The sequence below is a fragment of the Panicum virgatum genome, chromosome 1K (genome assembly GCF_016808335.1).
Source record: "Panicum virgatum strain AP13 chromosome 1K, P.virgatum_v5, whole genome shotgun sequence".
Taxonomy (NCBI): domain Eukaryota; kingdom Viridiplantae; phylum Streptophyta; class Magnoliopsida; order Poales; family Poaceae; genus Panicum; species Panicum virgatum.
The window spans coordinates 11,706,205-11,774,272 of record NC_053136.1 but is presented as its reverse complement, the minus strand read 5'-3'; the positions used below and the strand labels follow the sequence as shown (position 1 = coordinate 11,774,272).

The 68,068-nt window shown below is 46.0% G+C and overlaps 9 protein-coding genes across 16 annotated transcripts; 3 read left to right on the top strand and 6 right to left on the bottom strand.

The window, feature by feature from the left end:
- The first annotated feature begins 4,613 nt into the window (after positions 1–4,613).
- LOC120652623 lies at positions 4,614–5,165 on the top strand. Its single transcript, XM_039930497.1, has one exon. The coding sequence runs from the start codon at positions 4,614–4,616 to the stop codon at positions 5,163–5,165; it is 552 nt and encodes a 183-aa protein (XP_039786431.1).
- A 3,747-nt stretch (positions 5,166–8,912) lies between these two features.
- On the bottom strand, positions 8,913–10,276 carry LOC120652614. The gene is made up of 5 exons (XM_039930485.1): positions 10,185–10,276; positions 9,741–10,100; positions 9,486–9,667; positions 9,276–9,422; positions 8,913–9,199 (listed from the first exon to the last, which is right to left on the bottom strand). The coding sequence occupies exons 1-5, from the start codon at positions 10,274–10,276 to the stop codon at positions 8,913–8,915; spliced, it is 1,068 nt and encodes a 355-aa protein (XP_039786419.1).
- Positions 10,277–16,779: 6,503 nt separating this feature from the next.
- LOC120695112 (citrate synthase, glyoxysomal-like) lies at positions 16,780–21,417 on the top strand. Its single transcript, XM_039978427.1, has 13 exons — positions 16,780–17,115; positions 17,839–18,019; positions 18,110–18,195; positions 18,297–18,401; positions 18,550–18,612; positions 18,737–18,846; positions 18,963–19,082; positions 19,159–19,234; positions 19,559–19,632; positions 19,755–19,875; positions 20,439–20,536; positions 20,634–20,757; positions 21,021–21,417. The coding sequence occupies exons 1-13, from the start codon at positions 16,897–16,899 to the stop codon at positions 21,150–21,152; spliced, it is 1,509 nt and encodes a 502-aa protein (XP_039834361.1). The 5' UTR covers positions 16,780–16,896; the 3' UTR covers positions 21,153–21,417.
- Positions 21,418–21,558: 141 nt separating this feature from the next.
- On the bottom strand, positions 21,559–25,785 carry LOC120695102 (glutamic acid-rich protein-like). Its single transcript, XM_039978418.1, has 3 exons — positions 25,277–25,785; positions 22,199–24,359; positions 21,559–21,941 (listed from the first exon to the last, which is right to left on the bottom strand). Exons 1-2 carry the CDS (start codon positions 25,663–25,665, stop codon positions 22,220–22,222), a joined length of 2,529 nt encoding a protein of 842 aa, XP_039834352.1. The 5' UTR covers positions 25,666–25,785; the 3' UTR covers positions 21,559–21,941; positions 22,199–22,219.
- A 4,572-nt stretch (positions 25,786–30,357) lies between these two features.
- On the bottom strand, positions 30,358–33,530 carry LOC120695092 (trifunctional UDP-glucose 4,6-dehydratase/UDP-4-keto-6-deoxy-D-glucose 3,5-epimerase/UDP-4-keto-L-rhamnose-reductase RHM1-like). Its single transcript, XM_039978410.1, has 3 exons — positions 33,375–33,530; positions 31,263–32,843; positions 30,358–31,111 (listed from the first exon to the last, which is right to left on the bottom strand). Exons 2-3 carry the CDS (start codon positions 32,814–32,816, stop codon positions 30,659–30,661), a joined length of 2,007 nt encoding a protein of 668 aa, XP_039834344.1. The 5' UTR covers positions 32,817–32,843; positions 33,375–33,530; the 3' UTR covers positions 30,358–30,658.
- Positions 33,531–46,212: 12,682 nt separating this feature from the next.
- LOC120695022 (putative nuclease HARBI1) lies at positions 46,213–48,894 on the bottom strand. Of its 3 annotated transcripts, none has more exons than XR_005683721.1 (5): positions 48,699–48,894; positions 47,645–48,237; positions 46,822–47,566; positions 46,613–46,738; positions 46,213–46,488 (listed from the first exon to the last, which is right to left on the bottom strand). XR_005683721.1 is itself a non-coding variant. In XM_039978350.1 (5 exons), exons 2-4 carry the CDS (start codon positions 48,221–48,223, stop codon positions 46,627–46,629), a joined length of 1,422 nt encoding a protein of 473 aa, XP_039834284.1. In that variant the 5' UTR covers positions 48,224–48,237; positions 48,699–48,894; the 3' UTR covers positions 46,213–46,488; positions 46,613–46,626. The 3 variants fall into 3 exon arrangements, 2 of the variants coding, with proteins under 2 accessions (XP_039834284.1, XP_039834291.1); XM_039978350.1 differs by having other exon boundaries at positions 46,613–46,724; XM_039978357.1 differs by having other exon boundaries at positions 46,213–46,738.
- Positions 48,895–49,066: 172 nt separating this feature from the next.
- On the top strand, positions 49,067–55,056 carry LOC120695042. 6 transcript variants are annotated; one of them, XM_039978390.1, is made up of 7 exons: positions 49,069–50,399; positions 51,999–52,264; positions 52,371–52,426; positions 52,543–52,711; positions 52,886–53,819; positions 54,138–54,556; positions 54,716–55,056. In XM_039978390.1, the coding sequence occupies exon 1, from the start codon at positions 49,176–49,178 to the stop codon at positions 50,268–50,270; it is 1,095 nt and encodes a 364-aa protein (XP_039834324.1). In that variant the 5' UTR covers positions 49,069–49,175; the 3' UTR covers positions 50,271–50,399; positions 51,999–52,264; positions 52,371–52,426; positions 52,543–52,711; positions 52,886–53,819; positions 54,138–54,556; positions 54,716–55,056. The 6 variants fall into 6 exon arrangements, with proteins under 6 accessions (XP_039834328.1, XP_039834324.1, XP_039834311.1 ...); XM_039978377.1 differs by having other exon boundaries at positions 52,371–52,711; positions 53,982–55,056; XM_039978374.1 differs by having other exon boundaries at positions 52,371–52,711; positions 52,886–54,556; positions 54,673–55,056.
- Positions 51,935–53,155, bottom strand: LOC120695082 (protodermal factor 1-like). Its single transcript, XM_039978403.1, has 3 exons — positions 52,969–53,155; positions 52,537–52,708; positions 51,935–52,448 (listed from the first exon to the last, which is right to left on the bottom strand). The coding sequence occupies exons 1-3, from the start codon at positions 53,081–53,083 to the stop codon at positions 52,127–52,129; spliced, it is 609 nt and encodes a 202-aa protein (XP_039834337.1). The 5' UTR covers positions 53,084–53,155; the 3' UTR covers positions 51,935–52,126.
- A 6,457-nt stretch (positions 55,057–61,513) lies between the features above and the next one.
- LOC120652605 (transcription factor bHLH162-like) lies at positions 61,514–62,358 on the bottom strand. Its single transcript, XM_039930478.1, has 3 exons — positions 62,290–62,358; positions 61,834–62,196; positions 61,514–61,579 (listed from the first exon to the last, which is right to left on the bottom strand). The coding sequence occupies exons 1-3, from the start codon at positions 62,356–62,358 to the stop codon at positions 61,514–61,516; spliced, it is 498 nt and encodes a 165-aa protein (XP_039786412.1).
- Positions 62,359–68,068: the final 5,710 nt, after the last annotated feature.

Genomic DNA, 68,068 nt, shown 5'->3' with positions numbered 1-68,068 from the left:
CCAACAGGCCCAGTCTCCCGAAGGCAAGCTAACTCCCCCATGGGAAGGACCCTTCATTGTGAGTAGCGTAGTGGTGCCAGGAACCTACAGGCTGCAGCGCGAAGATGGAATGGACGTGGGCAACACATGGAACATCGAGCACCTTCGTCGCTTCTACCCGTAGAAGAATAATGAATAAAGCTATGTACTCAACTCACCAGCTATTAATAAAGTTCAAAGTTTCCAGTTACTTTGTTTCTCCCTCTTTCTCCCCGACTTGTCCAGCACACTCGGGGGCTGCGTGTCGGTCAGCCTAACTCGCCTCCTACACTCGGGGGCTGGCCATTTCCCTAGTTTCTAAGGTTACAGGTGGAGGTCGGCTGCCACGAGTTCTGAGATCAGCCGGGCATCAGCGAGGTAGTCAGACCAGGCGAGGTCCGAGGTATCCGGCGCCATCCTGTCACCCACCGGCTCCAAGTCGGCCTCTGGGTAGTAGGACTTCACAAGTCCCAGGGTGTACTGGGACGCATCCTCGGCGATCCCCTCTAGCGAAGACCTCGAGCAGCTCGCACGACGCGTCCAGACGCACCTCCAGCTCCTTCCCCGCGGCCGTTCCCTCCGGCTCAAAGGCGGAGAGGACGGTGCTCAACTTGCCGGTGAGCCGCCCCAGGGCCGCAACCGCCGCAGCAAGCTGAGCCTCCGCACCTGCCAACAAGGTGCCACTTCAACTCCCCGTGAGTGCATTCCAAAGGAAACAGAGTGGTTCCAGAACCATACCTTCGTGTGCCTGGTGCTCCATGCGGAGTTTGCCTTCCGTGGAATCCTCCCTGGCCTCCGCGGCCTCCCAAGCCTTCTGCAGCTCGGTATTGGCTTTCTCACAGGCCGCCAGGTCGCGCTTCAGGGCGCAGACCTCCTTCTCCAGCCCTGCGAGGGTACCGATTAGCCTGAATACAAATGAGTCAGCATAAAGCGCACTATGCTCCTTACCCCACTTCTTGTCTGTGAGGGACTTCTCTGTTTCCGCCCGCTGTTTCTACAGCAGGCGGTTCTGCGCCTCCAGCTCGGCCAGCCGAGACTCGAGCTGCTCAAGTTGACCGTCCGTGGTCGGCGCCCCCCGTATCCTCTCGGCAGCCCGCTGGCTCAGGCCGGCCAGTGCCTAACAAGAACAAGGCAGTCAGCAACAAATCCAGTACAACATGAACAACTACACAGGCAAGGGGTGCCATCTTACCTCGGCCGACTCTGCTACGCGGCGCGCGGCGGCCCGGAGCTCCTCCACCAACCTAGCCGACTCGTCCCCCTCGGCCTCCTGCTGCTCCGCGCGGACGGCTCCGGGCATGACGGGTTCTTGGCGAGCGGGAAACAATTCCTGGCCCGGATTATCCTGCGGTGGACTTGGCGGCGACGCGGGCGGCGTCTGGGCCACCTCCATTGGCGCGGCCCTCTCAGTCGCGGACCACCCGGCGTCCTCCGCCTCCTCCTCACCCAGCGCCACCTCCCGGCGCACGCGGGAACGCGGCGGGCTCCCCACCGATGGAGGAGATCTAGCCGCGTCGACCTGGCGGGTCTCATTAGCGGACTCCTCCGCCTTCCTCTTTCTGTGAAGTCAAAATTCCACAGCGTCAAGATACAAATCAAGACCCAAAACGAAACAAAAGGGATCACAATGGCAATTCTACTTACCGTCCGCAACGACGAGCGGTAAATGACAGCTTCAATGGTGCGGCAGGCCCTTGCATCATGTGGGCGACCCGGTTCGCAGCTTCATCCCGGGGGAACTTTTTGGTTCTGCCCCCGGGTCGGGTCCTAGCGACCCCAGTACTCAAAGCCGGGGTCCACCTTGTCCCGAATTGGCTGCACCAGCCGCTTACTGAAGGACAGGGCCACCACGGCGCCCGTCAGTCCCTGGGCTGATAGGTTGGCGATCTCGTTGAGAAGGAAGTTCACCTGGACCATCTCCTTCTCGGTCGGCAGCTCCTCCCAGCACGCGCGAGACTCCGGTGCGCGGCCAATACGGGCGAGCAGACAAGGAGCTGGGTTCGACACCACGAACAACAACTTGTGCCACCCCTTGTTGCTGTCACGCAGCTCCAGGGCCGGGTACGATCAGCCCTGGCACAGCAAAAAGGCGGCACCGCACACCACATCGCGGCGAGCGGCGGACGGGTACCCTGTCAAATGGTATAAGGCCCACCACAGGTTGAAGTGTGGGGCGATTCCCAGGAATGCCTCGCACAAGTGAATAAAGATCACGATCTGCGCAATGGAGTTTGACTTGAGATGAATTACCTCAAGCCCATAGAAGAAAAGGAGCATGCGGAAGAAGGCCCCTGCGGACAAGGCGAAGCCCTTCTCGTAGAAGGAACGGAAGACTACCGTCTTCGTCCGGTCCTCCGTCGGGAAGTCCTCCCCGAAGCAACACTTCCACCCCGAGATCTCCTTCTCGGGGAGGAGCCCGCACTCCACCAAGTCCTGGATGTCCTCCTCCCGGAGGGTGCTCGGCACCCATGCCTCCGAGGGTAGCGGCACGTCGACGCCGCTCCCCGATGCGGAGGAGGAAGACTTCGGTGGCTCTCCGGTCATTCTGGGTGGCGGCGGGTGGATCGGATCTGCGGGAATGCGAAGGGGACGACTAGGGGTGAGGAGGCAAGAAGGCAAGGGAACGGGTAGCCCTCCGCAGGCAGGGCCCTTCCCCTTTTAAAGAGGATCAGCTGCGCATGCAACAGCAACCCTGAAGATCACGCAGAATTTGAATCGACTTTCAAGAAACTGCCCGAGTCGTACTCAGCAAGGAGCGGGCCCCCAACGATAACTTTCTGCCCATTGCAGTAAAGACCAAATGATAAAAATACAAACTACCCGGGTGCCACTACCATTCGGCGTGTCTCCGCGACTCCGCCAGCTACCCTGCTCGGGGGCTGGGCACTGCTACCACTCGGCGTGTCTCCGCGACTCTGCCAGCTACCCTGCTCGGGGGCTGGGTGCCGCTACCACTCGATGTGTCTCCGCGACTCCGCCAGCTACCTTGCTCAGGGGCTGGACGCCGCTACCGCTCGGCGCGTCTCCACAACTCCGCCAGCTACCCTGCTCGTGGACCCGGTGCCGCTACCGCTCGGCGCATCTCCGCGCTCCGCCAGATACCCTGCTCGGGGGCTGGGCGCCGCTACCGCTCGGCGCATCTCCGCGACTCTTCCAGCTACCCTACTCGGGTGTCGAGCGCCGCTACCGCTCGACGCGTCCCCGCGACTCCACCAGCTACCCTGCTCGGGGGCTGGGCACCGCTACCGAACGGCGCGTCTCCGCAACTCTGCCAGCTACCCTGCTAGGGGGCTGGGCGCCGCTACCGCTCGGTGCGTCTCCGCAACTCCGCCAGCTACCCTGCTTGGGGGCTGGGCGCCACTACCGCTTGGCATGTCTTCGCGACTCTGCTAGTTACCGTGCTCGGGGGCTGGGTGCCGCTGTCACTCGGCGTGTCTCTGTGACTCTGCCAGCTACCCTGCTCGGGGCTGGGCGCCGCTAACACTCGGCGTGTCTCCGTGACTCCGCTAGCGAACCTGCTCGGAGGCTGGACGCCGTGACTTCAGAGTCAGGTGGACCCGATCTGGCGAATGATTGGGAAAATGATGAGGCAGTGTGGCATACTGAGTGCTTGGGCAACTCAGGAATTCATGCAAACAAAGGCTTCTTTGTTGACCCTCGAAAAGCTTCTTCGAAACCTTCTGAGGCTCGGTGGCTGCACCCAACGGGTGCGCCCATGGGCACATCCCGTTGAAGACTGAAGGGAGTCAGACATCATTATGAGTCTCGAAGAACTTCGCACAAGTCAACCATCAAGATTCAGGCTCAAGCTCTTCAGCACTCTGGGGCTTGACGGAGGTACATCCGGGTACCTCCCGGCCGAGTGGTTATCTCTCGACTGGGTACCCACTCGGCCAGGACTACTCTGCTCGACTACCCGGCGGACAGGCACTCGGCTAGACAACAGAAGGTTCCTCCGAGGATCGGGATCAAGGCGCGGATATGTATCCCGAATATCTAGGGATCTCAACCGACCTGATTCCCTATAACAACCCAAGTAGATATCTTCCCTTACTTGTAACCCACGGCACCTGGTCTATAAAGGCGCTGTGAAGGGACCCATAGAATGCATCTCATCATCCACCTCATTCATCAAGCTCATACAATACATACAACACAGGACGTAGGGTATTATGCTCCCGGGCGGCTCGAACATGTCTACACCCTAGCATCATCTCGCAACCATCTAGTTCTTGGCTTCGGAATCCCACCTTCACCAACAAATCTACCGCCGGGCATACCCCTGGTGGACTTGCCAGATAAGCAATCGATAGCCGGGTAGCTCCAGAAGCTCCAGTGGCCGCGGCCGCAGAAACTGCTCGCCCAGGTGAGATGATGACAACGAGCAAGGCAACCGATCACCCGGCACCTTTCAGGAGGAAGAACGGGTGGTCAACATCATCTTCGGAGGTTCCAGTGCGCCGTCCAGCCGGCGCAGCATCAAGCTGCACAACTGCGATGTCAACTCGGTCTTCAGGCACCTGGTTGAGCCCCTCCGCTGGTCGAAGATCCCGATCACCTTCGACCAACGCGGCCACTGGGTACTCCTACCCAGGATGGGTGCCTACCCCCTCGTGGTGAACCCGGTGATCCGCCAGATCCGTCTGGCAAGGGTTCTCATCGATGGCGGTAGCGCCCTCAACATCAACTTCGCCAAGATCCTGGAAGACATGGGCTTCGACATGACCGAGCTGGTCCCCTTGGACCAGGCCTTCTACGGCGTCATCCCGGGTGCCGGCTCGACTCCGGTCGGCAAGGTCACCCTCCCGGTCACCTTCGGCACTCGGGACAACTACAGAACCGAGTCCATCATCTTCGAGGTGGCGCCATTCGAGACCTCCTACCACGCCATACTTGGGAGACCAGCTCTCGCCAAGTTCATGGCAATCCCAAATCACACGTATCTTCTCTTGAAGATGCTGGCTCCGAACGTAGTCCTCTCCATCCGCGGCGACATCCAGACGTCTCACTCCTATGAGACAGAGAACATCAACACCGACGAAGCCATGGAGAGGAGCAATAACCAGGCCCTAGTCACCCAGGCGGCAAAGGACCTCGCGAAGGATCAGCTTCAGATACCTTCCAACGATTCGGCGTCAGGGTCCTAGATGCACCCTAACAGCCAGACGAAGGCAATCGTCCTCAGAAACGACCACCCCGACAAGACCGCCTTTGATCGGGGCCGAGCTCGGTTCCACATAGGAACTCATGCTCACATCCTTCATCCGCGCCAACTGGGACATCTTCGCATGGAAGCCCTCTGACATGCCAGGCGTACCGAGGGAGGAGGCTGAGCACTCCTTGGATCTCAACAAGAAGGCATGGCCCGTCAAGCAACGGCTGCGTCGCTTTGCTCAATATCGGAAGGAGGCTATTAGGGTAGAGGTAACCCGGCTCCTAGCCGCTGGTTTTATTCGGGAAATCACACATCCAGAATGGCTGGCAAACCCAGTCCTTGTAAAAAAGAAAAATGGTGAATGGAGAATGTGTGTCGACTATACAGATCTCAACAAATATTGTCCTAAAGATCCCTCCCCCCTCCAGCGTATCGACCAGGTTGTTGACTCAACAGCAGGGTGCGCGCTCTCTTTTCTTGACTTCTACTCAGGATACCACCAAATCGCCCTGAAGAAGTTAGATCAAGAGAAGACCTCCTTCATCACGCCCTTCGGGGCGTACTGCTACAACACCATGACGTTCGGCCTCAAGAACGCCGGTGCTACGTACCAGAAGGCCATCTAGAAATGCCTCCAGGGGTAGATCGGGCGCAACGCCGAGGCTTACATAGATGACATCTTCATCAAACAAGGTCCAATGATTAGTTCATTGCCGACCTCCAAGAAACATTTGAAAGTCTCAGGAGATTCAAATGGAAGCTAAACCCCACCAACTGCATGTTTGGCGTCCCGTCCGGGAAGCTACTCGGCTTCATCGTAAGCAGCCGGTGCATCGAAGCCAACCCGACCAAGATCAACGCTATCAGGTTCATGAAGCCACCCAGGTGCAAGAAGGATTTCATGAAGCTTACAGGGTGCATGGCGGCCTTGAGCCGGTTCATCAGCTGGCTCGGCGATAAAGGCCTGCCCTTCTTCAAACTTATCAGGGCGTCGGACAAGTTTGAGTGGAACGAGGAAGCTGCGGTAGCCTTTCAGCAGCTCAAAGACTTCCTTACAACTCCACCCGTCCTCACAGCTCTAGAAGATAGGGAGACGCTACTCCTCTACATCGCGGCAACCACACACGTGGTCAGCACTGCCCTGGTCATTGAACGAGATGACCCAGGCCACGTCTACAAGGTACAACAACCCGTCTACTTCATCAGTGAGGTACTCGGCGAGTCCAAGTTGCGCCACCCCCAGGTGCAAAAACTCCTCTACGCGATACTCATCACGTCAAGGAAGCTGTGCCACTACTTCCAGGCGCACAACGTCAAGGTAGTCTCCTCCTTCCCACTGGCTATATACTTCACAACAGAGACACTAACGGCCGGGTCGTCAAGTGGTCGGTGGAACTAGGGGCCTTATCCATCGAGTTCCTTCCCTGCTCCACCATCAAGTCGCAAACTCTGGCAGACTTCATCGCTGAGTGGACGGAGATTCAGGACCCTCCACCTGACGAACGACCCGAGCACTGAGCCATGTACTTCGACGGTGCCCTCAACCTCGATGGCGCCGGTGCAGGCATCCTCTTCGTCTCTCCGAGAGGTGAGCAGCTAAAGTATGTCCTGCAGCTACTCTTTAAGGCTACCAACAATGCAATCGAGTACGAGGCCCTTATCCACAGTCTCAGGATTGCTGCCTCCCTCGGCATCAAGAGGCTCCTCACCTACGGCGACTCTAAAGTAATCATTCAGCAAGTCAACAAGGACTGGGAATGCTCTTAGGAAAAGATGGATGCCTACTGCAAGGAGATACGCAAGCTCGAGGCCCATTTCTATGGCCTGGAATTCCACCACATCCTCCGGGACTATAATGTGGCAACCGAAGTACTCTCCAAGCTAGGCTCCAAGCGGGCACTCGTCCCAGCCGGAGTCTTCATACAAGCTCTCAACTCCCCCACAGTCAAAATTGAAGAGGAACCTCAGACCAAGCCTGACCTAGCGCCAGCCCTAGGCTAGGAAGTACTCGTCGCCGATCCAGATTGGCGAGCTCCAATACTTGACTTCATCATCAACAACAAGTCTTACCCCAAGGACAAGGAGCACGAGCGACTCGCCTGCCGAGCCGCAAATTACATCATCATCGGAACCAAGTTGTTCAGGCACTCGACCTCCTCTGGAACCCTTTCCAAGTGCATCTCCCAGCAAGACGGAGTCTGACTCCTTGGTGAGATCCACTCGGGAATCTGTGGAAACCACGCAGGAGCGTCAACCATGGTTGGCATAGCCTTCAGATCAGGCTTCTACTAGCCGACGGCTCTGGCCGATGCCCAGGTCATCGTCAAACGATGCCCCGGGTGCCAGTTCTTCTCCAAGCAGTAGTACGTCCCGGCTCAGGCCCTGCAGACGATCTCTCCATCCTGGCCATTCGCCTGTTGGGGACTCGACTCGGTTGGACCACTCAAGGCGACTACACTCACATATTCGTCGCCATCGACAAGTTCACCAAGTGGATCGAGGTGAAGCCGGTCTCATCCACGTCTACAGCAAAGGCAGGCGAGTTCATCAAAGAAATAACACACAGGTTCAGAGTGCCCAATCGGATCATCACGCACTTGGGCTCCTCATTCACCAGATCCGAGTTCTGGGATTTCTGCCAGGACAACTGCATCGGCGTATACTACACCTCTGTGGCTCACCCAAGGTGCAACGACCAGGTGGAACACGCCAACGGCTTGATCCTCCAGGGGCTCAGAGCCAGAATATCCGACCCGATCAAAAAATACGGCTCCAAATGGATCCAAGAACTACCCAGAGTAGTATGGGGGCTGCGCACGGAGAGAAGTCGGGCTATCGGCTACTCCCTCTTCTTCATGGTCTATGGTTTCGAGGCTATCCTCCTGACAGATATCGCCTTTGGTGCTCCGTACACCCAGAACTATGACCAAAGCGAGGCCGAAACAACTCGGCAAACCGATCTTGACTTGGCTGAGGAGCACCGTCTCACGGAGCCCTCCAGCATGCCCGGTATGAGCAGCAGCTTCATCATTATCACGACAAAAATGTCCAGCATCGCGACTTCAATGTCAGCGACTTGATACTCCGATGGGTCCAGTCCCCCGGAGGCAAGCTAACTTTCCCATGGTAAGGCCCCTTCATTGTGAGCAGTGTAGTGGTCCCAGAAACCAACAGGCTCCAGCGTGAAGACATAACGGACGTGGGCAACCCATGGAACATCGAACACCTTCGTCGCTTCTATCCGTAGAAGAATAAACAAAGCTATGTACTCGACCCATCAATCATTAATAAAGTTCAAAGTTTTCATTCACTTGTACTTTTTTCCTCTCTCCGACTCGTTCAGCACACTCAGGGGCTGCGCGTCGGTCAGCCCAACTTACCTCTCACACTCGGGGGCTGGGCTCGGCCAATCCGATCCGCCCAAGTCTACCCAGCGTAGACACCCCCCAACGTAACCAGTTGTTACGAGCACAACCCTGCTAGTCCTGGAACCACCCTGCGTCACCTCTTACTATCGGCTCTCAACCCGACAAGTAAAGGCACATCGCAGGGTCGCCTTTCCTAACTACTCGGCCAACTCAACAACTTCTCGGATTATAGAATAAATCACACATGCAAATTTATTTACATACAAAATAAATATTGTTTTTTGGCCATCCGCTAACCATTTTCTTAGCTTCTATAGTTACAGGTTGAGGTCGGCCGTCACGCGCTCCGCGATCGGCCTAGCATTGGTAAGCTAGTCGGACCAGGCAAGGTCCGAGGTGTCCGGTGCAATCCCGTCACCCACCGGCTCCAAGTCGGCCTCCGAGAAGTGGGACTTCACGAGTCCCAGGGTGTACTGGGCCGTGCTCTCGGCAACCTTCCTGGCGAAGCCTTCCAGCCGCTCACGCGCCGCTTCCAGCCGCGCCTCCAGGTCCTCCGCCACAGCCATGCCCTCCGGCTCGAAGGTGGCGAGGATGGCATCCACCTTGCCGGTGAATCGCCCCAGGGCCTCGAGCGCCTCGGCCAGCCGAGCCTCTGCGCCTGTCGATCAAAGCAACACAATTTAAATCCACGCGAGTTCGCTCAAAAGGAAAACAGGGTGGTTCCCGAACCATACCTTCGCGCGCTTGACGCTCCAGGCGGAGCTTGTCCTCGGTGGCACCCTCCCTCGCTTCCGCGGCATCCCGACCTTTCTGCAGGTCGGCATTGGCCTTGTCGCAAGCCGCCAGGTCATGCTTCAGGGCACGAACCTCCTTCTCCAGCCCTAAGAGGGTACCGATTAGCATGAACGCAAAGGAGTCAGCGTAAAGCGTGGCACGCTCCTTACCGCGCTTCTCCTTCGCGAGCTCCTTCTCGGTCTTCGCCCACTGCCTCTCCAGCAGGCGGTTCTGAGCCTCTAGCTTGGCCAGCTGGGACTCGAGCTGCTCAAGCCGGCCTCCCGCGGACGGTACACCCTGTAGCCTCTCGGCGGCCCGCCGGCTCAGGCCAGCCAGGGATTGACACAGAAAACTGCAGTCCGCAATAAAGCCTAGACCACATGAAAAACAGCATGGTCAGAGGGCGGCATCTTACCTCGGCCAACTCTATCACGCGGCGCGCGGTGGCTAGGAGTTCCTCCGCCAGCCCGGCCGACTCGTCCCGCCCGGGCTCTTGCTGCTCCGCGCGGCCGGCCCCAGGCAGGACGGGATCCTGGCCAACGGGAAACAGCTCCCGGCCCGGGTCCTCCTGTGGCGGACTTGGCAGAGATGCGGGTGGCGTCCACATCACCTCCACCAGCGTGGCCTCCTCAGCCGCGGACCGTCCCACCCCTTCGGCCTCCTCCTCCCCACCCTGCGCTGCCTCCCGATGAGCGTGGGACCGTGGCGGGCTCCCGACTGACGGAGGAGATGTATCCGCCTTGACCCGGTGAGTCTCATCAGTGGCCTCCTCTGTCTTTCTCTTCCTGCGATGTCAGAAATTCCACAGCATAAAGAAGCAATTCAAGATTCAAGGCAAAACCAAAGGGCCGCAGCTCAACTCTGCTTACCCTCCGCTGCGGCGCGCGATGAAGGATAGCTTCAACGGCGCGGTAGGCAGCTGCAACCGGGGCACGAGCAGGGGAGACCCGATGGTCCCCATGCGCGTCAGCTCATCGCCACCTCCCCCTCAGTGCGGTTGGCGCCGGCACCAGCGCATTCACCAGACAGTTCAGGAGCGTCCTCCGCCCCCGGCTCTTTGCTGCCCGACCTCGAGGCGGCGGCAAGGGCGTCCTTGTGAAGGGCTCCCCTTATGCCGGCCTTCAAGGCCGAGACCTTCCGAATGGCCTGCCTCCTCCTTCGTCGTCCCGGCACGGACGGGTTAGGAGGGACACTGGCCCCTACGAATTCAACGTCCGACTCGCCCCCAATGGACGAGTCGGACGATACCTCCAGATTGGCTGCCTCCGGCTCCTTCAGATTGGCTAGGGTGGCGGCGTTCTTCCCAGCATCCCCCTCTGGCAGGGGAGCGGGGGACCAGTACTCCAGAACCTTTGCCTGCAAGATAGAAGACATTCCGAGTTGGTTACAACCCAACGGGTGCACCGCATACGTAAAGCATAGTGAAAACAACTCCAGAGAAAAAACAGAATAACTCAGAATAAAAGCAGGACAACTCGGAAAGATGGAGAACACTTACGACTGTGGTCGGCCGCTTCAAGCAATGTCCCTTTGGGCCCCCTTTGTCCTGGATCACCCCCTACATCATGCGGGCGACCCGGTTCGAAGCTTCGTCCCGGGGGACCTTTCGTTTCTGCCCCCGGGTTGGGTCTTGGCGACCCCATTACTTGAAGCTAGGGTGCACCCTGTCTTGAATCGGCTGCACCAGCCGCTTACTGTAGGACAGGGCCACCATGGTGCCTGTCAGCCCCTGGGCCGACAGGCTGGCGATCTCGTCGAGGAGAAGCATCACTTGGACCATCTCCTCCTCAGTCAGCAGCTCCTCCCAGCACGCGCGTGACTCTGGTGCGTGGCCTGTGCGAGCGGGCAGGCAGGGGGTCGGGTTCGACACCATGAACCACTCCTTGTTCCACCCCTTGTTGCTGTCGCGAAGCTCCAGGGCTGGATACGATCGGCCCTGGCGCAGAGAAAAGGTGGCGGCGCCCACCACGTTGCGGCGGGCGTTGCTCGGGTACCCATTCAGATGGTACAGAGCCCGCCACAGATTGAAGTGCGGGGCGATACGCAGGTACACCTCACACAGATGGATAAAAATTGTGATCTCCGCGATGGAGTTCGGCTTGAGATGCGTTACCTCAAGCCCGTAGAAGAAAAGAATCCCGCGGAAGAAGGCCCCCACGGGCAAGGTGAAGCCCTTCTCATAGATGGATCGGAAGACCACCGTCTCCGTCTGGTCCTCCGTCGGGAAGTCCTCCCCATAGCAGCACCTCCACCCCGAGATCGCCTTCTCGGGGAGGAGACCGCACTCCACTAGATCTTGGATGTCCTCCTCCCGCAGGGTGCTTGGCGCCCACGCCTCCGAAGGCGGCGGCATGTCGCCGGTGCTCCCCGATGCGGAGGAGGAATACTTCAGCGAGGCGCAGGCCATTTCGGGTGGTTGCGTGCGGATCGGATCTACTGAAGAATGGAGAACGCGACTGAAGGCAAGGAGGCGAGAGGACGATTACAGGAAGACAAGGGAACGGGTAGCCCTCCGCGGGCCGGGCCCTTCTCCATGACTCCGCCAGCGACCCTGCTCGGGGGCTGGGCGCCGTAACTAATCGACGTGTCTCCGTGACTCCGCCAGCGACCCTGCTCGGGGGCTGGGCGCCGCAACTACTCGGCGTGTCTCCGTGACTCCGCCAGCGACCCTGCTCGGGGGCTGGGCGCCGCAACAACTCGGCGTGTCTCCGTGACTCTGCCAGCAACCCTGCTCGGGGGCTGGGCGTCGTGACTCCAGGGTAAAATGAACCCTATCTGACGAACGACTAGGAAAACGATGAGTCAACGTGGTAATCTGAGTGCTCAGGCAGCTCGGGAATTCAGATAGACAAGACTTCTTTGTTGACCCTCGAAAAGCTTCTTCGAAACCTTCGGAGGCTCGGGGGCTGCACCTAACGGGTGCGCCCAGGGGCGCATCCCGTTGAAGACTAAAGGGGCACAAGAATCATCATTTGAGTCCCGAAGAACTTCGCAACAAGTCAACCATCAAGATTCGGCTCAAGCTATTCATCACTCGGGGAGCTTGACGGAGGTACATCTGGATACCTCCCAGCCAAGTAGTTATCTCCCGACTGGGTACCTACTCAGCTAGGACCACTCTGCATGACTACCCGGTGAACAGGCACTCGGCTGGACGTCGGAAGGTTCCTCCGATGATCAGGATCAAGGCACGGATATGGATTCTGGATATCTAGAGATCACAACCGACCTGATTTCATGTAACGACCCGAGTAGATATCCTCCCTTACTTGTAACCTGCGGCACCTGGCCTATAAAGGCACCGTGAGGAGACCCATAGAAAACGCATCGCATCATAGCATCTCATTCATCGCCAAGCTCATACAATACACAAAACACAGGACGTAGGGTATTACGCTCCCGAGCGGCCCGAACCTATCTAAGCACTAACGTCATCTCGCAACCATCTGTCTCTTGGCTTCGTTATCTCCCCTTCACCTACAAATCTACCGTCGGGCATACCCCTGGTGAACTTGCCGGATAAGCAATCCGACAGTTGGTGCGCCAAGTAGGGGAGATTTCTCAGGAGTCCTTACAGCGAGTTAGATGGCATCAAGATCCGGCGTCTTCTTCTCCACCAACGTCAGCATCCAGATGCAAGCCGCCGCCAGATTCTCCTTCACCTTTGGTAGTTTTCCAAAAACTACGGTTCTCCGGAACCCACCCACCAGCCCCTCGAGCACCGAGAGCGGCAACTCCACAAGCGTCAGAAATGATATGACGGCGCAGAGCTCCATCATTCATCGATTTTCCAAACTCAACATTAACGATCCTCCGATTGTTCGCCCCAGGGCAATGCGTTGCCCTGTCATCTCAAACACCGATCTAATCTCCGGAACAGATCAAGTCACCAGATCCATCGCCGAGTGCATTCAACTCGGCGAGAGCGTGCTGGGTCGTCTGGGCGACTCGGCCTCCGTACACTACGGACTCCGCAACAACTCAGCGGTGTACTCGGGTCAGGTCCGAGTACGCATGGGTAACCTGCGCATCACCGAGTTATATCAGTCCAACTTGGAGCAGATCCAATCTGATTCGCCCTCACACCCTAAGGCCAAATATTAGGTTGCTGTCTTCACCCTCCCGCCCAACCGCAACAGCCCCGACAGCCGGCGCCAGATCTCGGTCGTCTCGCTGGACTCCGAGTCCGTTGACGGCGAGGATGACCAACATCGGGCAGAACGCCTCCATCGCAACACTCTTCGCGCTGATCGTCGGGCCAATGAGGAGGTCATCCGCTAGTGCGAAGAAGATCTCGACAACTGCGAGCATCGCAACCCCCGGGTTGCACGAAGGCGTAGATCTCCACCATGGCCCAGGAACCTCGAGAACGAATTCGTCCTGGACTACGACGGCCACGATGTTATGGTGGGAATTGTAAAATTATTTTGAAAGTGAAATCTAAATATGCACACATATAGTATAGTAGCATAATTGGCATAAAAAGTAGACTTTGTCCTATCATATTTTCTTTTCTTTCATGTGAATCCAGGCTACAGGAGGAACAACTGTCATGTGAATTGTACAATGATACTTATAGTATTGCCGTCCATATAATACGATGCTACACTACTACAGAACCCTTATTTTGTATCGGTTGGAAATCCCTGTTGTCCTGGTTATATAAAGTAAATAGTAGACTAAATAAGACACATTTCTAATAGGCAAATAGATTCTTTTTTTCGTTAATCTGAAACTTGAAGACTCAACAAATGAATCTTGCATTGTGAGCATATACTACCTGCAATTAGATTAACAAAAAAATAAGTCTGAACTAGGTGAGTAATCCTATAAAATAATAAAATGATCAACTTGCAAAATTGCGTTCATATGATTTGGTCATTCACAGTTGTTTGAATCAAATAATAGACTAAACAAGATATATTATTTCAAGGCTAGTATAGGGCAAGCGAAACAGTTAATATGGTGTGGAAAAACATCAATTCCCTCATCATTCTTAGGACATGAACTCTTTATAAACATCAGAACCAATGTGAATTTGATGGTGATACTCTAAGTATGGAAGATGCCTGGTTGTTGGCGAATTGGGGCTCCTTTTTCAAAAGATGGCTGGGGCTTGGGGTTTCTACCTCTTAACTACCGTACCCTAGCCCCTGATCGATCATGCTATGAGTTTTGGTTAAGTAATCATAATCAATGAAACACAAATGCAACAACCAGATGAGTGGCGTTCTCTTAAGCAATGGTTGGGCATATTATTACCACTAAAGCCACAACAAACTGAATCACCTCATTCTAAACCAAATAAACCAGCAACTAGCTAGACAAATGTTAGTTGATATCCTTGTGTACCACTACTCGTAGTATACCAGCAACCTATATCCAAGATTTTGAGGCCCCAGTGTGAAACACATACAAGATCCTAAATTAGAGAAATATAAAAAATTAAAATATATTCGGATTCCATTATATAACTGCATACTATTTTGCAATACTACAAACTACAATATCATTCATGCTAAATGAACAAATGGAAAATCTTCCTTATTACCGACGTCTTCCTAACTTCTAGTAAAAACATCATTACCTGGTATTCTTCAAATCATAAATATCTATTATTCCAAATTTAATCTTATCTGCAATATCGTTTTGAAGTACAATTGTTGTCAATCCATTGAGTCTTTCCTATGTCATAGTCCTACACTCCGATCCTACTCATGTAGGACTTTATGAACTTTAATTTTGAAAAGTTCTGCAAATGGAATTGTCATGATGGTAGTTTACAAATTCTATATGCAATAATAAGGTTATTACGCAAATATTCCCTCCATTTCACAAACTTTGGAATATCAAGTGGGACCATATCTACTTAGGGATGAAATTTTAGAGGAATTCTAATTTAGTTTCACATGTAATTTTTACCATCGATATCAGTATGTTAACCACTCTTAAGTTCCACATCAATATAAGCTCAAGAAGATAGGAACCTCTTCTCATCTAAGGAGCCAAATTTATGTGAAGTAAAAAAAATATTAAAAGTATATTGGTACCCTTGTATTTTTTTCAAACCTCCTAGATAGTGAACTAATAGCTCGATCAATAACGGGAAAAAAAAATATCAACTCTAATTGACTCCTCTGCAGATTGTGAAGCAATAGGTGCATCATCGAGATCTCATCAAAGCATCTGTTTCCTTTTGATTTTAGTATTTTAAGCTGGGTAGGAAATGCTCACTCAATGTCCATCTCGTATGCTATTTCTTTTGCAGATTCTAATGCATTAGGAAAACCAGTTCTCTATACTGCAGGATGAAACCAAAGCAATAGCAGCAGAAACACAACGGAAGCACTACATCAGAAAGGAAGATTAATCAGTAGCGAACTAGCAATTTGGATTAGATGGGGGACTTCATGGCCTATCTAGCGGTCATCTAGGATTGGATAAACATGAGCTCCAAGACAATGAGAATCACAATGGTTGGGGAGGCAGGGGATACATGGTAGTCCCTCTAAGGAGGAGAATGTCACTCAAGCAAATTGTCATTGCAATACCTCGTGTCAAAGATAATCATCCACATTGTCCTAAACGATAATTCCGTACCAGTCTCTTCCATGCTTCAAGTGATCAAGTAGCACCAGCAAAAAGGAAACACGAAACACAACAGCTGACAATTCGTTTCAATTATGCATTGTGCAACCTTACCAACAATGCAATATTTGTCTGAGTGGACCTACGATCGATGACAGACCAAAGCATCAGGATTCAACTGTATGGGGGTGCCGTAGTATTTACTAAATTGGAGGATAAATAAACCGCAAAAAAAAGATATAGAAGATTGGCACGATAGAGATTGCTTCGCTTCACCCTTGTCGGATAGCAGCGGTTGCATTGATCTAGTTTTATGATTAAGGGTGGGGGACGGAGGCAGTGCAGGGGAGGAGGCTTGTGGTCGCTCCAGACATAGAATACTTACTGTTCATTTAGCCTTTAAATTTTGTCCCCACAATACTGTTTGTTTATATTATAATAAAGTCCATCTAATTAATTGTATTGAGAAGGGCATGGAGCCAATCAAATAGACATGGAGCCAATCAAATATTTAAGTAGATGTTACTTTTCCGGTTCTAATGTATTTGCATTTATTGAGGATCTAGAGAACCAAATAAACAACGCGATCTTCAATTACACGGAGAGAGTACTTCTTTCAAGGATAATATCGAATATTTTATATCAGAGATGATGCGTCCTGTTTTAAAAATTGCCAATCTAGCGTAGCGGTGGAGCTTGTTCAAAATTCAAATTTGAGGTAAATATCAAACCCATCCACAAGATCTAAATTTGAAGCCAATTCAATTCAAGCGTGGCGTGGGAGCACACCTGGATCACGATAAGCTTTACTACACGCCCGAGTTTCACCTTCCCACGACTCCAAAAGCCCACACTCCAAACCAAACACGTCAATTATAAACATCGAGTTGCGCGAAGCCAAAGCGTCCAAGCAACCGCTTCCTGCTCCTCTGCTCCTGCTCCTCCTCGCTCCGCCCTCTTCCACCACCCGACTCGATCCCGCGCCGCCGCGCCATGGACCGCGCCGACCCCGCGCGGGGTCGCCTCGCCGTGCTCTCCTCCCACCTCGCCGCCGGCGCCGGGGAGGCTGCGGCGCTGGAGAGGTCGCCGGTGTCCGCGGCGGCCCCCGGGCCCCGCGCCGGCGCGCTCGTCGTGGTGGACGGGAGGACCGGGAAGCGGCACGAGGTCAAGGTCTCCGGGGACGGCACCGTGCGCGCCACCGACTTCAAGAAGGTACCCTGCTCTACTCTAGTGAGCGCGAACTGACGGTGGCGCAGCGCCGTGATCCGCGGGGGCATCGGAGTTCTGGGGTGCGATTGCCGTCGTGAAGTTGACTGGCTTGCTGCGCGGACCGGTTGGATTACATTTGATAGTTTGTTGGGGTTCGATTGTGTCCGCCGGTTCAGTAATTCTGATGCGGTAGTTGTAAGCGTGTGATGCGATGGCTGGAGCAATTTGTGAATTTACCTATCTATGCACAAATCACGATTGGTAGCAAAAGCTCGTTGAATTAGCTGTGGGAGGCATCGTTGATTAGAGGTCCGGCTGAAGTTGTTCTGTGGTCTGTATAAGTAGAAACTTGAAACTAGTACTACTACGGAAGTCATTTCCACATCTCAAAACTTGGGTTGGTTGAATTACAGGGCGCCGTTGCAGATATTGGAGCAATAGCTGATTTCAGTGAGTCTGGCTGAAGTTGCTTATTATCCATAATTCTAACATAACTTCTACTAAGGCAGTCGTTATTCGATTTCAATGCTTGAGTTGACTGAATTGTATGCTGTGGTTGTGATGGTGCTTGAAGTCACCACCTGAATTCTTTGTTATTCCTGCAAACAGCACACTGTTAGTTTGTCCATGAATTAGTTTGAGATGCAGCACCATAATATCTAGAAATATGCTACTTGCATGGACATTGGACTTCCTTTGATGCTTCCTTTCTGAAATATTTTGCAGATAACCACCGGAAAGGATGACAAAGGTCTTAAGATTTATGATCCGGGTTATCTCAATACAGCCCCAGTTCGTTCATCCATCTGCTACATTGATGGGGATGACGGAATCCTTCGCTACAGGGGATATCCAATTGAAGAGTTGGCTGAAAGCAGTTCATTTGTAGAGGTGGCATACCTCTTAAGTAAGTGTTATTGACCTTGTTTTTCAGTTTACTGTCGGTGTGACCCTGCTACCTTGCATTGTTTGGTTGACTATTGTGCTGTATTCCCAGTGTATGGGAATTTACCTACTCAGAGCCAATTGGCAAGTTGGGAATTTGCTATTTCACAGCACTCTGCTGTTCCCCAAGGACTTCTGGTATGGTTTGATACCTTTATAGCTTGATATGATTGCAAGTTTAATTTCTGGGTTCGCTCTGGATTAAAAAGTAACAAGTTGTCACATTTTAATGTTGGCAGGATATCATACAATCAATGCCCCACGATGCTCACCCCATGGGTGTTCTTGCCAGTGCAATGAGTACCCTTTCTGTCTTCCATCCAGATGCAAACCCTGCTCTTAGAGTAAGTATAATGTCAAAATGCACCCATCGAGACATATGATTGTTCGATTAGTTCAGATACAATTACGTGGGATTTTGAACCACTAGCTAAATTTCTATATTTGAATATAATGTCTTGGACATTCAGCGAACACATTATACTGATGTAGGGTCAAGATCTTTACAAGTCGAAGCAGGTGAGGGATAAGCAAATTGTGCGGGTACTTGGGAAGGTATGCGTGGTCAATAGTTCCTTTAGTTAATGTTATGATGTTTGGAATATTCACCCAATCAAGAGATCATGCAAACTAAAATGATTATTTCTTGCCTTTGGCTTGATTCCTTATATTTGTTCAGGCCCCAACAATAGCTGCTGCTGCCTACTTGAGATTAGCTGGAAGGCCTCCCATCCTTCCTTCAAATACTCTTTCTTATTCAGAGAACTTCTTGTATATGCTGGATTCTTTGTAAGTTGCATCGCCTTGAATACTATATACTTACATGTGCATTTATTTTCCATGCATTTAACTCAACTCCATGACTGTAATATATACACAATTTCTAAATAAAAATAATTTTGCAGGGGTGACAAATCATATAAACCAAATCCTCGACTTGCGCGGGCTTTAGATATCCTATTTATTCTGCATGCTGAACATGAAATGAACTGCTCCACTGCTGCTGTTAGGCACCTTGCTTCAAGGTAAATCACTTACTAAATTCACCTCCAAGCAGTGAAATATGGAACTGTTTCCTAATGAGATATACTATATCTATAGTGGTGTTGATGTCTTCACTGCTCTTTCTGGTGGTGTTGGAGCTCTATATGGTCCACTGCATGGTGGTGCAAATGAGGTAAACCATATTGAACATTGCTCCCCTCTGTGTTCTTGCATACAAAATTTTCTACATGTTTCTGCTGCCATAAGAAATTAGGCTAAAAGTATCATTTGTGATAGTTTTTCTAGAATCATCCAAATAAGGTTGTCCTTTTTGTGCTTATTTAACCTTTTTATTTCTTAGCTATCAGTTCAACATGATTTTTTTTACATCCTTTGTCAAAATGAAACTATCTGACATCATAGCAATAGCTGAAGTTCCACTGTAGCTTCTAGATGCCATTCAAGCTTAGCATGTAGAAGGTGGCAAGGTGCTAAATGTTATTTTTCTGTATGACAGGCAGTACTTAAAATGTTAAATGAGATTGGAAGTGTGGAAAATATTCCAGATTTCATTGAAGGAGTAAAGAACAGGTGAGTATCGCTCTTATCTGATATGCATTCTGGTGTGTGAAGAAGTGAAAATATTCAGTTTGTTGCCTTTTTATTGCTCTTGACTTTTTCTTACAAGATTCATCACTTCATTCATATTTAAGGAAGAGGAAGATGTCCGGTTTTGGCCACCGTGTGTATAAGAACTATGATCCTCGTGCTAAAGTCATCCGGAAATTGGCAGAGGAGGTTTTCTCAATTGTTGGGCGGGATCCACTTATTGAGGTTAGTTTCATCTGTTTTAACCACAGTCGGGACATATCTCCTAATATATTATTATCTCAATTTTAATTTGTGAGATTTTGGCTTTACTTTTCTTGCAATGTGGATTAATGAGGACATTTTTTCCTGACCATAAAAAAGGGTGCTAAATGATTGTTATCGTGTTATGTGTAACTTTTGAAATACTGTGATATGGGCCTTTCTTTTTTTCATGGTAGAAAATTGACCCTGTAAAGTTGAGTAAGATGGAGTGAAATTTACTTGCATCTGAATCTCAATGATCTAATAACTTGAGAGTTTTTTATCTGTAGTGATGTTTCTAGGCCATATGGTAATGGTTTCAAATTCAAAACAGTTTATTGTTCACAAGCGATATTTGGTGTAAGTATTTGTAGTTGGCCATTTTGCTACTTAATTATTTTCCATCTCATAAATCCTGAATATACTCAAGAAATGGAGACGTCAGCTCATATTCTTAAAATGAGAATTCTAGACAATGTTGCTTTTGTGTTCTACTGGAAGAGTTTCTTGGCAGAACTAACTGGGTAGTCATTATGCCCTGTCAGGTTGCCATTGCTCTGGAGAAGGCAGCGCTGTCAGACGAATATTTTATCAAGAGGAAGCTGTATCCAAATGTGGATTTCTACTCTGGACTAATTTATAGGTGCATCATTTAGAATTGACTCTTGTGTTTCTTTAGTTTCTTTTTCCTCTTGGTTGGTATTGCAGATTTGCAGTTGTTAATATGGTGTTGGTTTCAGGGCAATGGGATTCCCTACAGAATTTTTCCCTGTTCTGTTTGCCATTCCAAGAATGGCTGGTTGGCTAGCACATTGGAAAGAGTCACTTGATGATCCTGATACTAAGATTATGAGGCCCCAACAGGTCAGTATATCGCAAAAATATTTTCTACTGTTACTATCTTTGTTTATGAATCTGATGTGAACTCACGAAATGAGTCATTAAGCTGATAAACGCTAATGACAAATTCCAGCCTGACCATTAGCTTCCGAGAATTTGCTTCCGTAATATATTTCAAAAAATTTAGAGCGTATATTGGTGTCGCGCAGTTTGGTAGGCAAGATAAACCCAGGTTTTGCATACTCCTACAACATTTCATCTGATGGTGATGCTTGTTATTTCTTCAGGTATACACAGGCAAATGGCTGAGGCATTACACCCCTGTCAGAGAACGAGTGCCGCCAAACCAGAGCGAGGAACTTGGCCAGATTGCCACCTCAAACGCGACAAGACGCCGCCGTGCAGGTTCTGCCCTGTAGAAGAGCTGCAACATGCAACGCCAGCATACACAATAAACAAGGGGCCCCTTTTGGGCCCAAAAAAAGGGCCAGGGCACCTGAACTTGGATGGGTGTATAACTTTCTGTTGTCAAGTATATAGGCAATAATATACTGTATCGTTACATTGTAAAAACTGTCACGAGGCTTGTGTAGAACACTGCGTTGTGTTTCTTGAACTTTCCTTAGGATAAACGGAGACACGACCAGTTCCCCGGTTTTTGCTTTTACATGATTTGTTATCTTATGTTGTAACTCGTCTTTCCAGGATTTTCAAACAGTTTCTCGGCATCCTTGTGTAACATCACAATGAATAATACACGAGCAAAAAGGAGCGACTAGCTACTGATAAGACGGGCAGAAGGACATTGCTCAAGAACAGACTATATCATGAGAACAGATTATTATCTGAAACAACGGATGAAATGAGCCTCCCTGAGAGGATGTCTCATCAAACATAAACATTAGGCTGAAACCCCCTCAAAAATTTTCATAACGTCCATGGCAGCAATAACAGTTTCGAACAGAAACTAGGCAATACATCTCAAATCTACACCGTAGTAAACATAGTAAACTTTGCACAGTGAAAAAGTCGATACAAACAAAGCAAAGATTATGCTGCCATGGGAGTTCTTTCGGGGCGGTCCAAATTTTAATGCCACAGCCAGAGATCTGCTAGCCTGCTTGGCAACTGAAACTTATGTGGAGAACGTCCACTTGGAACTGGCTGGCATTGTTGGAGGAGATGCCCAAGCTCTTCTACTTCGGAGGCTGCACAGGAGGCACCAAAGCATAGTGAGACAAACGTACATATTTGCATAAGCAATCAAGCTAACACAAGAAAGAAGGGAATGCACCATCCATAATGGACTGGCGAAACATCTTGACAATTGACATAGATATGAAAAAATTAAAGCTCCAGATCCTGAAAACTCTACAGCTCAATAGCCAAATTGTAACATTTCCAATTTCGTAGTAATATAAACATTTGTTTATCTAGAACGATACAGATAAGAAATGGAACTTACAGTTGTTGATACATTTTGCATTCAGTGACGCCTTCTATCTCTATGTTCATCTCTAGAATAGCGATCTTCACGATCCCTCCTTGAATTGTAATATGAGCCATCATCATGCCTGGACCTCTTAGAATCATGGATATCCAGATCTCTAGCTCTGTGACGGCCATGCTCTTCATGCCTTCTCTCATCACCTCTGTTCTGGTGGCCTCTATATCCCTCTTCTCTAACTCTACTTGAATTCGGGTCATACCGATCATCTTCTAGTTTTCGTTTGTAGTCTCTCTCCCCACCATTTTCACCTTTCCTTCTATCCTGGTCTCTCTCCCTCAGTCTCTCTTCCTCCCTCTCTCGCTGCCTTTTCTTCTCCATCTCTATCCTCTCTTCCTCCTGCTGCTTTTGCTTCTCCAGCTCTTTCCTCTCTTCCTCCCTCTGCTTTTGCTTTTCAAGCTCCTTTCTCTCCTCTTTCTGCCTCTGTATATTCAGCTCATCTCTTCTACTCACAATTTGACTCCTTTTCTGTTCCTCATAGCTATCTGCACTCATATCAGACTCACTGCTGCTGAGGCTGCTGCTGTAATCTGAGCTCTCGCTTGAGCTAGCAACTCTTCTTTTCTCTGGCACAACCTTTTTTGTCACTGCAGCATTCAGTTGTCTTTTCCTATCACGGGAATAACCATCAGATTCTGAATCGGTATCATGGCGCTTGCGCTTATCAATGTTCTTTCCATAGTTATCCGCCTTTTCTTTGATTTTTGGTGCTTGCTTATCCTCCGTAGGGTTGTGATGATACGACTTTTCAAGTTTCTTCTTTGCTTTGACACGTGTATCTGAATCAGTCTCCGATTCATCACTGTAATTGTCTTTCCGAAGCACCTTGCTGCGTGGTTTCTCACCATCTGAGCCATGGTTCAAATTCTTGACAGACTTGTTAGTTCTGTAGTCATCATCCCTTGGGTCACTCTTCAGTCTGTCACGTTCAGATTTGTGGTGAGAACTATTTCCTCGTTTTAATCTCTCACCTTGGTCACTATCTGAATCACTCTTAGATTCACTAGAATAATTGCTCTTTCTAACAGATTTTTGCTTTTTCTGATCATAGTCACTATGTGAACCGCCCTTGTACTTGCTCATTTTGAGTTTCTCATCCTCAGAACCATGGCGAGAGTTTTCCTTGTACTTTATGGGCTTCCCATCGATGGAGTAATTGAGAGAGCTATCCTTGTACCTGCTCTCTCTTGGCTTCTCATCCTCAAAGCTCGGACGAGAGCTCTTCGTTGGTATCTTCTTTCTCTCATCACGACTGTTCTTCTCGGGTTCTATTTTCTTCTTCCCATAATCACTATCTGTATCAGACTCAGAATCATGGTGAGAGCTCTTCACTGGCATCTTCTTTCTCTCATCACGACTGTTCTTCACATTTTCTGTTTTCTTCTTCCCATGGTCACTATCCCTATCAGACTCAGAATCATGACGAGACTTCTTCATAGGTATCTTGTTTCTATCATCACGATTATTCTTTGCATGTTCTGTTTTCTTCTTTCCATACTCATTATCAGTATCAGACTCAGAATCATGACGAGATCTTTTAACTGGTACCTTCTTTCTCTCATCACGAGTGTTCTTTGCTCGTTCTGTTTTCTTTTTGCCATATTCACTATCTGTATCAGACTCAAAATCATGACGAGAGTTCTTTCCACGTTTTGCCTTCTTCCGATCAGTTTCAGAATCATCATCATCTGAGACAAGACGAGTTTTCTTGCTGTGCTTCTCTTCCTTCTTCTCATAATAATCAGTCACTGAATCATCTTCAGAATCATGGCAAGAACTCTTCTTCTTTTTCTTCTTTGTTTCCGTGTCACGTTCCTGTTCTGAATCTGAGTCATACTTGCTCTTCCTTGAACTTTTTCTCCGACTCTTTTTGTCACTCCCTTTTTTATTTTTGCTCTTCTTCACATCCTTTCTGCAATCCTTCAAATCCTTGCCGTCCTTCTGTCCAGCAGTATCCAGTTCCTCATAATACTTACCAGGTACAAGCTCCCCAGATTCCACATCACTATCCACGCCCCCCTTCTTTACATCCTCAGCATCCAGTCCAAAAGCAGCCCTCAGAGTCTCAAGCTGCTTCTCCTTCCGTGCCGCAACATGGTGGCTTTGTGTGTCAGTAAACCTGAGAAGGATATACCAAGATGTGATCAGAACTTAGTTACCATAAGCAAACAGAACAAACAAATTACAAAACTGTTAACATAGTGAAACATACACATCTGAGCAGCTAGGAACTCAAGAAATGATAGCCACAAAGAATACACAGTAAAAACAGACGAATTTGTAAAGAGAAGCTATGATTCTCATGCGTAAGCCCTGAGCAACAATTCTGCTTCAAAAATTGTCATAATCGTAACACTAAATTGTATGTGAAGGTATTGCGGAGTATTTTCCATTGCCGTGGAATGTCATCCCAAGGAAAAATATAATTACAAAATAAAAATGAAAAGACAACTTTTCACATGTGCACAGCTAGGAACTGAAGAAATCACAGCATTGAGATAGCAAATGCAAGAACATAAAAAGCAGAAGCTACAATTCGCACACAGAACTAGCTGCATTTGATAATTTCCACATCCAAGCACCTGCTACGATCCCAGAAAATTAAATGGAGGCATCCAACTAAAAAGAATGCTACATGGATGTATTGGAAGCACCTGCTGCCATCTGTCCTCTATAGATATGCGACGAAATGAGCAAAAAACTAATAAACACTATAAAAGGCAAACTTGTCACAGCATTACGACTGCAGAAATGGTAATCACACAGCATTACAAATGGTAAACGCATGAAACATAAGCAGAGGCAACAACCCGCATACAGAATCTAACGCTAGGCAGTAGGTTCGCTTCAAAAATGAAGTAAGAATCTCCCAAAATCAAATCATTTGAATATTATCTAATTATTAGGCGCAACAAAATCTAGCTACTGCTAAATAATTGCCACCGGGCCTCCTCCTCGATCTGCGGCAGTTTCAAAACCCAACACGAAAAGGAGACATCTGATCTCGAATTCCGAAAGACGCCAACAGGTGCGTACCCTCTGCTGCCCGGTAGAGACGGGGGGCGCCCTGCCCCGGCCTCCTCCGCGGCGGCCGCGGCCTCCGCCTCGGCCTCCGCGGCCCTGCGCGCCTCCTCGACGCGCTCCTCGATCTCGTCCTCCGTGTAGCCCTGCTCCTCGAGGGCGTCCCTGAGCACGAGCAGCCTGAGCTCGACCTGGCGCTTGCGGTCGTGCTCGAGGATGTCCCTGTTGGGCTTGCGCATCCCGCCGAGCCCTCCGCCATCCCCGCCGGCGGCGTCGTGGAGCGGCGGCCTGTGCGGCCCGCCCGGCCCGCCGGTGGAGCGGGGCTTGATGAAGAACTTGTTGGTCTGGACGTACCCGTTGGTTCCCGACCCCCGCGCGGTCTGGAGCCCGATGCCGTTGTACATCGCGGCGGGCGGGCAAGCGGGGAGACGCCGGCTGGGTCGGCGACGGCGGAACCCTAGCTAGGTTTTTGGTCGGGTTGGGGCCGCGGGCGGGTGTCTTGGCTCGGGCGTCAGATCCCCAATTCGAGTTGGGGGAGACGATGGGTGGATTGATATTCTGGTGGTGGGCCCGCGACTGGAGTCGGTTTGGCGGGGCCCGCACGTCGGTGTCAGGTTGGATTGATATTCATAATCTTTTTTTTTTAGAAACCGGGTGGAATTGATTTAGTGATATAGAAGTTTACAAGCAACTCTTACAAAGACAACCCTGATGATAACACAATTACAACCAAGTCCTTGTAAGACTTTCCCGGTCATCTTCGACGCCGGCCACCGGAGCCGCCGCTCGACGCACCATCCCTGGAAAAGAGAAACGCCAGAGCTGCTGCTTGAAGCCGATTCCCAGCTTGATGAAGGAACTTCGGCACACAATTTTAGCGCTCTAACAGTTGGCGCACCAAAGAAGCCGATGCACACTTGGATCGATGAACGCCCGAGCAAACCGTCACTAAGAGAAAGGAAATCAGGCACCTCAAGACCTGCTGGCGACCTCCAAGCAAACCACGACGAATCGACCCCAAACTGAAGACTCCAACCCGATTTCTCAGGGGAGGAGGGAACAAACCTCACAGGCACATCCGAAGACGACTCGACGACGACGACGCAGCCGCCGGAGAAGCACTGGAGGGACAAAAGCACCGATTGCCTGAACCCTAGGCCACCGGGACGAGCTCTCCTTCGCGCCGCCGCGGACAAAGCGAGGAACCCTAGACTAGCTACAACAGAAAAGTGTATGTACACCGGCCATCGATCTCGCGGCTCCTCTCCACCTCCGGCACCGGAACGGTCGCCGAACGCGAAGAAGAGCCGGCGAGATCGACGCCGAGACTAGAATCGCCTCTCCGCCGCCCTCTTGAGTCTTGAACTATAGCAAGGGGAACGAAGACTCGATTGATATTCATAATCAGCCGAGCTGCCATGGGCTTCCACTTGTACCGACTAATGGGCCGTCTCGTATGGCCCAGAAGGTTACCACATAATGGGCCGGACAACCCTGCCTGGGCTCATTTCGCCATATCCTACTATTTGTAAGCAAGGAAGGGCCATCTTAACCTTATTTTGTCCTCCACACAAGTAAAAAGAAAGAAAATTCTCAAAAAAAAAGAAAGAAAAACTGAAACATGCTAGTTTATGGCTCGTCGGTGTCAATCTAGAATGGAGCACAAATGTCACGTTTCTCCATCCACACACAGGAAGAGGAGAAGGAACAACCGAGTGCTTGGTGTACCAGCTGCACTTGTGAAGCGTTCTCTCATAAGAGAAGACTTAAATGTGTTACAAACATCAGTCCCAGGAGGCTGATGACACATTTATTACATCAGATGGTTCATTACCGTACAACTCTACGCGGTAGTGAGCAGAGAAGCGCCACTATCGCGAGGATTAAAATCCACACACACGCAACGATATTAAATATAAAAAGAAAGTCGTCAGTCTTGCTCCATGCGGTATCTCCTGCGGGTAACCTAATCCACAGGCAAGGCTGGGTGCAGGACGGTACCCTACTCGACATCGTCCGGAACGAAGTCAGGATCTTCTTCTGTAAAAATTAAGAGTGGGGTGAGTACAAACGTACTCAGCAAGTCCAACCACACCCGCGGAGGGGGAAATAAACAGAGTATCATGCACAGGGTAATTAAAGGATAAGGTTAGGTTTACTTTTGCGGAAAGCAACATTTCATGCAAGGGTTCATTTGAAAGAAAGGATTTTCAAAACCAGTTTTCTTATACCGAGTAACACAAAGTGTTGATCCATACTGGATCCAGGTTTTAAACTGCTACCAGACTCCTCATCCGCCGTAGCACACGGCACAACTGCCGGACGCATTTCCAAAACAACTCACACCAACCCATCCCAAAGTAAACACTAGTTGTGAGACCACACCGTAACTCGCCCAGTACCGTGGGCACGGCTATTCGAATAGATTCTTAACTCTGCAGAGGTGTGCAACTTTACCCACAAGCGGGGTACCGCAACTCGATCACCTTAGTGTCGGTGCAGATCCCAACAAAGCCTTTACCCACCTTAGCTAGACCTGACTAGCCATCACGGGATGCACCAAGGGGTCATCGACCTTTCACCTAGGTTTAACCGGGGCATAAGTCACTCGGGGCTTATCCCTTCTCCTTAGTCACCCGTTGCTCTCAGCTCTCCTGATGGCTATCAGACTAACTAGTGGGATTTATGCTAAGCCGTTGCCCATACAACGGTCGAGTGGTTTGCATGATAGTGGAGTTAGGTGAGATGTAACACCAACTCGGTCCTTAGGGGTGACAAGATGAATATCTCCCTTCCTTGCCCTGCCACACCGGCACGAGCACACCAAACGGCAAATCATACCGAAATGCCATCCATCCCGTCTAGACTCATCTTTCGAAAATCCACTTTTATCCCTTCCCACACACTCACACATTTTCCTTTTATAAAACAGGTTGTATTGAGTATAAGATCCTAAGCGTTCTAGTAGCGATTAACGTCCAAACAAAATCAGACATTAATCTAGGTGGTCAAGGAATATTCATAACAAATCAAGGGATGGCTATCCAACCGTGTTTTCATGCAAGCAAAACATGTGCAATTTTGTAAAACAGACCAATAGGTTGTGTTTATAAAAACTAGGACAAAACATGCATCAAATGATGGGATTGAACTTGCCGTCTTCGAAGCCTTCGGTGAGGTCCTGGTCGAAGCACTGTCCTTCGGGCTCGGGGTCGCGGAACTGGTCCTCGTTCGCGGGCTCACAGTACTGTTCGTCAACGGGCTCTCCTTCGTTCACACCGTGATCTACGACGTATACAAACAAACACACAATCAGGAAAAAGAAATAAAAGTTTTATGGTTGAGCTCGAATCGGAAATAATTAAGATATGGAGTTCGGAGTAATATTTTCAGGCGGTTTCCTAATGGCATGGACAAAATTATGTCATGAGAGGCGTGGTAAAGTTTTAGGTAGATCCGAGGTCATTTGGCGCATGAAATAATAGGTTATATAAAGGTTTAGAGGTTAAATCAGAGTCCAGGGGCCTATTTGTAATTATATTTAAGGAGGCAGGGGCTTGGTCTGTATTTTAGAAACTATTTGGGTCATTCTAAAAAAAGGGTCAGGGGCTTATTTATAAATATGTTGCATAGTGGAGGGGTTTGTTTGTGAATATCATAAAGTGCAGGGATATTTTTGCATAAAAGCCAAAGGGTGGAGGGATTCTTTAATAAATAGAGGGAAGGAGAGGGGGCTATGGGCAAATATGCCCCTTTCTTCCTCCTCCCTCCACGGGAAACAGGGGAGGCGCCCGTAGGGCGTCAGCGGCGGCCAATCCGGCCGCTCCGGGCCATGGCGGCGCCCAGGAACAAGGGGGAAAAGGGAAAGGGGGGTGCGCGGGAGTGGTTCCCGGCCTCACCTCGGGCTGGGGTGACGCGCAGAGGTGGCTCGACGGGAACAGACGGCGGCGGGAGAAGGGGACTGCGGCGGCGGCTCTGCGGCTAGGAAGGGGGAACTATGGCTGGGGGGCAGGGTTGTGGGGATGGCGAGCTACGCTGGGTGCCCTTTTATAGGTGCCATAGGTCGGTGGGGGGAGGTCGCGACGGGGAGGTCGGCCGGCGAACGGTGCGGGCGGGATTAATGGCGGGCGGCCGCGTTGTGTTGTCGCGAAGCGGCGTGCGGCGTTCCGGGCACGTGGGTGCTGCTGTGGCCGACGTCGGCCTCGGCTCGCGCCCCCGCGTCGAGGCGGCACAGGCGGCGGCGCACAGATCGCTCGGCGGGCGGCTCGGCGGGGCCGGCGACGCGACGCGTCGCGCAGCGACGAGCGGCACGGCGGCGTTCCGGGCACACGCCCCGCATGCGCGTGGACCGGCACGGCGGTTCGTGCGCGTGCGTGGGGGCTGGCGAGCCGTGTAGCAGAGCGGCAGCGACGAGCGGCGCGCGGCGCGCACGTGGGCTCAGCAGGGCACGCGTGCGTGTGTGCGCGGTGGGGCAGGGGGGCAGTGGCGTGGGCGCGGGCGGCGGCGGTGGCGTGCGCGGGGCCGGGGCAGAGCGCCAGCGGCGGCCTTGGTGCGGCGGGTGCGCGCGGCCAGGCGACGCAGAGCAGGGGGTGTGCGCGGGCGGGGTTGGCGGCCGGGGCGCGGGGCTGCTCGGCAGCGCGCGGGAAGGGAAGGGGCCGGCCGGCGTGCGTGGCAGGGGAGGAAGGGGAGAGAGGAAGAAGGAGAGAGGAAAAGAAAAGAAAAAAAGAAAATGGAAAAATGGGGAAAAGAAAAATAAAAAGAAAAGGAGGGGTGAGAGAGGAAAAGGAGAGACGCGTCGGCGCCAACCGCGGCGAATGGTCGTGCGTGGCGCGGCGGTCGGTGGTTCGTGACGCACGGCACAGGAAAAGAGTGGGCCGCGACAGTGATTGGACATCGGGAGATCAGGCGGAAAACGATTCTTGGTCAGGAAAGGATTGAGCTCAATGATGAAAGATTTCGAAAATTATAATTAGTGCGTGTTTTATTTTGGTGCATTTTTTGGGATGTCACAACTTGCTAAAATTTAGGATTTTCTTCTTTGGTTTGATCGAATCAGATTACTAGCGGCTACCTTTTAAATAAATAGGAGCCAGAAGGTTGAATATTAGAGAATTATTCATGATAGAACAGGTTGCCAAATACATATGTCAGCAGTGAATTGAAACCAAATACACATACTGAACATTTGAACTCAGCAAGTAGTACATATGGTCTCTGCAGCAAATTGGGGAATCGCCATGTTGCCAAAAACTACAAAGCAGCTCTGAATCAAACTATAGCGGAGATATGCTGCCGAGTATAACAAGTACAAATTCTGATGAACCGTTCACGACGAATGGATGCGCTACAAGCTAATAATGGCTGCTGCATTTTCTGTTGTATCGGCTCTGCTGGCCTTCAGTTTGCTGGCACCTTCCTGTTTGGCTCGAAGACGTACTTGATCAACGAGTCTTTGATCGACAGCAACTCGGGGAACTCCTGCTCCAGCTTGGTGGTGTCTAACTCGTTGTTGCTCCGGGGCGCGACGATGACCTTGGCCTGCTCCTCGAGGGTGAAGTTTGTCCACTTGAAGCTAGGGTCAATGTACTGCTTGTACATCTCCAGGACCTCGTTGTGGCTGACGACGCCAGGGTTGGTGAAATTATAGATGCCCCGCAGGTTCCTCTTGGCCATCTCGATTGAGATCGGCAGGAGCTCATCCAGTATTGTCATGCTGTTTGGGATGTTCACCACCTTGTCGTAACGGCTGATCTTTGTCACGAAATTCCGGGGGTTGCTAAGGTCAGAAGATATGGGCATCCGGACACGCAGGGTGCAGACATTCTCATATTCCTTCAGTAGCTCTTCGACCTGCACTTTCCAGAGAGAAAATAACCACATGTTTCTTTCACCATATACACATGAAAATACCAACTTTAGATTTAAGACAAAACTCATGTTAAAAATATTGAACAGAGAAAAACCTATCATTATAAGGGCACTGAGCATTTTGCCAGCTTACCATTGCCTTGGTCTTCGAGTAAAATGAACCAGTAAAATTTGGTGTGTCCTCCTCTTTGAAGCCGATACCTGATCCTTCAGGATGTTGTGCATCATATTCGAATATGCACCCTGTGGCATAGTTTATCATCAATAAGCCATGCTCCCTACACACATCAGCTAGAGTCAAGGTACCAACAACATTGGTACGGATGGTTTCTGGCTTGTGAGATTCACACCAGTCAACATTGGGTCTGCCAGTAACACCAGCAGCATTGAAGACATGTGTTGGCTTAATCGTTTGGATGTCTAGGATGAGTGAAGAACGCTCTTGCAAGCGACCTTTTCCATATTCATATGGGATTCCCTGCTTCTCACATATTTTTCCAAGAAGTCCACCAATCCATCCAGTCCGACCATATATCAAGAATTTGAAGGGATGTGTTTCCAGAACACTATCTGATGTTGGAGCTACCTTTGTCTGAATGTTATTAAATTGAGCAAGCATTCCTTTAATCTCCTTAGAGCCCTCATACCCTCCAGGCATCACCATTGCCTTTGGATGAGGCAACAATGCCCCAGAAACATCACCCCAGTAGTCGGAATTAGACACATACCATTCCATTGTCTTCCTCAGGCCCTCCTCCCAGTGAGTGCGCTCGGACCATCCAAGGCTCATGAGCTTCTCATTGTTGAGGAAGTACCTCTGATCATTGAAAGGCCTGTTGTCAACAAACTTGATAGCTTTGTCGGCTTCCAGATTGAAAAGCTTGCATATATCTTTTGCCACATTCATGACCGTCCTCTCTTTCTTTGTCCCAATGTTATAAACATGTCCAACCTCTCCACGATGAAGAATGACCTCAAATGCCTCGGCGACATCCTCACAATAGAGGTAGCTCCGGACATTGGATCCATCACCATGGATTGGAAGGGGTTGCCCTCTCATGGCCAAGAGAATGAACTTTGGGATGAGCTTCTCCGGGAATTGGTTAGGGCCATAGACATTGTTTCCCCGAGTAGTGATGACTGGAAGACCATAGGATCTCCCATAGGCCATGACAAGCATCTCTGCTCCGGCTTTGGTGGCTGCATAGGGGTTTGTGGGGAGCAGCTGTGACATCTCATGGTTGCCAACAACTGCATCCTCATCTGTCTCTCCATAAACCTCATCAGTGCTGACATGGATGAACCTCTTGATCTGACCGGTGATCTGCCGGCAGGCCTCAAGAAGGACATGTGTACCATAAATATTGTTCTTGGTGAACTCGAAGGAGTTCCCAAAGGAATTGTCGACGTGTGTCTGGGCTGCAAAGTGCATCACAGTGTCAATGTTCTCTGTGACGAGGATGAAGTTGACAAGGTCGGCGCTCGCGATGTCGCCCTTGACAAACTTGAAGTTTGGCGACGAGCTCACGGAGAGCAGGTTCTTCAGGTTGGAGCAGTAGTCAAGCTTGTCGAGGACGACGATCTTGTAGTCAGGGTACTTCTTCACGATGCGGGTAGCGACATGGGAGGCAATAAACCCAGCAGCCCCAGTGATGAGGATGTTCTTAGGTTTGTACAGTGTCGCCATGTCCTCCGTGTTTGTGCTTTCGAAATCCTACCATGAAAGCAACAATGTAATTAGACAGTATTGGATTTGTTAACATGATTTCAGCATAAAAAAAATTGTTAACATGAATGAAGAATGAACCAAGTATTGTAGATATGAATCAATTCAGGTAGAGGAACATAAGATGATTCTCGCACTTCTGGAAGATAACTACTTGCTAAGATTTCCATCACCGATGTTGTATGTACCATCGGAAATTGGGAGCTGCAAATGTATCACATAAGAACTCCAGATACAATTTGCCTCATTAATGAATGAAGCAGGGCTTTGCCTGTCGTTCTACAAAAACTCAGATAAGCTATTGAAAAAAAAATATTCTCGAACACACAGGACAGCTGCGTATCTTTATATTACGGAGAAGACACAAACTATTGAAATTAAACAGAGTAAACAGACACAGTCATTCTAAATAGAAACGGCGCCGTTCCGGCCGGGCTGCACAAATAAGCGAGCACCTAGCGTGCAGTGCCCGGATGCAGAGACGAGAGCGGGAGGAAGAGAGGAGGTCAGGCGCCTCACCTGAGGGAGCAATGCAGAGTGGCAAACGGCCGGGGCTGATGGGAAGGAATGGGCGAGGGGGGGCTTTTCTACTGAGCCGGCGGAGGGGTAGTAGTAGCACGGCGACGGCGAGGTTGGTACGCGGCGTGGTCGAAAATAAAGACGCGCGCCCACGCCCTGGCAACCCGGTTGTCTCCATCTCGGCTTCTGCAGCACGAGGAACACGGGGTCAACACAAAGACAAGTTGTGATCTGAGCATCAGCGCGTTCAGGGCAGTCCCAACCCAGATTTTATCATGAAGTCTAAACCTTCTATTTATTGTGTTTTGCTGATGTGACAGTATATTTATGGAAGAGAGACGGAAAAAAATCAAGACTCCAAGTCTTATTTAGACTCCAAGTCTTCACGCAAATCAAGAATAAATGTGAGAGAGACAAATGGGCCATATAAACCAAAGTAACACACTTTGCATTAGGAAGTATAGTTTCTTGTGATGGAGTCTTTGAGACTTAGACTCTATGAGTGGAGTCTGCATTGAGACTGCCCTCAGTATCTGTATCTCTGCCCGATGTCCCAACGGAGAAAACAATTCACAAGATCTCAGCTCAGCAGGGTTTACAAAACCGGTGGGAACCGGTCCGGTTCTGGTTTGGGCAGGTACCAAACCGGCCCAAATTCAAAATTCAAATTTGAATTCAAAAAAATAAAAAATTCTTAAAAATACTTCAAGGTGCGACGAATCTAATGGTGTCAAATTTTCTCAAAAATTTGTTCGTTTAACATACTTTTCGGACATTTAAAGTTAAACCAAAAAAGAAAAGAAAAAAAAATGAGACGGCCCATTAAGCCCCACTTGGTAAACTGGTCAAACCGGCCGGTATACCGTTCCAAACCGGTTACACATGCGATTTTAAATTTGGATTTGAATTCAAACCGGTCTAACTGGCCGGTATACCGGTACGAACCGGTTGAACTGAGTTTTTTGAATTCAAATTTTAATTCGACCGGTACCGACCGGTTTCCGGCCAAACCGGACCGATATACTGGTACCGGACCCCGACAGTTTGGCCGGTCTGATCGGTAAATGAAACCCTGGATCTGAGTACCCCATGTAGAGACATGCCATGAATATTGCTAGCAATTAAGGTCCCCCTCTAGAATGCCAGACGCACTGAATGAATGAATCAAACGGGAGCAAAATTCCTGCGTTTTTACTCGAACACAAGGAACGGCAGTGAAATATTGTAGTAATTTCAACGTCGCACCTGAATGCGTTTAGCACTTCAGCGGAACGCCGATGAGGAACATTAAAGAGTCATCATCCGTTGGTCATGAATTCAAGCTGACCGTGAGTCTGAGTCCAGCAGCCTCAGGCCCTGTTTGCATCCCAGCTTTTTTCGGAAGTTCATCACATCAAAAGAAATCTTACTATTTTATAGTATTAAATAAAATCTGTTTATAAATGTTTTTTTGAAAGCTGAGTGCTTTTTCGCCAGACGAATCTAATGAGCCTAATTAATTCATAATTTGCTACAGTGGTGCTACAGTAATCATTCGCTAATCATGGATTAAGATACCTCATTAGATTCGTCTCGCAGTTTAGCCCCAGGGTTCTACAGTTAGTTTTATAATTAACATTTATTTAATATTTCTAAATACTAAAAAATCCCTGGGACTTTTTTGAAGACTCTGTTCCAAAACACACACCCCTCAGCTAGCTGCCTCCGGGTCAGGTCTCTTTTTTTTTCTCGAACGCGGAGAACTGTGCATCAATATATTAATATATTAAGCAGAAACCTCCGGGTCAGGTCTCACTGTCTCGTGCACCTCGTGTGCGCAGGGTTTGGTGCATCATCATTGAATGCGGTTCGTGCGCACGGTAGCTACAGCTTTTAGGGCTTGTTTGATCGATGAGCTAAGTGCTAAATTTTAACACATATTAGTACTTATACACATATTAAAGTTTAGCCCACTTCAGTAGTATTTCTGTTTGAATAAACTAGTGCTAAAGTTTAGCTTTCACCTATTAATACTTGAATCCAAACATGATCTTGTCTTGTTTGGATCGGATAAGACTAAACTTTAGAGTTTAGTCTGGATTAAATTTTAGATGGGTATATAAGCATAATATTAGGTAACTAAACTTTAGTCCATGCATATTCCGCTGTTCGGATCCATAGACTAAACTTTAAACAGAAAATTATTTAAAGTACAAAAATAGATGGAACTAAACCTTTTGGTCCAAATAAGGTGGATTCTATGGATTATGGCATGAAGTTTAGTTGGATGAAACTAAACTTTAGTCCAATTAGTTCTCTCATTTGGATCACCTAATGAACTAAACTTCGGATCTAAATTTTAGTCTATCATCCAAACAGCATCTCAGACAACTGCGGTCTCGTCTCTGCATTATTGCAATCACGTGAGTTTTAATTAATTCAGCTAATGGTGGCAGCCCCAAAGCCCACCTACCACGGCTGGGGCAAATAAACTGGATGTCCAGGAGTGTCTCTGTCCACGATGCAAGAAGCCCGCATTTATATGCATGATTGCATTTTATACACGCTTGCATTTGCTCGGGTGTAGCTACTCTCATCATCAATACACCATCGTGTGTATGTCCGCATACTTATTTATCACTTTGAGTATGTTCATATATTTATTTTAAGATACTTCAAAGGTATATACATGAAAAATTTCAAAAACAGCTCTATTTTTAAATATACTATGATTATATCTTAATATTAGTATATAAAATAAATATGTCCATATATTATATGTATGGTCACATACCCAATATATATTATCATAAATCATACTCTACGTACATATTCTTCGTTGAATCAAATACGTCATGTATCATGAGATACACATGTAGAAATAACTACAAGCGAGTGTAGAAAGAAATTTATATATATATATATATATATATATATATATGGTCTATTCAACATCTGGGGTGTTCAATCCCACGGCGGAGCGCCGCCTCTCCGGCAAGGTAAAATTACTCCACTACTGGTGCGGGGGAGTAAAAGTTGTTGCCACAAGTCTGACACCATACCCAGTGATAAATTGCTCTTTAAATTCGATGGTGGTGTCTAGATTGACTTTAAATTGATCCAACTAATATGATTCACGCCCAATTCGCACAATAAATCACTTTGATGTAGGGGTATAAAATTATCTCTCTCACCCGTTTTTGAATTGCCTTGGTCTACTCAACCCGTTTTTGAATTGATCAACACTTCCAGCCGGAGACCTAGTAAGCCTCCAACCATAAAATTCACATTTTTTTGTTTCGCAGCCGTAAAATTGAGAGCAGTCTGGTTCCTGAAGCTCTGTGGAGGTCCTATCATCAGCAAACCCATCCCACGATCGTAAAAATAAATTCCAATGAGTAACATTCAGCGTGCACTAAAGCTTTTGGCTAAAGCTCAACGAGCCCTCTAGATGCCTTTTTTACTCCGTTTTCATCACGGGTAGTAAAATTACGCAGCATCCTAGTTATGAATCTAGTTTAATGCTCATTTTAATGCCAGGTTGTCATGACGTTTGTCATCTCACTGTTGATGTGAAGTGGATAGGCATGATTATTACCGCTGATGACCAGTTAAACCACAATGATGCATGCATGAATTTTTTTTCTTTGCATGCAGCATGTGCGACCTCCATGGAGGTTCATTGCAGTTAATGAAATTTTGGAGAAAGAGATGGATTCCGGGCGCACTTAAGGCTTATATGTCCATGGGTTGTGTGGACGAGATTTTGGGAGAGACATTAACCCTGCATGCATGCAACGCGCAAACATGATTCTAGGATGTACTTCATGATACATGAGGGAGATACAAATAACGCTACATATGTGCAACAGTAAAAGTCTAATGTGTTGATGTCTGCAATAGTAAAATTGATTCCTCGGCTACCAACGAGACAATTTTAATGGTCAGTTTGTCTTTCACCTCACTGGCAAATCTGGCACCAAGACGGCATACACAGAATGCCTCTGGGGGTAATTAGTTATGGAGCAAAATACTGAGTGATTTGCAAAACTTAGTCATGGGGAAGCAAGGGAGTAAGTTTGCAAAAGTTGTCTAGAGTAATTATTCATAGAATAAAGAAGTAGTTAGACATGGAGTAAATCAATCTAACTCGATTTTATTTTGTAAAGTGAAAGAACTATATAGACATAGGAGAGCGTAATTAGTCATCGAAAAATAAGTAATTAGTAAATGATGGAGTAATTTTCTATGCAAAACGAGTATGTATTCCTTTTTGTTTTCTAAGGGAGTAATATTAGATATACTGACAAGTAATATTTATACAATGAACAAATTATTTCTAGGTATCTCCATATACGCAGATTAAATTACTTCTATATCTCCAATGAGTAATATTCAGTCTGGTTACTTGTGGACACGACAAGATGTGAATTGCCCAGAACATTTAAAATTAGTCTGGTTAGACTACAACAATGGAATGGATCCAATAGGACTGAAAGTTACTACTCTAATATGTGCATTACTTCTCTGAACATTTAAAATTACTTCTAGGCATGGTACTCATATATAGCATAACAACTTCCCATCTGTCCACGTGAAGTAAAAAAGTTCAGAATTGTAGTCTATCAAAATTGGAGATTAATTGTAAACATACAATAATTGTATCAATCGGCTCCCAAAACCAAAAGCAATTGGGACTTGGTTTCAGATCTTGCACAAAAAAAGTATACGCTATTGCTTTCTGCCTTAAGAATCATGCTTCAATCTCCTGTAGAGGGCACTGAGATGTAGTTGCACAGACTAAGATGTAGCTGCACAGACGGTGCGATCCACAAGAACCGTAAAACTTGCGAATGTTATCCCAACAGCTCATGTTGCTGCTCTCGTTGCCCGCGCTCAATTCATATTGCTGGTGGCCTCGTCGTGGTCATCCGCCTCCTCGCCCCCCTGCCGCACAAAACAGGAGACGATGGAAACAAAAAAGTTTTGTTTGTTGTAGGCCATCGGTATATAGTAAGAAAGTAAGCATAAATAAACATAGCTAATCTGTTGTAGTTGCCCCACGAATGAGTTGGTGTCCACATCAGTGGGATCATTTTCCTCACTGTCGATGAGGCATAGAGACTTGTATCGAAGGAAGGCATTGAGGTCCTGGAGCGTCTTGACATCTGGTGGGTATGGAGCTAGTCCCTAACAAAGTACTCATCGCATGCAGCGCTGAACTGCATGATGTCGATCTTATACGATCCGCCATGGGTCTGATGTTCTTGCAAGCTGATTGTGTGTGGGTGACAGTGCTCCATAGACGCACTGCATACTCCTATGTATAGTGAAAGTTAGGTAGGGCGCTGGGACAACCATAGTCCGATCTCATTAATATGTTGTTTGCGGTGCCGTGATTTGTGTGGCTGCTTGTGGTTGCTGGTCATCCAGCACACTCGATGTTTTTACTACCCACCGTGAAGAATGCAACCACCAGCTGACATGTGTACCTACTTTGACATGCCTGTTTGTTCGAAAATCAAAAAAATCAACCAAGACCACTAATGCACGCGATACGATTGCTGTTAATAAAAGTCTGCCGGTAAATGCGGGTGGATCTCATGTTGGATCTTTTATCCAATTTCGAACATAGCTGGGCGTACATTTAGATGCCAAATGAATGCATATAATGTGCGTCCCGAGATTTGAACAGTCATGTGGTGCACCGTAATAAGCTGCTTCCTGGACGGTAAAATGTAGGCCAAAATATTACGGGATGTATATTTTTTAATTGCATTGATGAGCCCTGGTGGGTAGTAATTATCGGCTGTGGTGAGCTATGAATTTTGTTACGAAGAAAATAAAATTAGTGATCAATTATTGTAATTAGTTAATTACTTAATAGGTTAATACATCAATAGCAGTTACATTACATGAAAGGGTCAATCCGAAGGGGTATGTCCCTTCGGGCACCCTTACCCCTTGGCTTGTATATAAACCAGAATCTCCATCAATGGAATCAGTTGTTCAATCCATTTCCCTCTTTCAATTTTCACTCACAACACGTTATCAGTCACGTTAGACTCTCTACTGAGCGCAAGTCGCCGAATTCCAGAGGCCGAACGGCCTCTCGCTCCCTTGGCACAACTCGCCGAGAACAGAAAACAAGAACTCGCCGAGTTCCTGGTAAGAACAGAACGGAGGCCGAAAACAAGAACTCGCCGAAATGAAATTCTTCAACATCTCGCTGGAAACACAAGCAAAAGAAAGAGGCCAGGAGGCCTAAAACTACAACCAGCGGCATCAGCGACGGCTTCGCCGGCGCGCACACCGCACAAGGCATCGGCGACGGCCTCGCCGGCGCCCGCATCACCACCGAGGACCTCCTCGACCAGGCGGCCACGGCCCGCCGCCCTGGGGCTCTCCTCCAACCTTGAAGCGCCGGCCAAGGCCGGCGGCTGGCATCAACCGGCGCACCGCGCACGGCGGCGCTGGGCACAGCCTGCGGCAGCGCCAGCGGCGCAAGGCCCGCGCGGCGGTGGAGCCATCCGGCGCAAGGCGGCGTTCACGGCCACGCGCACCGGCAACGCACGTCGGGGGTCGGCGGCGGCGCCAGCCGCGCACGGCGCCGGCGGAATCCAGGGCCGGCAGTTGCGGCCCCCAAGCGGCGGCGACCATCAGAGGCGGCGGATCGGGTGAAGGGGCGGCGCCCCAAAGGAGGCGGCGGCGGTTCCAGGGATTTTTCCCTACCGCACCCCTTTCCTGCCTTGATCCATTCCAAGCCAGGCCGATTGGGCCACTAACGAACCGGCCGCATCAGGCTAGCTAGAAGGCAATCAGGGCCAACAGCCAAGCCGAGCCCATCTCTTGCCTATACAATTTTTACAAAAGGCCCTCAGGCTTATATATTTTTACATCTTAGATTGTATTGACGCTAGATTTATTATTATTGAACATTTTATGTTCATCAGATCCTTGTGCATATTTTCTCGAACAATCTAACCATGTGCCATTATTTCTTGATATATTTTAATTTGGCACTTACTATTCTACATCAGTAGAATATTTATATAAAAAGCCCCCACAATTTAATCTATCTACATATTTTAGCATATTAAGTGCTATAAATTTTATTAAGGCTCTAGATTGTTCTTTTTATTCCTCCGAATATCATGTAATTTTATAAATATTGTAAATAACTATCTAGACTATCAAGTTTAGAAATTAGCACCAATGTAATATGAAGGCTACGATTATCGCAGTAATTGTACATTTTGATATGTAGATTTCACATTGGTTATGCAAATATTATTTAGAACAATTCCTTTATGTGCAATTTATTTATTTGTATCATTACAAATATAGCACTTTATTTATATTCTACATTATGTAGTAATATGCAAAATTTAAATTAAGGTATATAAATCTAAATTTTTGGAAAAACACAAGGTAATGGAGACTTAGGCATCGGCTGCGATAAATTCTTTAAGAATTTATTTGCCCAGAGATCATGCTTTTAGGCAGCAAGTTACTTGCCCGTTACTAAAGGTCTACATCTTATGATAATTACCTATAATGTGTATATCCAAAATATTCTATACAATTAAATTTTGTATAAATATGACCATCGAGTCATTTATTCCCGCAGGAATATTATAAAAAATAGTTACACTATTCAAAACAAAATAACTTAAATTATGATTCAAGAATCATCTTGATTTTATTATTTTGCATAAAAGTACACACAATATATTTTAAATTTACCGCAATAAATTATACATGATCTTTCATATAGAGAAATGGCTAATCTAGTCAATAAGGGTTTCACTGAATTTGCAGCACATAGTCACAACTATCTGACTTGGGCTACGGATATAAAAATGATGCTAACAGCAAAGAGTTTTATTGATGACATCAATGAACCTAATCCACAAGCCCATATTTCAGACACAACCAAATATAACACATTATTTTTTGAGATATCCTGTATAGCCGGATCTCAAAATATTAGCAATGAATCCACTTAAATTTTGAGTTGCACTCATAATAAACATAGGGCAATCATTTTGCCAGAAACATGGTGCAAGTAGTCATTACTTTGCCTTATGAACTTTAAATCTATCACAGAATATTATTCTGCAGTGCTCAAGATTTGTTGCAAACTTCAGTTTTGTGATCAAACTATAGATGATGTAGAAATGATCAACCAAATAATTTATTGCAACAGCAATACTATCGGCACAACTATGCCAGATATTTTGATTTCATATATGATCTACCCCCGAGCCAAAAAAAATCATGATGAGCTCATAACAAAGAACCATCAAATCACTATAATGATCAGAATTCCCAAACAAAATTTGGTGGCATGAAATTCAAATTAAATTTCAAGGAAAAATTAAGCATCATCACAAAACAAGGGTCCTAACAAAGACAAAAACACTTTCAGAAAAATATTCAATATGACAACTCTCAAGTTTGTCAAAGGTGTGATTGTTATATCACTAAAAGTGCAACAATATTTGGTTGAATTAAATTTAAAAATCCATTGGCAAACAAATTCAAAGGGATAAGCTGATGTTCACTTCACTACTCGATCTATTGACATCAGTTGCTCTAAAGATGTTCCCATAGAACATAATACAGGTGTTCTATAGAACATGATAATCAGGAGATCCCACAACGTGGAACAACTTATTGAGCACTAACAATATGGTCATGGAATTTCAATTCAAACGACATATTTGGAGATACAACTTAATCTTCATAATACCCAGAAACTTGATTACCAGGCCATATTTATATTGTGTTGTAAATATTTATTGTCAAAGATTATTCTACAGGAAAAATCCAAATCAATGAAGAAATCCATTTAGTGGACATGGTACTACTAACACTCATACTTAGGGAAATTAAATACTTTCAAACTCTCACAAAGAGTAAAGGAAATTCCACAAAGATCGCATGTTGCGATATTGTGATCATTGGTTTTGGTCAAGCCACATTAATTTTCCCTATGGATACACAATTAACAATTGAGGATACACTCATACCCCAATTTAAATAGTACCCTATTGAGTTACAAAAATATCCGTCACAATGGTTTCCATATGGAAACACATAATGACAACAATAATGAATATCAATTCATCATAAATATGATGGATATATCAAGCAAATGCTTGAAATAATTCCTTCAACATCAACGGGATTGTATGTCACATAAATCAAACTCGTAGAAATGTTGCGTACAAGATAATTTAGAATCTTGAAATATTCAAGACATGGCATTATCGCCTTAATCATCCTTGGATATGGATGACATAAAAATTATCGGCAATTCAATTGGTCACCACATAAATATTTCAAAGTTTTCCCCAAATCTTCATATTTGTGTGCACAACATGTGCCATGTGAAAATTAATCTTAAGAACCTCTTATCTTAAGATCAAGGTTGAACCACTACAGTTCCTTGAACACATTCAATGAGACATTTGTGGTCCATTCATTCATTAGTCGGACCAAATTGGTACTTCATGGTACTTATTGATGCATCAACTAGATGGTCATGTATGTATTATTATCCAAAAGAAATCATGCTAAGTATGATTATTTGCTCAAATGATCAAATTAAAGAGCATATTATCCGAAACACACAATCAAATCCATCAGGATTAACAATGCTGCTAAATTCTCCTCAAAAGCCTTCAATTATTATTCTATGGCTCTAAGCATTAATGTGGGATATTTTTGTACATTCACAAAATGGATTAGCCAAATATCTTACCAAGAGAATAACTTACTTGATAGACCATTATCAGAGAATTGCAGTCAACATCATGTTGGCATCATACGGTCTTACACACCGTAAACTTAACTCAAATTCATATAACTGCAATCGAAACGATACCCCTCGTTGTAGTAAGTACGTGGAATCTTGGCCTCAGCCAAATATTTCCCATCTGCGTGTCGGTTTTATTACACATACCGATATCACCACCGCAGCATACATTCATGGGCATTGAGGATCCATATAAGATATTTATCCGTCATTCATAAAATATCTTGGATCACTCAGAAGGGATTAATTCATTTATTCATAAGCCCATATGCTGATCACATTTTGAGGATAATTCCAGGCATTAGGGAGAGATTAATACCACACATATAGAATGCCAGGAATTGTAAACTATAGAAGAATATTACATTCGATCCTCATATCCACATATATACAAATAATATCTAAAACAATAGTTTAGAATATCTTTATTTGCAACACATTGCAAATAGCCTGCCAAATGTATTTACTAATCAAAAGTGTCATCAATCAAAATTTCTACAATTATTGTACCAGAAAGAGTGAAGCACTTAAAATTATCACTCAACTCCCATATCAAAATAAGAGGGGGAGAAGTATGGTCACAAGCTAGGAATTCAGCTTAATACAAGCATCCGCGGAAATAGGGGGAGACATCCTCCAAGATAGTAAATGCAAATCAACATGATAAATGTTGTTAGACACTTTATGGATTTATTCAAATCGAAAGCCTATGAATGTTTTGTATTCAGAAGCCCAGTATATGTGCACATAAATTAGGCACTGGGTTATGGAACGTCCTAATTCTTTGATCGTGGGAAATGACATAGGATTAAAAAGGGTTAATCTCTCACAAGATATATATTGATTATGATCAGTCGATCATATTAAGACTACAAATTTGTCGATATATACTACTATTGAAAATTACTATACACCTTTAACTGAATCCAGACCGAAAAGTCCTAGGCAGAGTGTTAACAAACACTCAAATTGGGTCAAATCAAAAAGTGGCAATTAAGGAGAAGTGCTCTCATTTTCAAAAAGTGGTAATTTCAGGTTGTTGGGGACACTGAGGTGTGTGCTTGTAGCATTTTTTTGAGATTTCATGATATTTATCTTGCCAAACATGGGGGAAAGTTTTCCTCAAACATTTTTTTACATCCTAACCAAATAGGGCCTAAATCAACATGAACTACAACGGAGCTAAAAGAAGTTAAGAGGTTTAAAGATATACTACTATGGAGGTTAGTAGGGGGTTTTTGCAAGACAAATTGAATAGCCCTCATAAGGCATTGGGTCTACAGTACAGATTCATCGTGTGAGGAAACTAAAGATGACCAAAATAATAAAACTGAAATCAAGACACCGGGGGCTTCACACTGAAATCAGGCCACCAGCAAAGCATTCATTGAAATTAAGAGCACTGATGTGGCATCGGTGATGATGGATCACCTGCCATAGGGATCAAAACGAAAACTGTAGTTTTCAAATTTTGATGATTATATGTGAGATTATTGACTTTTAAGGCTAAACAAAAATGAAAACAATTATAAAAAATAAAAAAATGGTAAAAAAATATGGAAGTGAAAATGAAAATGATTTGAGCATCTTCCGACCATTTTTGAGAAATATAGTATTTTACGGTATTCTGACATATTTTACCGATAGAATTACCATATTCACAGACAATACCAGCACACCCTACTATCTATATTTTAGAATGTCATATATATATATAGAGAGAGTCAAGACTCATTTATTCTAACCCTAAATCACAACCTAGCGATCTAAATTCATAGGACTATGGATAATTTCATGGATGGATGGGTACTTGGATTAATATCTTAACCAACAGTACTTGTGTATGAAAAGTGTCTAGTCATAAGGTTAGTGTTGTGCTCTACAGTTTGACATGTTATTATTTTTTTCAAAATATCGTCCCGATGGATTTCAATCATTATCGATGTGTTCTCGATTGTATATTCTCATTTCCCAAAACCATAATACTAATATCGTTTTCATTTATGATAATATCATTTTCGTTCATAATGGAAAAAAATGAAAGTGAAAGTGATAGTCTCCGATTGTTTTCATCGGTCCTGCCAGCTGACATCGCGCCCGCACCAACACCCGTCAATTCGCTGGGGAGCCCAGCGTGACTGCGCGAGCTCGCGATCTGCGTCTCACTGTCCGGTGGGCCACGGTATGGACTGGGCATTTGAGGGTAGGCGTGTCCAGGTAACCGGTCAAACCGGTCCAGACCGGTTCCGGTTTGGTTCGGTATGAAACCGGTCCAAATTCAAAATTTAAATTTAAATTTAAAAAAATAAAAAATTCCCAAAAAATTCCTAAAAATATTTCAAGGTGCGATGAATCTAATGATGTCAAATTTTCTCAAAAATTCGTTCATTTAGTATAGTTTGCGGAGATTTGAAGTTAAACAAAAAAAGCGTGCATACAAAAGTATACAAATACAATGTAAAAGTAGTACAAAAGAGAGTTGAAGGGTTCATTTAGACTAAAATATGTTATACAAACATTTATTTAGTATACTTTGCGGGTATTTGAATTTAAACCAAAAAAGAAAAAAAATTGAATTTGACCAGTTACCAGTCAAACCGGCCGGTATACCAGTCAAACCGGCCGGTATACCAGCCAAACCGGCCGATATACCGGTGTAACCGGCCGGTATACCGATACGAACCAGTTGAACTGGGAAGTTTGAATTCAAATTTGGATTTGACCGGTTCCGACCGGTTACCGGTCACCGATCGGATAATTAAACCATGGGCGTGTCACGTGGCTCCTGCCGCTCGTAGGGTTTTTTTTTTTTTTTGAGATAGGCTGCCCCAACCACGAACCGTAATGGTAATGGCTAGCGCAAGTGTGCAACCTGCCTGCCCAACTTCAAGGCTTCACAGCAGCACGGCCAGAGACAACCTGCCTGCCCAACTTCAAGGCTCCACAGCAACACGGACCCTTGGTCAGGTTTCTTCAGATAGCTCTGACAATGCAATTATGAGCAAATTGACAGTCAAATGGACAACTCTGCACAGATGACTCCAAACAAGGATTCAGGCCTTCAGGGTTAACCTTCCCTTGTATCTTACTAGAGACAACAGTCTCATACTTGCATAAGAAAAAGCTAGCTCACAAGACGCTAATCAGAGAGGCGCATAGAGCTGAGTTAATATTAACCTGAACTTTACAGCCAGGACCTGAAATCAACAGAACTAAAAACGCCTAGTGCATCAGACCATCAGGAGTTCTGCTAACCTGCTGTTTTTTTTTTTTTGAAATCTAGTTCTCCATGGCCACATAGAATCCTGATACCTGCACCCAATTATCAATTAGGTACGACAGGAACTGAATCTTCAGTTAAAAGCATTCCCAGATACAAATATTTTTAGACATCTAATTTAATTGATAGATGTCGTGTGTGAACCTGCCAACTTACAGGTGGGAATCAGCTCAGTACAAGGCATAACTACTTTCATCATCAACCAGAAGCCATACAACAAGTCTTGATTCACGGTTCAGAACTTGGTTCATCACATCCGCAAGTGCATCTGGGGCCAAGGATCTGGACATCATCAGACAAACCATCTGTAGCATGTGAAACCTAGAACCTAAATGCAGCTTGAAATTGAGCGGTCTCTTACTTGCCTTGACATTCTTCTAGGCCAGACTGTTCTATTCCGAAAACAGACATATACATGCTTCTTTCATAATCTGCCCACATCCTCTGTGCAATACCATCCCTCAATGCATTACCCATGTCACATTCATTGTTGAAAGCTGCAACATCGTAGCCATATGTATCATCACCACTAGGAAGAGTCACAGCTTTACGGGACACAAATGGGATTATCTGGTCACTCAAAAATTCTTCATCACCTCCTTGCCTCTGAATTACATTATGCAGAGCTACTGCCGCTGCTGGAATTTTCAGTTGAGTATCTTTTCGGTAAGCTGTTGCAACATTTAGAATTGGAAATCGCATCTTCAGCAGACCAACAGCACGCTTTATGTGTCCACGCAGCTGTGCATGGCGAAGATTGAAAAGCTCTCTGTAGTCTCGGGGTTGCAAATTGCCCTGTTCTTTCTCCTCAGTATGGTAAGGGACATCTATATAAGGAGCAAGAAAAGATGGCGTGTTTGCATAACCCCCGTCAACCAGATAGTACTTGCCTAATGGGACTTGAAATCCGGATTCAATAGCAGAATATAAGACTGCTGCATCAGATGCAGACCCTTCTCGGCCACAAGAAACATAGACAAAATTCAAATCAAAATCACAGGCAAGCATCACGTTCTGAGAAATGGATCCTTGTCTATTTCGGTATGGAGCTGCTTCACTATCTGATATTGTCATAGGGACATGAATTCCATCAATTGCTCCAATACAGTTCTGCAAGGGAAAATAAATCCTGAAGGTAACAGAAAAGGATAGAAAATTCTAATGTATACAGCCACAAGTTATACTGACCTCAAAGTAAGGCCCAAAACATGGATCAGATGATATTTTCCAATGGGTTTGAGTTGAAGGTGGCTTGACGAATTCACCAGTCATTGCTGTGACTGCATCAAAGCATGCCTTGATATGTCTGTGGATAGTTTCTCTACTGTTCTTGAATCTGTCACTTAGTTTGTGAAAGCTAGCATTTCGAGATAACATGTAAATAAACATGCCAATTTTCCCTTCTACAGAAACACCCTTAGTATTTCTCAGAAGATTGTTTGACCTAAGAAAGCGTGAAAGTTCCAGGAGAATACGAGGCTCAACTCGAAGTTTACCATAGCCTTGGCCCCGGTCCTCTTCAAGCAATTTGCAAATCCATTTTGCATCACCAAACACTGATGCTTGACCTGTAGTTACAATCCCAGTAGCAGCACTACGCTTTGATGTTCGATTTCGGCCTGGAGTTTCAATTTCAGTAGTTGCTAGATATAAAGCTGGCAAGATGAACAGCATCAGCTCATCATCGTCATCATCATCTTCTTCTTCATCACCATCTTCTTTCTCTTTCTCTTCTTCCTCAAAGTCACTAGAGTCCTCAGAATCCATCTTCTCAAAATATACTAGCATTGAATAAGACCAGATTTTAGATGAAGGGTTGCAGGAAAAATATACATGCTAAAAAAATGAACTTTTGGAAACAAAATCAGGCTGAAGTTGAAAAGAAGCACAGTGGCACTAGAATGCAATAAAAGATTTCCAAGATTGCTAAACATATCAATTGCATTCTGATAAAATACCACTCTTACAAGTAATTCTGACAAGCAGAGGACTGAAACCTTGTATCTGACTTGCACAGTTTAGGATTCGTAGGGTTTGCATAAACCTAAGATTTTGTAAGGCATGTGAACATAGAGCAATTCAGGGCCACGAACAAAATGTGAAATGTCCGTAAAAAGGTGAAATTTCAATGGAATACGTGCTAATTACTAAACTCTTCAGCACAGGAACACAAAGCATTAGGAACAACAATCCGCCATGCAAAAACAAAATGCAGCGGAATCGAGGAGGCGTCGGGGGCTACCTGAGGTGCCGGCCGATCGAAGCCGCTTTCGCCGGAAGGGAAGAGAACGTGGCGCAAAGGGGGGCCGCCCAACTCGTCGCCGGAAGGAGAAGGATGGGCCTGAGGACGGCGACGGAGCGATGGGGGAGGCGAGGAACGCACAGGCGAGTACGGCGACGGCGGCGAGGGCACACGGGCGTCGCCGAGCAAACAGACGGAAATACCCTCGCGCAGCAGCAAGGAGGGAGAAGAAAGCACTGGTCTTACCGGGCCGGGTGATGACGCGACAGTCGGGTATGCAGCCCACGTTTGTACATGGGCCCAGCCCAGCCCATCTACGTGAGGAAGTCAACGGCGCTCACTTCACTGCAGCGAGAATGCTAGTAAAAAAAAAAACCCTTCACTGCAGCGAGACAAGTCAAACTCGCCTTCCCTCCGGTGAGATCCCCACCCAAATCTCTCTCGGATTCCAATCTCCATCACCATCAGCGCCGGCTAATGACATGCGAAATGCACGCCGTCCTCGCCGGGATCCCGCAGTCGCTCCGGCCCGCGGTGCTGATCGCCTCGGCGTGCGCGCTGCTCCTCCTCGCCACCGCACTCCTGCTCCCCCGCGCCGCCCCTCCTGCCCCGCCGCTGACCACCGGCGCCGCCGCGGACGCCGACGCCGCCGTCCGCCTCGACGCGCGCGTCGCCCGGCGGAGCGGGAACGAGTTGCTGTGGCAGCTGCCGCCCGCGTCGACGCCGCTGCGGGCCGCGCTGTTCGCGGCGCCCGGGTGCACCATCCGCGCCACCGACTTCTTCGACGCCTCCCCGGGGTGCCCGCGCTGCGCGGGGCTCCCCGAGGAGCGCCGCTTCACCCGCGCCGCGCTCGCCCGCGGGTACGCTGTCCTCTCCGTCTCCAGTCGCGCCGAGTGCTGGTCCCTCGACGCCGCCGGGGGCGGGGAGGAGGAGGGCGGCGGCAGCGAGCTCGCCGCGGTCGAGTCCATCATCAAGTGGTGGACCGGGGAGGAGTTTCCCCAGCTCGCGGGCCTCCCGCTCGTCGGCATCGGCGCGTCCTCGGACGGGTACTTCCTCTCCGCGCTCGCGGCGAGGGTCAGGTTCAGCAGCGTCGCCGTCATGATCGCCGAGGGCGTGTACGGGGCCATGGCCGACATCCCGGCGGGTTACCCGCCGGCGCTGTTCGTGCACATGCCCAAGGACGCCGAGAGTGCGGGGCTGGTGGCGGGCAGCATGCGCAAGCTCAAGGCGAAGCGCGTAGACGTGCGGGAGATCCGGTGCGACGACTTCGCCGTGAGCGCGGAGGTCCTGGCGGAGAGGGTGCCGGGGCTCACCCGCGCCGTCGCCGACGCGCTGGTGGACGTGCTGCGCCGGAAGGGGTTCGTGGATGATAAGGGGTTTCTGAAGAAGGACGGGAGGAGCACACCGTGGAAGAAGGCGGCGGAGGAGGCCAAGGTCTTGCCGGAGCGGTTCAATCTGGAGAGGCATGTCAACGAGGAGCTGAATGTTGCCTATGCATACCATGAGTTCACCAGCCTCAAGAATACTGAGATCTTCGAATGGTTCGAGTCCCATATGAAACATAAGGACTGAAGTCTGAAGGCATGCCACGGTGAACTGAGTAATTGAGCAAATCAGTCTTATGTAATTCTGCTGATTGTTAGAAGATGAATGAATTTTGACCATTATCCACATGGCTGGAAAGTTGGAGCAAACTCTTATGTAAGACTTCTGCTCACAGCTTATATTGTACAATGTCTCTTTGCCACTGATGTTCCTTGTTAGTGCAAATTATAGAAAGCAACAAAATGTATTGATCTCCAGGATTCCAGATTTCTTTGGACTGTGCATAGATTAATTGGCATCTCATGTTGTAGTGTCTGAATCTTTGGACTGAACATATTAAAGACCTCATTATGCAGTGCAATCACACATTTCGTTGCTAACGATCATCATATTCATCTGCATTCTGCAAAGTGTGCATTATATCAGTTAACAGAGTTATATGTACAGTCTGTGATGAAAATAACTTGGAAACTGAATTATCCCCATGTGACTCGAGATATGAAATAGTTAGCCCTAATGCACCCTTAACAATTGTGCAATCACAATGGAAATCTTCTCAAATTTTTTTGCCAATTTTTTAGGCGTCTTAGATGATCAATGTAATTCTGCACAATAATGCTGCATATGCTAGAATGGCTGTTAGAGGCTGAGAACCGAGTTGATTAACAGCAATTTATCACAGACACAGAGTAATATCAAGATGTTTGTTTGAGATTTTTTGCCTCTAGTACCTTGGTCCTGGGTTTGCTTTGAAAGGTGTTTTGAAGAAAATAGAGCAAGGGCATAATATAATCATTCAACATGAGCATCACTACTTCTGGGTGAATGAAAATCCAATATTTTGCTGGAAAGGGGCCCGCCACCACTTATCACTTACTAGTGACTAGTGAGATTCCCCAACTTGCATGATCATTGTTGTGTTCAGGTCTATCTGGCAGTTTAGCCAGATGCAGATTAACATCTGTGCAAAAATAAAAGTTATTTAAAGTGACCACAATACTGTTGACTCCTAAAATATACCGGAATTGCTATATTAAGCAACAAAATTAACAAGTTAAATACTTATTCAGGCATCGTATTTTTACCCAGGAATTAGTTGTAGCAGTATCACTCGATTTGGGTATGTTCATAATAGCAGTATCACCATTAACGTCTGCTTTGCAAGGTAGTTCATCTACTATTAAGACTCAGCTCTTTACTCCAAATTTCACCTGGATGAAATTGTAAACTATAAGTAAATTGGCACTTAACATTTCATCGCACATCCAACTTTCTGAAGAGCTGAGGTGATAGGTCAAACTGATCATACTCGTAGTTCATAGATTAAATTGTATACATCCTTTGTTTAAATCCAAAATATCCATCCTTGTTTATCTCAAGGTTTGCCCGCGCCCTGTGGAGCATTTGTGATTTTACCAAGAATACTGTTAGTTCATTACTTCATTCGCCAGATCCACTAGAGGAAACATGTAGTTAGTTCTAGCCCTTTCTTCTGGTTGAAGAGATATTTAGTTTCATATGGAGTTTAAAATAGTGACAATTTTAGCTATTCTTTGTTGGTGTATACTGTATAGACAATTTTAGCACTTGTGAACTTCTAATATTGAAACTGGACTAGGACTATTCTTCTGTTCAAAGTTCAAAACTGAACATATAAAGAAGTTGTACTAAATGAAAAGATGAATGAAATCAAAACAAATTCATCAATATATATTATTGGATGGTAATATTACATGACAAACCAATAAATTACAGGAAATTCGTCAACATATCTTAGAGGTGATATTATACAAGAAGCCAAAAAAATACAGGAAATCCATGAAGGAGAAAAATGAAGGGTAACATCAGTTGAGGAAAACAATTTAGACAGGAAACATCCTTGTCTAGAAGTGGTAATCATTTGCCTTCTTGAAGATCTCAGCCTGGGCAGAAGCAGCACCGTCAGAGGTTATGGCCACAACGATGCAATCCTTCACCTGCTGGGTGGTGAAAGGAAACTTCTTGTTAACGATGGAGTTGAGGTATGCAGCTGCTCCTTCACGTAGCAGAGCACCAATGCCATCAGTTCTGGTGTTTGAGAGTGCATCATGCAGATTCTCAAGCTTCTTGCCGACAATTAAACTGCAGGCAGTACCAAAAGTCTTGCCGATGTTGCCAAGGGATCCTACAACTGCAGTGATCATGTCTGGGTGGCTCTTCCAGTAGCTGCAATTTTCATGCCAAAATGATCATGTTAAAATTTTTCGCTCTTTGATGTTTGATACTTATGATGTGTACTCGTATGGGCTCTTACTCGCAGGATCCAGTGAATCCATGCTTCGGAATTTCAGGGATCCCATAGGAAGGTGTACTTGGGGTGCTTGGTGTAGAGCCGTAAGATGGTGTCGGCGTTGTGCTGTAATCGGGTGTTGGCGTTGGCTTGTACCCGCCTCCTGTCCCGTACGTCGGAGTTGGGGGGCTACCATCTGGTAAGATATATAGTTCACCAACATTTTAGAAGCATGCATGAAGACACTTGCTTTGATCTGGGCAGAACAATCTTTTTCTAGTTGCGTTATTTAGCTAGATGTTATATGCAGTGTTCTCTAAAATATTAACATGCTTGATTCTGCAGTATAATACAACATTTCACAATATTGCAGAGTCTGTACTATTACTACTACCAAGGACTGATCACTGATCAAATAAATATGTTACACAAAAGGAATAGGTTCAGAGAAAATACAGCTGGGAGCAGATGAGTAGGTCTTCTGCTCAGACAACTCTGCCAGGCTCCTGCATGAGCTCAGGCTGACAAGTCCCACTATGACAGCACTGATAAGAAGAACCTTGGTGGCCATCTTGCTCTCAACGTCTACAGACAAGACTGAATATATGGCTGAAGAAATGGTTGAGAAACTAGAGATGCTTAAGTTGATGATCTGAGTACCCTTCGTTCACATATATATATACATTCGAGCGGTGCTCTACAGTTCCATTGATGCTATTGCATACATGTTCATCAGACTGTTAGTAGTTGGCCAACATTTAATGATCTTGGTTTGTCCAGCTTGTCGTGTTGGTGATCTGCTTGCTCTTAACTGGTTTAGTGAAGAGCTTACACCGTTACACGTTGAGGATTTTAACCCAACTTCTTTTCTCCATAAATTTTGCAAAAGAGAGAGAGAGAGAGAGAGAGAGAGAGAGAGAGAGAGAGAGAGAGAGAGAGAGAGAGAGAGAGAGAGAGAAGGAAACCAAGGTAGAGCTTCCCTGGACTTTGGACAGGTTTCTTTTGACAGAGAATGAGGATGTTTCCCACTCCTGCAGATTTAATTGGAACTGCTGCCTGCCACCTACTTGGTTAACTATACCTCGAGCTGGACTCGACGATCTGATCCCTGAATTGACTAACTGAATCTGTTGAACTTATTGATGGAAAATGGGTTTGGTGTGCTTCTCTGGTCCAGCTGAAACACAGAAGGATGCAACTAGTTTGTTCTGAATAACTATGGAGAAGCTGAAGGTATTTTGGCCCAATTTAAATGCACAGGATTTTGCCAGATTTCATCCAGTCTGATATCCTGACAGGCACATCTGGTAATTTATTTGAAATTGATTTCCACTGCAAGTTTTACTCCTGCACATTCAAATTTTTGCTTATAGCCTGTCGGTGCATAGTCCTCTGCATTTCTGTGTATTATTCTGATTGCATCTGCCTATCTTTTAGCCCGTTACTGTAGTAACAGTACGTTTCTGCAGCATTCATCCATCACATCGCACCTGGTACCATGTTTTTAGCCCCTGAATGTGATGCCGTCTGCCATTTACAAATTACAAGGGCCTCCTCTTTTTTTACAACATCATCGGACATGTTACTGTATTGCTAATGAACTCACATGAATGATTCATGTGCAGCTCTCTTCGGAATTACAGACTATGTACTGACCTAGTATGCAAAGTTTTTTTTGAGGAAATCCTAGTATGCAAAGTTCAGAAACGATCATCAGTACAGCGGTCTAATTTGCTACAGTAGGCCTTCTTTCGGATGAAAAATCACCTCTAGCACCAAGTTTCCCTCCAAGGCTCCAATCAAGGAGGTAGCCACTAGCAAGAACTCCCCGAGGCCCAGCAGCTGTACTTGCACGAGATGTGATTGGCCCCGATTGAAGAGATTGAGATGCCATGTGATCTCTCGTGGATCTGCCGGGGCTTTACAGAGAGTTCGGAGGGCCGGGCAGATGGGAGCTAGCTGCTGCTGCTCTGTGGCCGCCATTTTTGAACTGTGCAGTTCCTTTCATGAGTGGTGATGCGCCGGGTCCTTCAAGAGAGCACATGTACACACATCTCCCTTACACTCATTTATCATTGACCGAATATATTAAATTACGTACTGTTTTTCGGTGCGGTTATTGTACTTGCTTATTCTCAAACCTGTTTGTGTGGAGGGCAGTGCTGCAGCTCTATTTCAGCTGGAATTCATGCTGGTGCTGCAGGTTACCAGAGGACGGTGGAAGTTTGTCGGTGGAAGGAGTCTCGCTGCTATTATGAGCCCATTTTTGTAGCTGTGGCATTTAAAGGGAGGGCATGTAGTGCAGGTCGTCGTAGAACTCGACATATAGTAGTGGGCATTATTTGGATTCGGTGCAAAAGAAAAGATTCATGGGAGCATTTGGATTTGGTGCACAATGCTGGGATCCAAATTTTAAAACCTTTAGTTCAAATCTGGACAAAAGTTGAAACATTTGAGAAATTAAATAAGTGCCAAGCAAGATATACCATGTGCAAGCAGGAACTGCTTTATCTGATTTATAAAATATATAAGTCGCTTTTTAGACTTTTGAGTGTGAATTAAGGAAGGAATTAGATGATGATGCTTCCCTTCATATTAAAGCAAATCTTGTACCCGCTCTCTCACCCTTGTTAGATAGCATCATAGCACAATTAAGTAAGGTGTTTGCGTTGGAAATCGTGACATGACATCTATTTTGAATATAGTACACAATGTGATGGATTTCCATGCAATAGCATCAATTATCAACAGAATTGTAGAGCACTGCTCGCATATGTATATATGTGCCCGAAGGTAGTTCAATTCAAGCATCTCTGCTAGTACATTGGGTATGAAATGGAATGATAGAATGTATCCATTTCTATGGCCTCCTTTGGCTCAAAGGTGGCTCCTTAGGACAACTTTGATCGGTATATGTTCTTTTATGCATCCTTTTCTTCTAACGAATCTAGCACAGTTCATTGAATTTTTCAACTTGTCAGTATCCTAGACATGCATAGGTAATGGTACCTCAATCACACCTGGTTTTACTTGTTGTCTACTAGCTTCGTACCAAATTGTAGGTCGTTTGACCTTTTGATTCCAAGTTTGACCACTCTTCTTATTCAGAAATTTGTGCAAAATATCAGTTCATTTGTCGTGTGTTGCTTTATCAATACAAGATCTTCAAGAATGACATAAAATTTGGCAATATTTGCATAATTTTTTTTGAATAAGATGGGTGATTAAACTTAGGATCAAAAAAGTCAAACGAACTACAATTTAGAATAGAGGTAGTACTACGATCATTAGTCTAAGCACAAGTTGAAGAATTACTATTTAAGCATATAACACCAACATTTAATAAAATTGTATATATGTATTTTTTTATAACAATACTAATGATATAGAAGCGTGACTTCATGTATCCTAGGTCAACGCCTACTTGGACTTAGGATAACAAACATATATTTAGCCTGCCAAGTGTCGGCTTGATATCTCCATCTCTGTACATAGTACTACTCCCTCTGTCCATAGCAGAATAAGCGAAGGTAATTTAGAATACGCATATATAGCACTTGAATTCAAATCATAAGTAATTCGTAGCCCCATCTGGTCCGCATGTGTTTCATTAAATTTGAAGAAGGGACCAGTTCGATCAACTTCTGCTGAACTTCTATGGGCCTGGGGCCAGGGGATGAGGGACTCTTTAGTCCTGGTTGGAGCCACCAACCGAGAGTAAAAGTATATCTTTAGCCCCGGTTGATAGCTCCAACCAAAACCAAAAGTCCAAACCTTCGGCCCCGTTACCAACCGGGACTAAGGGTCAACCCAGACTAAATAATTTTTCACGGGTTAGTTTAAAAGGATAGTATCCTAACTAGAGTCATATGTATTGTGTAGCTAAGGTGGTAAAGAAGCAATACACATGGTAAGGGGTCTGGCTTCAAATCATTTTTTAGGGTTAGTCCCTTTAGGCCGAGATCTTTAGTCGGGACTAAAGGGTTTCAAAACCGGAATTAAATCCGGTTTCTGTACTAGCGTCAGATCCTTTAGGCCGGGATCTTTAGTCGGGACTAAAGGATTTCAAAATAGGGATTAAATCCTGTTTTTGTACTACTTAGTGAGGTGACCTGCGCATTTGCGCGGCTAGTATTGATATTCTAAATATATCTTGCATTTTTTATCTAATTATTATTCATAAACTTAAATATTTTTCATCACATGCTACTTGCTTAAGTAATCAAGAGTGCTTCTCTGCTAATAGTGCAGTGGTGCCTCCTTTTTTTCTACATCTTTCTTTGTCAGTGATGTAGCCGCATGGCAAGCGCACAGCCCTAATCTTGTCATGACTGTCTATCTCCTCGATCTTAGCTACTACCATTCTCTAGTAGTAGTAGTAACATGTTTCTTATCTGCCAGCCCTTGATGCTGCCCACTGCTCAGTTCAGCTGACTTAGTTGTTCCTTTGCCAGCTTCCCTACTTTATGATCCTCTTGGTCGTCTATTGCTACTATGTTTAATTCTGTCGTCTATTGCATGGCGCCATGCCTCCATGGCCTAGTTTCTGTTGGGGAACAATCGATCCAAGTTTCTTACTTTTTGGAAGCCAACAAATCTACATAGTGCAAAGCATAAGATTTCGTTCAGAATTTCAAGAACCTATGTTCATGTTCAAGCCTGATGAGCTTACTATACCAATCATGGCATGTTCGATATTGTCCTGGTTCCTGATCTACTTGTTGTGTTAATTTTTTTTGAGCTTGTGGTGTTAATTGTGAGGTGCGGTAGTGTCTTGTAAAAATGTCGGCAACAAACCTTTGGAGTAAAGTCAAGAACCCTCCCTCGGCAAGGACAGGGATGCAGGAGGATTGCAAAAAAGAGTTAGGTTGGACGTGCATTTGCCTTGTGCTTGCATTGGGCCTGCGGACATGCACGTTCAGACATCACCATAGGTAGTAAGTGATGGACAGTTTCCAGATTCCATGGAGGATGAAGAAGCTTGCGACACGGTGCTTACTCTCGCTCTTAGCCTCCAACTCTGTGATCCTCATCGCTGGCCCAACTTTGGCCACCCTCTCATAATGATCACTGCAGGCCAGGTGGTAGTCTAATATAGCGCAAAGCTAGAATTATCTTGTTTATTTTGACTAATAATAATATAATCGTGAAGGTGCATTTGGGATTTTGGTAATATAATAAGATATACGTGTGATAAAACATGTTAATTGTTTGTGTAGCTAGTATACGCAAGATATATAGCTTGATATGCAAAACGATGAATATATTTATATTTATAAATACTAATATGTTTTAATGGCACTGGTGTGTAATTTATAAACATGTATATGGGTATTTTAGGCTAATTTTTTCGTAATGACAGTGGTGGGTAATTTTAATTTTTCTTTTTCTTTTCTGATTAATATGGGAATTTCTAGGCCTTGAGAGCGAACGTGGAGACTCCATTTGTTGAACAAATAATAAGATAATAGATAGATTGTTATTAGGAGCTATTCACTAGGTGTGGCCGACTATTTTTTTTGTTGAATTATGGTTAGGAATTTCTTTTGAACATAATGGTCAGGGATTCTTTTTTTTTACATACACGATAGCTTCCTGAAAAACCCTTAAAAAATTCTAACCCTGTTGGCGCACACTTTTTTTTAAAATTACATAGTACAACTCAGACACTCGCAACGCACACACTCACCTCTATGAGCACATGTACGCAAACTCTATCCCAATAAGTATTTTCGAAGACTGAGCGGGCAAATCCTTGATACTGATGAAGTCACCTCATCGCTTTGATCATTGCACTTTGAACTTTTGAAGCAAGGCGCGAATTATTACTAAACTGCTAGCTAGGAGTAGATAATTAGTGCTATTTCGCCTGTTACAGTCGCCTTGCACTTTTTGAACTTTTGAAGCAAGGCGTGAATCTAGCATGTGTCAAGGATGCGTAACTCGTTCTTCTAGATTCCGCCGATCTATTTAATTTACAGATTGGCGCGGATATTCTCGTACTTTTTTTTCTTTTTTAGTTACGTCTAGTAAATTTTTGACAACGTACGGGCAACGCTCAGCTGTCTGTACATACTTATAACGACGAGAGAGGTCAGAATTCAGAAAGAAACAGAGACTAGGAGACAAGAAGTGGAGCACGACGTAGCTAGCATGGCGGCCGGCGCCGGTCAGGTGATCTCAAAACCTCAGCTCCTTGCTCCTCGCTCCTCGCCGTCCTGCTAGTCGCAGTCTTGGCGGAGACGGGCTGGTGTCTAGCCGCTGCAATCGCAGCGGCGAGCGGCAGCTCGGCTCATCAGGCCGCCGGCAGCGCGAACGACGACAGCCGCGAGATGCTCACGGCGAGCCGGTTCTTCCTCGCCACGGCGGCGGAGGGAGACAGGCCAAGGCCAGCAGCGCGCGTGCCGCCCCCGGGGACGTGCTCCGCCGCCGCTGCTGGTGGCGCGGCGGGGGAGGAGCACCGGTTCAAGTGCTGCGGGGGCGCGTGCCAGAGGCGGTGCCCGTTCGGCCCGGTTGTGCTGCGCCGGACCCGGACGGTGCGCCGCGGTGGCGTAACTGCGGCGCGTGCGGCCGGGACTGCGCCGCCGGGACGCCGTGCACCTACGGCATGTGCCGCGGGCACAGGACCCACACGTCAACGAGGGTAGTCCCTCTACAGTTACGGCAGAGAAGCTATTTTTTTTTTTGTTGGGCGGCAGAGAAGCTATTTGAACTACTTCCGCTTAACAGCTAGACAGTCAGTCGAGAGACTGAGATCCTCTGCACTAGCTGCAGAGGTGATTTACTCGTAACTCACTAACATGTGGACCCGGTCCCATGTATCAGTGATCTTGAGTCCCGCGGCACTAAGTGCAGAGGAACCGGTTCCCAGCCGAGAGACCTGAGCTTGGGTTCGCACGCACGGCGTGCACATCCTGTTGGGCCGTGCACAATCTCACATCTCGTGTGCCACATTATCTTGCAGATGCATCATGCTGTGAGAGTGAGCTAGACCCTGTGAAGTGATTCGAGAATTTATATATGCATCTAATTTCTCCTTTTGCGATGAACTGCAAATTGGGATTATTATTTTTGCAGATGGCATCTTCGTTGTTGTTACAATCATTTTACCTGTTAATGTTAATCAGGTATATTTTGTTTATACGTCGTACGTCCTACAGTCTGTTCTCTGTTGGAATGATGGGGGCGTTGAATTATTTGGTTTGATTTTTTTTCTTTGAATCAACCGAGACTTTTTACCATGCAGTGACTAGGAACAGAATCATGATATATCGTTTCTTCATATTTTCCTCATGACTGCAACTAGCTAGTGAAATGAGATACTTTCTTAAGAAGCTAAGACTGGAGAACAAGGAAGTCCCCCTTTCGTCCTGCTTAATTAAAGCTTCGCCACTGTTTACATTGACTACTCTTAATGAAGTGTTCATATTGGGTTAACCGAAATTCGCTCATTAGAAGACACCCGAGTATTTCTTTCTTTTTAGATTTATTAGAAGGAGCACTCAAATTTCATGCTTTCGGACAAACTTTGGATCTGTTCTCTGAGTGTCTTGGTCTTCTATGCCACACCATCAACAATTTCTCGCGGATCATATTCAGAAGTTAGATTGAGGTGAGATTCATTGGAACTTAACAAACTAATAAAATAAAGATAATAATTGGATCTTAACAGACTAATAAAATAAAGACAATATTTTGAGTATCTTAAAGCAGCAGAATGCTTAATTTCTTTATACGGACACTTTTCTATTATTTATTAGTTCTCGTGTCATATATTTGTTGCCATTGGCTAATTTGAAGAGACACAAAAATTACATATATAATACAGAGCTAGCTAGCAAGTGTTAGCCAAGATAAGAATTACGGATATATATATATATATATATATATATATATATATATATATATATAATGCAAATAGAAACTTCCCTAAAACTCCTTCTAAATATGGAAGCGAAAAACACAACCTAATTGTACGCCCGATCGATCGAGATCAATATGAGCTATTCTATTTCTTCTCTTTTCTTGTCGATAAATCATCATCATGGAGACTACGTACAATGTTAAATCGTAACAAATAGACATACCAGCTGAGCAAATAGTGGCACTTCAGTTTGAGATTTTTTTTAATTGACACAATGCATGCCAACCTAGCTATATTGTTCATGCCAATCGGATTTCATGGACTAGTATTATATATTTGAGTTTTGACGTGCGAAGTTATTATTGCTTGATCAGCAGGCCCGTGAAGTAGGTGAACAGAAGGTGTGCATGCAATTAAAATCGGTCCAAATATCACGGGAAACTTCGTTTAAATTCAAGGAAAACTATAGTTCATGACAATCACGTGGTCAACTTATTATTCCGGTCTGGAATTGGACCAAACTATATCTTTCAATGCATGCGTTTGCAGCTTCCAATCAATTACGGTTTTACACACACGTGCATCTATCCATTCGCTTGTGTTGTGGCAATGAAGACACAAAATCATATTTACAAATAACAGGAAATATATAAGCATCTGCATGCCATATTTAGCAAGACTAATCATGCCACCATCTCATTATACACAAACAAATAGTTAAAGAGCTGTGATACTTTTGGGCGATTTTCACCGCCTCATGTTACACACGTTCTCACCGTGATCTATATGTTGACCAACCAGTAATTAGTACGTACGTTAAAAGCATTTTTTTTACCTCGTCAAAGTCAAGGATCAAAAGGCCTTGTTTGCAGCGTTAATATAATTATTTTATCTGCTAGCACCCAAGCAGCAGAGAGCAGGTTGATAGTAGATGCGTGTAGCCCCAAGACGTACAGTGCGCGTTGACTGGCAGTAGACAAAACGCGCTGTCACTCAGCTTCGTTCCCAGCTTTGCATGCACCATTCACACAAAGTTTACTTGAACTGCGCTAATTAGTCGATAGTTTTTCAGGCGTTCATGAACCTAGATTAATAAGAAGACGATGAAGTTTTTTCTTGTAGACGTAACGTGATCATTCATGCATCTCCACGCAGTGATGCCTTCAATCGTTGCACCACCCTCTCAATGCCCCCCTCCGCGACCTGCAAGATCAATCACATAATAACAGGGTAAATTATGAGATCAAATAAACAAAACTCACTCGAGATATACAGATTTCAAAATCGAACAAAGAAAAACACGCTCGAATTTTTGAATGTTAGAAAGAATTGTGATGCAATAATGTTCAAGCTAAGACGTTTCAGGTTTATTTCGCGTTATTGATCACTAGCTGCTGAGTTATTAGTCTAGCTAATAGCCGCGTAGAGATATTGACGACGACGATGACACGACTGACCAGCGTGTGGATGGTGTAGATGGCCCTAGCGCCGACAACAGAGAAGTGCGCGTTCTGCACCTCGCCGCCGGCCTCCTCCACGGCGCGCACCGCGCGGTGGAACGCCGCCCCGTCGCCCGGCGGCGCGCCGGTCACGAGGACGACGTGCAGGCCGGACCCCAGGTGCTGCACCTCCACCTCCGCCGCCGCCGCCGTCCCGCCGGCGGACGAGGAACCCTGGGACGACGACGGCGCCCGCGCCGCCGTCAGCTCCCGCCTCCGCTCCTTGAGCCTCTCCACCCTCTCCGTCGTCTGCCTGATGTACGCCGCCGCCTCCTCCAGCCTGTCCGGCCGGGTCATCGCCGGCAGCCCGCGCTGCACCGCCTGATGATGGCACAAATAAATTACATATTATATAAATGGTGCGTAATTAAAGATGCATGGATGATATATATGCGATGACGAATGAGCACGAACTGGGGGTGCAGACGACGGCGAGCTGCCGGCGCGGACGAGCTGGTCGAGGCGGGAGTAGAGGGCGTTCATCTGATTCCGGCGGTTGCGCTCCACCGTCTTCCGGTCAGGCCTGCCTCCACCGGCGGCGGCGGGGCCACCAAAATGAGGAGGAGGAGGAGGAGGCGGCGGCGGCATGTCCATGGCCGGCGGCGGCTAATGGCGATCGGTCAGCGTGCCGCCTGTTGGATGTGAGAGTCGTCTACGGCGAGGTGTGGACGACGCGATCTTGTTTGTTGTGTTCCTCGTGCGCGCTCTGGCTATATATATGGCTCGCTAGCGGGTCGGGTTTTCTTACTGTTGCAGTGGTAGACCAGCTGCAGTGGTCAATTCTGTTCCACGAGAACTTGGCACTTTTTCTTGCTTTTTTACAACACACCTAATAAGCAGCACTGAAGTGAACATCGATCGTCCTTTCATTTTTGCATTGTTTATTTTTTATTTATCAGGATCTCTGAGATGAAGACCAACCTTTGAAGTTTGAACTTGAAGGGGACTAGCTTGAACGATTCAGAAGTAATTTCCTATGAAATGTCTGAGCATTGTGTATGAACGGCGTTGCTACGTGCTTTGGTCTTTGGTAAGCCTGATTGGTGCCGACGTACTTCATTTTTTTTTGTGCGAGATTTTTTTTTTTGGCGAAACACTGATCCACGATCGATAAATATTAATTAGCACCTAATTAAGTAAGACATCAAGATACCGATATGCAGTTTTTTGGTGGTTTTGTTTAGTGGATGGTTCGTGTAGCTGATTATATATATGCTTTCAGATTCATTCAAATGTTTCTTCACAGCTAAAATGAATCAGCAAATAAACACATATATTTTCTTGACAAAAAGTAGCCAACAAAATTGACACAAGTCAAACGGCTGTTCCAACAAGGATATAGTATAGATTCCCTCTACACAACAATCTTATTAAGGCTAGGTGTTTTAGAAATAAAATAAAATGTCTTTGAAAGTATACACATTGCCTACTAATTAATTTCCTTCACAATATCTTGTCATTTACTACAAATCAACATTATGTTAAAATCAATTAGAAGATAGTATGAATATATCGATGCAACTTTAGTTATATGTAGGGGCGCACCAGGGTAAACTTCTTTTTTTTTCCTCTAACTAAGCTAATATTCACCATATAATCCTGGAAAAATATACCAGCCTCTTGAGCCGTGCATCAAGGTCAGTTTAACAGTGGCTTTGCCCCTGGTTGTATGCTATTGGTCAAAGAAATATAGAAGTTTGACTTTTCAAATAGTTGACATTGATGGAAGGGAAGTGAAAAATCAAATGGTCATATGATTGATGTATTTTGGTAGTTGAATAACAACATGGTTAATAATACTTACATAATTAACTAGATATTATTATACATGGATTTAGTCTAATGGATGCAAGGTCATAGATTTGGATGACCAAACGCCTCAAATCAAGATCGAGATGCAAAGAAACTAGCAGATCAAGAGAAGACCCAATATATCAGAGAATCTTAAATCTGGAAAGAAAAAAAAAGAAAGCTATAGTTTGGTAAGTCCTTGTCAAAATGCTTTTGTGGGTATTCCAATTGCACCAATAAGCGACAGCATGCATCAGCCACTTCATTGAAGCACTGTTCAGGGCAAGAAGTCCTTGAGACTTGCGAGTTATATTGACCGGAAGAGGTCTGTTGATGAGCAATGAGCAAGCTCACTAATCATTTCTAGGAGGGCCTTGAGTGGGGGCAGGGGGGCTCAAGCCCCCCTACCCTAGGAACTCCATAGAAAGAAGAAGAAAGGAGGAGAGAAAAGAAGAGGAAAGAATATGTTGCTGTAGCTCCATACAAGGTGCTTAAATTAACTGTAGTATTCATAGCAACAAAAGCTACAAATAGTAAAAAGTTGCTTTTAAACGCCAATGAAGTCTACGCTGTTCATTCCAATAATCAAGTGTGACGACCCATCCAGTTGAGCTAACAGCCATCATTACCTTTGATCGATCCTGAACATACTAATCTATTTGAACTTGAATTAACTTTGATTGTTATGTATTTAAGTTATCGTAGAATGGAGATTGAGATCAAAGTTGTATTGATTAATATGCACCTGAGAAAATCGCATACTTCCTCTGATTCAAATTTAAGTTTTTAGCTTTGAATATTTTTTGATGAAATTTTAGCTTTGAATATTAATATTTAACAGCTTATAGATATTGATAATAAGGCTATAATGATAATAGATTCATCGTGACGACATAAACTCGATCACTAGCTCTTTATTTCAATTTGTTTTGCAGTTCAAATGGCACATTGGAGACCATGTTTCTGTCTAAATGGACTGACTATTTGTTTTCTGATAAAGGAAAAATGCTCTGGCCTCTGCGAATCAGGGGCAAAGCCAGAACATGGAACCACAAGTGTCTAGTGTAAACAAGGACGGGCCATTAACACTATTAACACCAATATACAATGTTTTTCTATTGAAATCTTCCTAACTCATCGGTGTCAGCGGACCCCAGCGGCATGCTAGAGCTCCGCCCCGAATAGAGAAAATTGAATGGATTTACATTCGAGGCCGTGAGAGTACAAGTAACAACATGCATATTTACAACACCAGATCAGATGGCGTGCAGCGTGAAATCAAAATTATTCAAACTGAAGTCATCATGTTTCATGAGGCAGGGAAAGAAAAAAAAAAAAGAAAAGAAACCAAGGCTGCATGCTGGAGATGGACGACGTGCTCGCTCGATGGCACGGACGACCGCTGACCGGGTTGGGTGGGATACATGTCTGTCGTCATGACAATAAATCGAAACCGAATCTCTTGACGGACCTCGCTTTACTGCGGCCCGGAGACGACGACCACGACCAGGCGCCGTGGATATATTCGCCGCTGGCCCGGCCGGCCCATTTACCGAGTGCGTACGGAGGGACATTGCCCGCCTCTCGATCACGATCGGACGGCCGGGGACGCGCGGACCTCCGCCGCTGTGCGGTCGGCACGGCATCCGATCGTGCGGCTGGCCTGGCCACACCGAGGAACCCTGTGGGAATAATTCGCCACGTGTGCTCGAGATCCACGACCAAATGTCCGCGGGCGATGACGTGGGATTCTTGCTCTCGAGGTGATGCAAGACCCTGACGTACCCAGCCGATGTTTGTTCTTCCACGTAACGAAGGCCGGCGGCCGGGCCGCTTTGTGTCTGTGGGCTGGCACGATGACGCCTCGTGAGCAAGCCTTTTTCCTTCCTTTTTATCTGTCGTTTGACCAACCATATTTTTTTTGCGAGTAAAGAGAGAGGTGTATTATATTGATTGCTCAAAAGTGACGTTACATTTTTAAGCAGCGAAAGAGCTTGTACAAAGAAGAGCTTCGGTAGCATCTTAGTTTTAGGAACATATCCAGTGCAAACCACATTTTTCGTGAAAATCTGTGTAAACTATAGCAAAAAAATTATCTAAATTCATGAAAAAAATCACACATGTAGATGATATGATGATACACAACCTTGCAAAATATCCTATCCAAACCCAACTTCGTTTGCGAGATATAAAAATAACAAATTCCAAGCCAACAAGCTGTTCAGATGATTTGTTAAAAATTTATTATTTTAATATCTCACAAACGAAGTCGAGTTTGGACAAGATATTTTATAAAATTGTGTATCATCATATCATCTAAATGTTTAATTTTTTTCATGAATTTAGATAACTTTTTTGTCGTAGTTTGCACGGGTTTTCACGAAGGTTCAGTTTGCACCAGATATGTTCCCCTTAGGTTTTAGCTAGGTTATTCGACTTCCCGTGGAAGCAATTTTTTTTTTTTAAATTTGATGTCATTGTGCTTTCAGTGGTAGGCGACGTTCTCGCGTTAATTTTGAGAATTTGCCAATTCAGTCTTCGATCAGTCTTCGAATATGCTCATAGAAGTATGATTTGCATACATGCGTTCATCGAGGTGTGAGTGTGCGTGCACTGTGAATGACGGAGTTATACTGTTTAAAAATGCTTAAGCAATTAACTGCTCAACGTTTGACGAACCATGTTGCCCTACTCTTATTATAAACGAATATATGCCGTGCATATTCGTTTTTCATTATTACAAATAATGAAAAACTAAGTGGGAACTGAGCATATGTTAGGTTCCTTGCGCTCCCAATTATCCATTTGCGTTTCATTCATGTAGCCTCTCGTCCTTTCCTTCTGTCACAAATTAGATTATACCCTGGTATGTTTCCTCCTGGTTCATCTCGATCGTCCCTTACCCCCTCACTCTTGCCACGGGAGAATGAAACTTGGCCGTTGCCATTGTACTTAAAAAATCTTTGTTTTTCTGCTTCTCAATGATTTTTTGTACAATGCTTTTAATGTTTTTATACTTTTCAACTCTTTTATGATTTTCACAAACTGTTTCCTAAAAGGTTTTGCAGAAGGATTTTTGGGGGGGGGATCTTAGTTTTCTATTATATTATTTTCATTCTTCTTAAAAAAAAAAGGGTCCCTTGACCTAGTCTTCTTTATATTTGGAGGCTTGTTTGTAAGAGGCAGATTCCACTACTACAAAAAAACAATTTGTTGCAACGCTCCAATTTTTTAGGGATGAATCAAAATGCAATCCCTCGCTACAAATGGAGCGGAGTTGCTGTAGCTTTTGATAAACCCCTACAAATGACCTCATGAGGCGGTTGATGGTGTGATCCGCCCCTAAAAAAACATTTCTAGGGGTAGTGACGCCATCACCCGCCCCTAAAAATGGTGGCATTTTCAGAGACAGGTGATGGCATGGCCCGCCTCTACAAATGGTCCGAATCCGATGCAAAAAAAAATTCATAACTTTTTCATAGGATCTCAGATGAAGCCAAACTTTATATCAAAATTGTACAGAATGACATGATCTAAAATTTTGTAGTTGATGACATTTTCATTGTCCAAAAATTATTATAAGTTCTCTAATAGCTATAACTATATAATATCTCATATAATTCAAGTCATACTTTGAGATTTCCACAATTTTAATCTTTATATATACTGAAATATACTTGGCATATTTTTTTATTCTTATAGTTCACAATAATTATAGTGTAGAAGTTTTATTTTTTATTTGATTTGCTATTTTTTTTGTACTAGTGCTCCTCCCTTTGAGCGGATGACCAACAGCTCTACAAGCAGCCCCCTAATTTCAGGAAATTACTTTAGGAGAGAAACTCTGTACAAATAAAACGCTGACAAGCTCTAATTAGCAGCCCACTTGAAGCTGCCACAGTGCCACCCAATTAACATATCCCTAAAGCTACTACCAAGTGTCCTAGAGCGACGTATACGTTTCCTACATTTCATTTAATTTGCTGTAGTATTTCCAGAATTCTTTTCCCAATTTCATGCGGTTGAACATTTGTTTTCATTGACCGGAAATGCTTAGAGTACAGTGGAAATTCCTTCGCCATACCATCTTCGATCGATCGACCACCCGCTATGAACCCTCGGTGGGGAAAGGTCTATGGAATCTTTTTTTTTGCGGGTGTCTATGGAATCTGGTACCAGCTAGAACATCTTGGAACCAAATTTCACCTGGAACCTTTGGTGCCTTTTGTTTGCCTCTTCTTTCTGCACGCTTGTCGTGATGCTGACTCGTGGTCTTCGAAGACTTGCATTGCAGCGCACACAGCCACTATATAGTAATAATAACAAATAATAATTTAATCGATCCACTTGTAGTTAATGCGCAACACATCACTTTGTAATATTCTTCTCGTCCCGTTGGACG

Excerpts from the sequence above, each read along its gene's own strand:
- LOC120652623 (XM_039930497.1), top strand. The coding sequence starts at position 4,614 with ATGGGTGCCTACCCCCTCGTGGTGAACCCGGTGATCCGCCAGATCCGT.
- LOC120652614 (XM_039930485.1), bottom strand. The coding sequence starts at position 10,276 with ATGGGGACCATCGGGTCTCCCCTGCTCGTGCCCCGGTTGCAGCTGCCT. Across the intron at positions 10,101-10,184 it reads ATCGCGCGCCGCAGCGGAGG|GAAGAGAAAGACAGAGGAGG; the intron begins GTAAGCAGAGTT and ends CTGACATCGCAG. Across the intron at positions 9,668-9,740 it reads ACCGCGCGCCGCGTGATAGA|TTTTCTGTGTCAATCCCTGG; the intron begins GTTGGCCGAGGT and ends TGCGGACTGCAG.
- LOC120695112 (XM_039978427.1), top strand. The coding sequence starts at position 16,897 with ATGGACCGCGCCGACCCCGCGCGGGGTCGCCTCGCCGTGCTCTCCTCC. Across the intron at positions 18,402-18,549 it reads ATGCAAACCCTGCTCTTAGA|GGTCAAGATCTTTACAAGTC; the intron begins GTAAGTATAATG and ends ATACTGATGTAG. Across the intron at positions 18,847-18,962 it reads TTGTATATGCTGGATTCTTT|GGGTGACAAATCATATAAAC; the intron begins GTAAGTTGCATC and ends ATAATTTTGCAG.
- LOC120695102 (XM_039978418.1), bottom strand. The coding sequence starts at position 25,665 with ATGTACAACGGCATCGGGCTCCAGACCGCGCGGGGGTCGGGAACCAAC. Across the intron at positions 24,360-25,276 it reads TCTCTACCGGGCAGCAGAGG|GTTTACTGACACACAAAGCC; the intron begins GTACGCACCTGT and ends TATCCTTCTCAG.
- LOC120695092 (XM_039978410.1), bottom strand. The coding sequence starts at position 32,816 with ATGGCGACACTGTACAAACCTAAGAACATCCTCATCACTGGGGCTGCT. Across the intron at positions 31,112-31,262 it reads ACTCGAAGACCAAGGCAATG|GTCGAAGAGCTACTGAAGGA; the intron begins GTAAGCTGGCAA and ends TGGAAAGTGCAG.
- LOC120695022 (XM_039978350.1), bottom strand. The coding sequence starts at position 48,223 with ATGGATTCTGAGGACTCTAGTGACTTTGAGGAAGAAGAGAAAGAGAAA. Across the intron at positions 47,567-47,644 it reads GTTTTGGGCCTTACTTTGAG|AACTGTATTGGAGCAATTGA; the intron begins GTCAGTATAACT and ends TTTCCCTTGCAG. Across the intron at positions 46,725-46,821 it reads TGGCCTAGAAGAATGTCAAG|ATGCACTTGCGGATGTGATG; the intron begins GCAAGTAAGAGA and ends CCTTGGCCCCAG.
- LOC120695042 (XM_039978394.1), top strand. The coding sequence starts at position 49,176 with ATGACATGCGAAATGCACGCCGTCCTCGCCGGGATCCCGCAGTCGCTC.
- LOC120695082 (XM_039978403.1), bottom strand. The coding sequence starts at position 53,083 with ATGGCCACCAAGGTTCTTCTTATCAGTGCTGTCATAGTGGGACTTGTC. Across the intron at positions 52,709-52,968 it reads CTACTCATCTGCTCCCAGCT|ATGGTAGCCCCCCAACTCCG; the intron begins GTATTTTCTCTG and ends ATATCTTACCAG. Across the intron at positions 52,449-52,536 it reads GGATTCACTGGATCCTGCGA|CTACTGGAAGAGCCACCCAG; the intron begins GTAAGAGCCCAT and ends TGAAAATTGCAG.
- LOC120652605 (XM_039930478.1), bottom strand. The coding sequence starts at position 62,358 with ATGAACGCCCTCTACTCCCGCCTCGACCAGCTCGTCCGCGCCGGCAGC. Across the intron at positions 62,197-62,289 it reads CGCCGTCGTCTGCACCCCCA|GCGGTGCAGCGCGGGCTGCC; the intron begins GTTCGTGCTCAT and ends TGCCATCATCAG. Across the intron at positions 61,580-61,833 it reads TCTACACCATCCACACGCTG|GTCGCGGAGGGGGGCATTGA; the intron begins GTCAGTCGTGTC and ends TTGATCTTGCAG.